The sequence below is a fragment of the Erpetoichthys calabaricus genome, chromosome 9 (genome assembly GCF_900747795.2).
Source record: "Erpetoichthys calabaricus chromosome 9, fErpCal1.3, whole genome shotgun sequence".
In the NCBI taxonomy this organism is placed as follows: domain Eukaryota; kingdom Metazoa; phylum Chordata; class Cladistia; order Polypteriformes; family Polypteridae; genus Erpetoichthys; species Erpetoichthys calabaricus.
In genome coordinates, this window is record NC_041402.2 from 48,578,973 (window position 1) to 48,651,061 (window position 72,089).

The window sequence follows — 72,089 nt, forward strand, 5'->3', positions numbered from 1 at the left end:
TGTTTTAACCAAATGAGGTTTCATGACTTATTTCTATGTTGTTATATTGACAAATGTTTCCACCAGAAAATATAAGCTACCACATCTTGTTTTTCTTTTTTAAATACAGTCATCTTCATTATTGTAGCACCTTCAAATTAAACTTTCATTAAAAAGGCAACAGCAAATACTCCAAACATAAGTGTGAATAACAAATATACTCCACATTTAAAATTAGAGTGCCCACTACTATAAACTTTTTAATCACAAATGCCCCATGTGAATTTTGCAGGCCAAGACCTCTACAACCATAAACTCAAAAGAGAACATCCTCGGAAAAAAAAGAAGTTACAGCACATTGAAAAATGTAGCAACTTAAGGAGGAATGCCCCCTTTGAATGAAACTGTTTTACTCACCATTGCCTACGCACAAAGATAGGCTACAAGGGGACAAGGTGATTTGCCTCATTACAAGCCTATTCCTTATGCTTTACACACTGAAATGTTACGGATTATAAAATTGACAAATAATCTGTTATGTGTATGGTCCCACTGACTGACAACAAATAGTAACAACTGAAACAGAATTCATAATCTTCAATCTAATACATTTTTAGGACAAATACTGAAATGCAGTCTTCATTTACTGTTGATGGTGTTCTACAACATACTAGGTCTGGTCATGAGGTACCGTGTGGCATTAGATTCTGAGAAAATAATTTGGAAAAAGTAATCAACATTGAAATCTACAATTCCAACCATATAAACAAGTCTACAGTTGCAAACTAGAGTTAAACAATGACCTTTTCTATAAAACATATGGTTTTGAGATTACTCCATGCTTGTATATGTGAACATACAGTATTCTGTAATGGTCAGAGCCTGCTTTACACTCTTCTTGCATTTGGGCTAAAATTTCAGAAAGAACAGCATGAAAAACACAACCCATAAGCAACACTTAAGGACAAGGGTGAATATTTAAAGAAAAAAAATGATGGGATTAAAAAATGATCTGACAGCTGACTAGAGTTTTGAGATCTCCAGTAAGAGCAGAAATTTTCCTGGGCATAAAAAATTGCAACATGCTGTAAGTAGGTCTTCATGGTAACTCTTTGCATGAGCAAGTGCCTCATTTTGAACAATAGTAAACTATGCACACCACTGTTACGAAAGACAAACCAGTGTATGGCAGTTTCAGGTAAATGCATTCTTCCCTAGAGAAGTTCAAAAATCTTTAGGGTAATGTTTATATTGCATATGTTACAGTGCCTGCATAGATCCATGCAATGGCCTCAAATCAAATATTAACAAAGCTAAGGCCCTTCTCTAATATGGTGAGATGGGTACAGCCTGCCTTCCAATCAAATGTTTTTAATCTCGTATCTAAAACTGCTCAAATGGTGCAACACTGCAACCTTTCAATGAAACGACTGGACACTTGCTTTTTTTTTCTCTGCATAAAAATCTAATACTTTCAGTGCTTCTGGAAAAAACAAAATGTTTTGCAGTTATTCTGCATTCAGTGCAGTGAACTATGTGAAAAAAAGGTTTCTAACATATCTAAAATTAACATTAACCATAGGACTTTAAAAAGAAATATCCCACAAAGCAGATGGTGCTTACAGAGATAAACAATTCACTAACAAATTTAAGATAAAAAGTGTTGGTAAACTGATTACTTACTTTACAGTACATTTTCTAGTAGAGGGGAAAAGATTAAATGAGCTTACTTTGTGCAGAACATTAAAATGTGTAACAGCCATTTCAATTCTATACTGTAAGCTCAGAATTATATCAGAATAAACTGGAATATATATATATTTATGAATGATAAAATTAAATATTTTACACCAATGTTGTAACAATACTGAAGTGGATGCAAAAATGAAAGTTTAAAGAGTAGCGTAGTTGAAAGATTTTGCACCAAACAAAATAACTACAATGAAATGGCAATCAAATATCTCTAGTATTAACAGCATTTGAATAAAGATGTGGCAACATTCAACAATACATTTTTTCACAATAAAAAATGGTAAATAATATTTCATTAACCAAGTATCCTGAACTATAGATTTTGATGAGTTTTTTTTTATCCTACATAATCAATTTAAACATGCCAGTATTGGGGAGGCAAAATTAATTTAGCACTAGGACTTGTAAAAAAAAAATTTGAAATGCATATGTAACTGTACAAAAATTTTACACAAAGCTTTAATTGTTGTGGTAGTTTGGCTTGGTTTGTTGTAAACATACCGTGGTGTCTAGTAAACTTGAAGACAGCCTTGGGTATGTTTTTATATTTGCCATTCACCCAATAACAACCGATTCAAAGTCGTCATAATCAGCATATGGCTATGTGACATTTTGATTTTTGATTAAGGAAATTGTCACTCCAGGCCTCTCCAAGGGAGTCCTTTAATGATACTTTGCTTTGAACATTTCAGCCTGTTACTTTGATTGAATCAATTTAAATATACTGGGTAGTACTGCTAGATGAGTACTTGACACATTAATCAATATTTATAATAAAAAAAAATACTAATTAATTAATTTTATGAACCTGTGAAGTTTTACCATAAAGGTTGTGGCAGACGGCCAGGGACCTTGCCCCACCGGGACGCCTGGATCAGGGAAGGACTGGGAAAGGGGCAATATCTTCCCTGGACGCAAGAGGGCATCCCCCCCTGATTTCCATCAAGGGCCACAGATACGAAGCTTGGAAGCTCAACCCTGTGGGGGTCCATGGCCCAAACAAGGGACTGCCTGGATGGTTCCTGATCCCTGGAGGACAGCACTTCCGCCACACCAGGAAGTGCTGCCGGAAAACCATCACCAAGCACCTGGAGCACATCCAAGGAGCCAGAGCTTGCGAGAGAGGAGTGGAGGCGGCTGAAGAGAGATAGAGACGGAGGAGCAGTGTGTGAGTGCAAGGAATCAACTGTAAATAGTTCTGTAAATAAACCCGTGCGTTTTGGACATCGGTGCCGTGTCTGTCTGTCTGTGGCTGGGCTAGCTTTTACAAGGTGTACTAATTATTTTTCGGAGCAATTTATTCAACCTACATGAAGGATTTGATCTACTCAGAAATTAAAGTTAGATATGGTACATTATAAATTCCAATTCACATAAGAATATGAACAACTAAAAAGTCCACGTAAAAATGTGGTTTGATTCAAAGGGAAAATCTAAAACCATCCATTGAAATGGCTTTTTCTATTATAGCAAGTCAAAACCTATCCCTCCAGCATCATGGCACACCCATATACACCTCTACACAATCACTTAAACTTACAGTCTACAATCAATATAAACTATACTCCTTTGGGATGTGAGAGGTAATTGGGGCTGCATAGGGAGAACGTAAAAATTATACACACGAGATGGGCCTGAATTCAAACAAAGCTCTCTGAAGCTGGTAGGTAGCAGCAGTAAACACACTCCTGTCCGATATTCAAAGTATGATTATACGCAATGCCATAGTATCAATTTTCAGTTTTATAGGGTCTTCATAACAGAGAATAAAATTACCTCTATAATATTGCCAGATAGGGTTTAACTACATTTATGTTTGGTCCATGAACAAATTTCAATATTATAAAGACTCACTGGAAAAATATGATAATTTTCTAGTAAATATTTTAGTAGTTTTGTTTTTATTACTTTTGTGAGTAAGTAGTATATGGAAAGACCTGTAATTAATATGCAAATATTAATATTATCTGAACTTACAGGAAAAGATATATAATGAGCATCTGTTGATCATAACCCAAAAATGTCATTCCCTTGCACTAAGTCTTTCAATAAGTGCAGTTGTTTAGGCAGCTAATTCTATCCAATACAAGACCTTAAAATATTTTTATTCATCATTCACATTAAACATCTGTTTAAAAAAATGTATAGAATCTGTAGTTAAAAGGTGATTGCAGAAAAAAACAAAACAGCTATGTGCATTAATAACAGAGTTTCCATTTAGGTATAGACTTTCCATTGTTTTTCAATCTTCTAAAACCGATCTGCGGCCCTTGCTAGCATGTTTAAGATGTACAGTATGTTATGGTTTCTGTTTATACTGCTGAACAGTATAAACTAAACTATCCTAAAATTATCTTTCATCCAGTTATAGAGCACAATGACATTTCTGGGCAGAAAAAATGTGTTTCCAGTAAAATGCCCTAAACCTGAAGCACATAGTGGTTCTACAAAAGTGCAAATAAGAGAGAAGCAGGCCAGTAGTAATGGCTTCACTCATTACAGAAGTTATTATGGCTGGTGACTTCATTGAATAGAGAATTTAAAACTGGGAGCATCAAATATTTAAACAATACATTAATCAGAATGAAAACATAATACAGCAGTCAGCCATAATCCTCATTCCCCTTTGTTTTCAATGAACTTTAAATGAGAGTATTCCTAAAGAGGTCCAGAAAATGGGTGTTAGAAAGGGACTGGACTGAAGGCTGATGGTTTGCTGGTCAACCATTATACTGCTGCTTGTATCGCAGATTAAGCTCTCGCAGTTCACGTTCTCGCACCCGCCGGGACTTGTTAGACTTGGTTGAGCGACTAGAGCGAGTAGACTGCGCTGATTTGGTACTCTGACAACGTGATGAAGCCCTCTTCAACAAGTTCTGAGAAATGGACCGATGCAAGTTCTTCATAGAAGAAGAAGCAGCCATGGTGACTATCCAAGGGTGTTTGATGGCTTGACTGGCACTCATTCTCTCATTAGGGTCCACAGTTAGCACCCGGTCAATAAAGTCCTTGGCAAGATTAGAGACACTTGGCCAGGGCTGAAAAATGAAAGTGAAAAAAAGAAATTTAGTGAAGTAGGAGGTGAAGCTAAAGTTACTAAATTATACATATTCATGCAAAAACGTGCAAAAACAGTTTAAAAATAATATATAACTAAAAATTATTATACTCACTTTTACTGTATGCCTTCCAATATAAAATTATACACAAGCAAACATGAACAATGTGCAGTTAAAAAAATCTAATAAAGGTCTGTTGTTGAAAACGAACCATGTAATGTTGTAATTCTTCAATAGATGGCAGCAAAAGCTAATGCAGCAGTAAGCAATAAGGAAATGACTTCCCTGCGATTTTGAAATACAACAAATAGAACACAAGAGTAACAGACAATTTTTAATCAATCAATGAAGCCTATCTGATAATGGAAGGCCAGATGGATGGATTATGTTGTACACTGGAATAGTGATGAGCGTGAAAATGGAAAAGTAAAATCTTCTGAAATACATAAAGACTTAACATAAAATACTTAAAATACATAAAGACTTGAGTAAATGTTTCAGTAAGTGTTACAAATTTGAAAAAAAAGCAAACATAACTTCTCATGCGCAAACATCTGCAATCATGTTTTAGCCTAAAATGTCCTACATTTCAGCCTCCTTACTCCCTATGTGTTTAAGTAGCTCATATTTAACTCTTGTAAAATTATAATAATACATTTTATTTATTTGTAGGCGCCTTTCTAAACACTCAAGGGCACCGAACAATAGATAAAACACAAATTCTAAACAAAACTAAAATACAAAAATTAAAATCAGACAGAGCAATTGTAATCAAAGAGAAAAAGCAGTCTTAAACAAATAAGTTTTAAGTTTAGATTTGAAAAGTGAAAATGATTCAATATTTCTAAGCTCAGATGGTAGTGAGTTCCAGAGCTGGGGAGCAGAGCAACTGAATGCTCTGCTCCCCATAGTGGTAAGACAGACGAAGGAGACAGTCAAGTGGATGGAGGAAGAGGATCTAAGGGTACAAGAGGGAATGGCAACATGGAGGAAGTCAGACAGATATGGAGGGGCAAGGTTGTTGATAGCCTTAAAAGTTAACAGAAGAATTTTGAATTGAATGCGGACCTTAACTGGAAGCAAGTGAAGCTGCTACAAAACGGGAGTGATATGGTGAATAGAGAGGGTTCTAGTGATGATGCGGGCAGCTGAATTCTGGACCAGTTGAAGCTTATAAAGAGATTTGTGAGAAAGACCAAAGAAAAAGGAATTACAATAATCCAGATGAGAAGTGACAAGGCTATGAACAAGGATAGCAGTGGCGCAGTGAGTGAGAGAGGGGCGAATACGATTAATGTTACCAAGTGGAAATATGCAGACCGGGAGATGTTACTGATGTGGGACTGAAAGGATAAAGTACTGTCAAGGGTGACACCCAGACTCTTAACCTGTGGGAAAGGGGACACAAAGGAATTATCAATAATAAATGAAAAATTATCAGTTATGGGTAATGTTGATTTTGTTCCAATGAGGAGAACCTCAGTTTTGTCACTATTTAATTTAAGAAAATTTGAAGATAACCAGGATTTGATTTCTGCTATGCAATCAATAAGTGAGGATAGATAGTGTAGATAGTTCAGGGCAATTTCAAAATGCTTTCTCTTGAATTGCTTTTATGTGTACACGTTAGACGGTAGCTACAGATGTTCATTCCAATCACTTTCTTCAACAGAAGCCTGTGGGTGCAAATGAAGTATTTCTGAATTAGATGGCTATATCATCTCTCTCTACATGTGGTGATAAGCATTACTGGTATTGTACGATTTGATTCCTTCTTAATTTCAGAACTATTTTTGTAACAACTGTGTCATTCAGCCTTTTATTTTACTTTCTTTGATTTTCCTTAATCGGATGTCAGCTAACAATAAGTGTTGAACAGCAAATTAAAAAACAGGGGCATAGATAATCCAATATATAGTACCAAGCAGAATGTGTTTATCCAGTATGCAAATCCACACCACTGAACCCATCACCACCAACTTTTGCACTTCATTTGTACAGAGGCACACAACAGGCTATGTTTCTTTCTGAAATGTACTTTATGCCATTACCCCAGCAGCACCAGGCAGTTCAAAACAATTTTCACTTGTGTGTTACACATTCAAGTAATATTTTGAAAATAATATTTAAAAAGAAATATATAAAATCAGAGGAACTGAGATCTGATCCACTCATGTACACTAAACATTTTGTTAATTTTTGCCAAAAAAATGTTAAAATCAACTGTAAAATATACAGTGATTTCAGATTTATAAGAGAATACATACATGCTACTTTGACACTCCATGATATAATTTTCTCTGGCGGTAATACAGGCGTACGCATCGGTAATATGCCTTTGATTTTCTCTAACAGTAATACTGGCTTGTATGTGGCTGTAATATGCGTCACTGTATTGTGTACCTTTAATTTCCTCCCGCAATAATACTGGTTTGTATTTCCGTAAAACGCCTGTAACTTTCTCTGACAGTAATATCGCCCATCGCACCGTGCCCTGCGCATGCGCACTTCACCAGAAGACACACACGGACACCTGGACGCACACAGGGATTTTATTAAAGAGGATAAGTTTATTACTGATATGACTTAATAGTTTTATGTGTATATATATATATATATATATATATATATATATATATATATATATATATATATATATATAAATAAAAGTTCACATTACTTTAAGCAACTGTAAATTTAGGATGTAAATGCCTGATTAAAAACAGCTTAATCTTCTTATAACTCTACTTATATTATCAATGATTTTGTGGTAACACTTTTTTTTTTTTAATTTATGATTTAGCACATTGATAAATGATAAACTGCACATTTGTGTGCAAGAACACACCAGAAAATACATTAAGCCTACTGTAACATTACTTAGTGTACTCTGTCAAATGAAGGAGCACAGACAATGCAATAGATGTAAACCATATGAAGATGATTAAAACATGTTAGAAATTCAAACTAGTTTTAATTTAAACAAAGTGAATTGTAAATGATTAGTACAGTATATATGATGCATGGTATGTAGTGCTTCCGTGTCATGGATCCAATATCCTAGGTTCACATCCCAGTTTCTGTCCCTGTCAGCAGGGAGCTTGCATGTTCTCTCTGTCTATGTGCATTCCCTTGGGTGCTCCAGTCTTCCACCAACCTTCCCAAATATTTGCTGGTGTTGAGTGAGTGGCCTTTCAGGGATGGTTTAACTGTCTTATGCCCTATTCTGATGGGACTTGATTAAGCAGGTTTGAGAATTTTAACTAATCTATAAGATTTAAAATATAGAAAGCACACTTCATACCAAAAAAAAAAAGAAGGGAACACTTAATCATCACAGTCTAACACCAATAAAACTGAGCTTCAGGGATATCAATCAGTCCAGTTAAGAAGCATAAGCAATTGTGAATCAACTTCACCTGCTTTGGTGCAAAAGTGACAACAGGTGCACTGGAGAGGCAACAGCAAGACAACCCCCAAAAAGAGAATGGTTTTACAGGTGGTGGCTATAGACAATTGCTCTCTCCTTAGTCTTCCTGACTGATTCTCGTCTATTTTTGCATTTTGCTGGTGTCCATGTCACTACTGGTATCATGAGGTGGTACCTGCAACCAATTTAGGCTGCACAGGAAGTCCAGCTCCTCCAGGATGGTACATCCATACATACCATCTCAAGGAGTCTTGCTGTGTCTCACAGCACAGTCTCATGAGCATGGAGGAGATAACAGGAACAGGCCATTACACGAGGAGCGCTGGACAGTGCCATTGAAGGGCATCAACCCAGCAGAAGGACCAATATTTGCTCCTTGGTGCTAGGAGGAACAGGAGGAGCACTGCCAGAGCCCTACAAAATGATGCCCAGCTGGCTACTGATATGCATGTTTCTGACCAAACTGTCAGAAACAAACTCCATGAAGGTGGCATGAAGGCCCAATGTTCTCTAGTGGGACCTGTGTTCACAGCCAATCACCGTGCAGCTCAGTCGGCATTCACCAGACAATACCACAAATGGTAGTTTCGTCATTGGTGCCCCATTCCCTTCACAGATGAGAGCAGATACACACTGAGCACATGTGACAGACCTGAAAGAGTCTGGAGATGCTATAATGAATGTTAGCCAGCCTGCAGTATCACCCAGCAATGACCAGTTTGGTGGTGGGTCAGTGAAAGTCTGGGGAGACAAATCCTTGGAGGGTCACATAGACCTCCACATGCTAGGCAACCATACCGAGTGCTGTTAGGTGCCAGGATGAAATCCTTAGAGCCATTGTCAGACCTTATGCTGTTGCACTGGGCCCTGGGTTTCTCCTGGTGCAGGACAATGCCTGGCCTCATGCGGCTAGAGTGTGTAGGCAATTCTTGTATGACTAAAGCATTGATGCCACTGACTGGCCCACACATTCCCCAGACCTGAATACAACTGAGAATCTCTGGAACATTCTTATCGGTATCAGATGCCGTCAAGTAGCACTACAGATTGTCCAGAGCTCTCCGATGCCCTGATCCAGGTCTGGAAGGAGATCCCCAAGATACCATCTGCCGTCTCATCAGGAGCATACCAAGACACTGTCGGGAGTGCATACAGGCACGTAGGGGCCATACACACTACTTAGTCACATTATGAGTTGATGTAATGAAATTCATGCAAGTTGGATCAGTCTGTTATTTCAATTTTTAACTTTGATTTTCAGTGTAATGTTGAATCCAGCTCTAAATGGGTTGATGATTTTGTTTTCAATTGACCATTGTTACATCATTTTGTTCTCAATGAATTACACAGTATTACTCAGGAAAAATTTTCCACTTGAATATTTCATCGAGATTCGAAGTCCAAGTTAAGTGTTCCCTTAATTTTTTTGAGAGTGTACTATCTCAGTAAACACAAGGATGTTCAAACTCTCAAAAGCTCTCTGAAAAAAGGACAGATCAATGCTATCACCGAGCATGTGATCATAAAAAGAGGATATATTTCTAAAATGTTAACTGAATGTGGATTATATAAACCAAGCCATTTTAAAAGGTCTTTATTTTTATCTTTGTTCTAAAAGCTTAAAAGACAATCCTATTACAAAATATAATTTTGAAAAATGCAATGTGTTTTGCTTTCGGAGAAGTTGAATAAGCTGACATTAGAAAAGACTGAAAGGAAACAAAACACACTAACTCTATAGTTCATTAGTAATGTAGAAAAAGTCAAAGGCTTTCTTTAAATATTACACTTAAATAAAGAGTTGGTCTGCTTTATAATAAACACAACAGAGTGAATAGATGGAATATTGTCTGCTTCAAGCACGTAAAATGCATACTGTAATCAGTACTCCGGTAATGCTGTCTAGGGAAGGCCCAATCAAATGAAAATTCGCATAAAAAATTCTACCAAAAAAAAACTAGTACAAACAAAATAAAACACACAAGGAATATGAAGACTGCATTACAGGTCTATGTTATTGACATGGCCAATTGCCCAAATCAATGTACTACTCAAACCCATCTTCACTAAAAGCACTAAAGACTTTCAATACATTTTTAAAATATATCTCTCTATTATAATAAAAAAATCCTGGGACGAGATGTAACTTTTTCAGAGGGATACTTTCACATCCTGCAACACAAGACTTTGTGCCAAGAGATTTAACCACGCCCGGGGCCAGAAATAAAAGACAAAGAGTAGATGACAAAGTAGAATGTCGTAAAGATGTTCCAAAACGTTGGCGCGATACACATGCAGAGAAGGTTAGAGATAATGAAAGTACTAAAATTCAAAAGTCTCAAAAAATGATAGTAAAGATCGCATTAGCACAAACAAATGGAAATGGTGAAATAATGGAACAGCGATAAAAGACCGAACTTTACGGCGTAAACTTGTAGATCGTCTAATTCGTGTTGCTATCAGGGAAAAGTAGTGTTTCTTCCCAATGAAGAGGCGTATCTGCGAGAATTAAAAGATTTGTTGTTTGGTGAAACTGAAATCCATGTACGCGAGCGGCAGAGACGCAAAGTGGCTGGCGTGTAGTGCAGGCTGTGGAGGGTTGGCGAGCGAAACGAGCAGGGGCAAAGCCCTCTAGTACATTAAAAATGTGTGTGTGTGTATATACCATTTGAGTCCAAGACTGATGAAAGAAAGACTGATAAACAGGAATGATTTATGTACTTCTGTGCAAATTTGACAGCAATTTCTAGCATCTTATCTAATACATAAAGCTCAATGTGGGAGTCATTTTTGTAGGCAAGCCACTGCTTTTTAGATTTCCTACTGTTCCAAGTATTTCACATTTTTGGATTATGGTTTTCACTATGGTTTGATGGAGCCCATTAGCCTTAGAAATGGTGGTGTAGCTATTTCCAGACCAAAAAATATCAAGAATTATTTTCTGCTCTCTTCAGGAATTTCTTTTGATCGTGGCATTATGTGCTTGTTGAATCTTTGTGTTTTCAACTTGACTCTAATGTCAATAGTTGAAATAAAGGAGGTTTATACTGAGCAGGGTAGGCTGTAATGAAGCCTGACTATGTTTAATTAACAGACTCTAACAATCTTGTTCCACAAAGTGCAAATGGAAGAGGAATCTTTGCTCATGGAATAACATTTTTACTTATGTCATTTACTGGTTCACTCAGGTTCCCGTTACCTAATATTGGATTTTGACTGTAGTTTGTTTCAAAAATCTGCAATTATAGAGGAAATCAAGAAGGGTGCAAATTCTGTACAGTACATACAGTACAGCATAGTTATGATGTGTGAAAAGAATGCCCAAGGCTGGAATTACTTTGAAGTACTTATTAGTACAAGCCATGTCTGCCAAAACAAAAGGGTCCAAAAGAACCAAGTATTAATCTACAGTTCGAATAACTAACCAGAAGGTGATCTGTCAATTTACAAACAAGTTAAAGTTTATAAATCTAAGCACTGATTGTTAGGAGGAATTATTTGCTTCTGTCCTGCCAGGCACCCTCAAACCTTTAACACTGCAGGTACAATAAATCAGTCGATGAAAGCAACAAAATGAAATGTAATAGGGGTCATTCCATTTTTAACTCATCAAATGTTCAAATGTTTTTGCATCACAATTTTTTATTTTAATGAAACTTGGCACATGAATTTTATTTATCCCCCAGCGTTCAAAAATATTTTTTATTTTTAGAAAAATTCTCCATGAGATTTATAGGCACTTAACTTCACCACAGACTGCGTAAAAATGATCAAGAGTAGTTTCTTTTGAGCTGTAACTGTTTTTTTATCCAAGATCAATGGCTCAGCTAGAGCTCATTGAAAAGCTCAAAAAGAGTATATTTAATGGTATAGTTTACAGTTTAACACTTTAATAATTCTAGGTTTTTTGTTTTTTTTTTGTTTTTTTTTTTTACAAGGTCAAAGTTCAGTTTACAAAGTGCATGTTACTACTACATTTGGTTATAAAAACAATGAAAGACTTAGAGTAACAACTATATTTTTTATGCTGAAATACATATGCATTGGTACTACTGTACTTATTTTTAAAAACGCCACCTGTTACTTGGTCACGTTCATGAGATAAACTTGAACAGTTTGGGCAATTATTTAAAAAAATGCAGTTTTCAAGCCTCAAAAAGGGATGTGGTAGGTGGAGAGGTACAATTCTTTCACTCACACTAATAAGGTTTAAAAACTACAGTCTCTTTTAATCCATTAATTTCGTAAAAACATCATAAAGTGTAAATGTTATATTGTAGGGTGGTTTGGTGCAAGGTACTGTAAAATAACCTATTCGAAGTCTGAAAGTGGAACAGTCTTATGAGTTACCGTAGATGCCGGAATATAAGTCGACTCGGTATATAAGCCGACCCCCTTTTCTACCTACTAAATTACATGTATTTGCCGATGACTGGTATATAAGCCGACCCCCCTTCTCCAAGCAAAATTTTCTAAATTTCCTTAAAAGTGTCTTTTAAGGTATATTTATCATGTTTATCGGCGAGAATTTGAGACTGCCAGCATTTTTGATGGAAACCAGGAAGTGATTGCGGAGAAGTTTGGTAAAATGAAACCTTTGTGTTGAAACTATATACGCAAATACGGCACATCGGTGGGTGGATTCCCAGAGACTCGTTATAAATTTGATTAACTTAAATATGCAATAAATGTTTATGTATACCAGTATTATATTTTTAAAAACATTATTGGTGAATAAAAATATACCTGGTAATACATAAAATTTTTTGTTAAAAAAAAGATGACTACACCTATGAAAAAAGTATGAAATATGACAGCGCATTTAAGTTGAAAGTTGTAAAGTTCATTAATGAATCAAATTACAGTGCAGCAGCTCGTCACTTTGGCATCAACGAGAAACAAGTACGAGAATGGAAGAGGGCTGAAACATCTTTAAAAAAGCAGTGGTAAGAGGATTGGCGATTTCTTCATTCAAGGATTTTTTATAGTGACATTTACAGTCAGTATTTTATTTTAAACTTCCTGATAATTTATTATAAATTTTATTAATAAAATCAACAACTAAAACACTTTTTTGAATAAATTCTTTATTTAATTGAAAGTACCAGCATGCAAAGTTACTTCTTCATCTGAAAGATGGCGCTGTGGTTTCATCATTAATTACTTCCGTATTCATCGGCAAAACCGGCATTGCGCTGGAAATCTTGAATCTGAACTGATACTCGTTGCATAAGACGACCCCCAAACTCCAAGCCAAAAATCTAGGACGAAATTTTCGGCTTATATTCCAGAATCTACAGTATATGTCACTGAACTACACTGTTTGCAAAATTTTTCATGCCAAAAAAGATAATAATTTGCCAATGGTATAAAATTATGAAATAATAAATGACACACAAAAATAACTTACTTGGTAATACTTATGAATTATTATTATTATATTATTTCTAGAATGAATTAAACACTTAAGAATTATAAAAACAAATGTTTTTTAAATGACAGAAATTCAGTTAAGCTTGGTCTGCATTAGCCAAGAACATACATCGATGTTATCTGGACTGAAAACTTGTCAACAAAGACCTTGCTAGCTATGAATTTTATATGATCCTGAGGTCACAAACTACAGTTAATTGATCTGTCCAATGCTATTTATCACATGTTCAATGAGCAAATGAAAAATTAAACAAAACCAAAAAGTGGCACAAAAGATTGCTGTACCGGGCAACTTTTATTTTGCAGCTTAAAGACTGAGCTTAATATTCACTAGACATGCTATTTCAGGAGGTTCCTGCTATATGCCTTGTGATCACAAAACCATATACTGTATATTAAGGACTTGCATGATACAAATAAAACCTTTTAAACCTGTGTAAGTGACTGCAGAAGTCACTTAAGATTACCTTTGAGAGATCTGACTAAACCTTAGTGGAAGTAATCTGGTGAAGATGGAACTATTATCTTACAGCAACAATATGATGGAAGTTTTTTCTCTCCACTTCTATAAGGATGAGGTTGATGGTCTGACACTAGTCTAGCCGTTCATTCTCATCCCAGATTAAAAAAACAAAAACTTTCTGCTATAACTGAGCTACTTATGCTAGGTGTAGTTATGTAATGAAGCAACTGCATACGTTACAGGAAACTTTACCCAAATAATTTAGTAATATTATCATCACTGGCTACTTTAGAGAATTATAATCTGTGAGTATGTGCCTATCTCCAGCAACTTCCTCCATCCCTTCAATCCTTTCCAGAACAATAGAAAGAGATCATTCCTCCTGCATGTCCTGGGTCTACCTGTTGGTCATTCTTCCATAGACCACTCCTAGTACACCTCCAAAGAGAGCGATCCATGAGCATTTTAAGTGTGTGCCTAAACCACCATAGTTGGCATCTACTGAGCCACAGAAGCAGCTTCAAGTTTCAGTTGAAGCTGTCAATTTCTGTTTTTGATCCACCTGAATCATTTTTCATCATTTTTAAGTAACATTTATGTCATTTTCTTTTGTTAATAAATTTTCCCTTTTTTGTAACATCTTTCTACCACCATTTTCTGTTCTTGTTAATTTCAAATGATTTTATCACCAAAAATGTCATTTGCAGCATTGTGTTGCATGATATCAGCATTACCACAACTACTTAAGATGCAGAGAAATCAGGGTCCATGTATCTGCACAAAAGTGGATTAAGAAAAAAAACAAAAGCTTAGTTTTAAGCAATTAATAAGGGATTGGATTCTAAGTGAGATACCTTTTGCTTTGGTATATTTTGACTTTGATTTCTGCTTTGCATATTATGATATAACTAAATAAAGTTTATTTCCTCCCAGTTTACACAATCGCTTTCTGACTATTCTTTTGCTTTGACCTTTTTGGTGTGCTATCTTCTCCCAAATGTTACCTGCTCGTTAAGCACATCTATCATATCAAAATACCTGTATTGCTAAGCTTCATCCCACAACAAGGCTAGAGAGCCCAACATCCCTGCGCATGAACCGAAGTCTAGCCACCTGGGTTTGCAATCACAATCTTTCACTCACTACCTAGAGCTTGCAACTATAAGTGAGGATAGGGATGAAGATCATCTCTGTCTGTGGACTTAGCTTTAACTTCACCGTCACAGTCTGGTACAGAGTTCTGAAAACTGCTGACACTGAAAGGATGCATTGGCCAATCTCTTGAAAATCCAAAATCAACTTCATGACTATTATAATTAAATCAAAGAAAACCTCAACCTGAAGAAGGATATCTGGACCAACTCCTTAAGCCAGGCTTGACGAGTGACTGCTGCATGCATGACACTTTCTTGCAATTGTACTTCAAATATTTGCTATTACTGTTAATTGACCTAAAAGTTAGATTATACCTTTGTTATTTGCATTCTAAACTTTGTAAATAATGCATGGTAAATTTAATTACTATTAAAAATTGTCACTAAAAAGGTGCATGGGAAGAAACATGACAGGAAATTTCTTTCTTCTTGTACGTGTTAGTGTTCACTGGTTGACAATGACACATCAAAAAATGCAAAATGTTTTGTGTGATGATTGAGAAGTATCTGTTCAAAATAGAAAAACAAGTGTATTTTCCATTGGAACTATTACAGGCAGTCATTTGACAACCACGACAAATCTGTAGCCTAGTTAGCAAGTACTTTTGAAAAGCATGCAGCTGAAAATCACAGCTGGACACAGATGTTTACTTGATGAATTAACAGATAATTTGCAAATATAGTAATTAATATCATAAGGCATATTATGTGATAAAGCATGAGAATCCATTAGAAGAATTCCTGGATATTATCAGAACTAACGAGAAAAATTGGCCTGATGTAGGTACTGTACACAATACAAAACCTACATGGCTTGTTGATGCTGAGCTATCTAGCTGACTGACATACAAATACAGAATAAGAATTGCCAATGTTAGACCATCTACAATAACCATTTAAAGTGAATATTTTTTATCCATCTAATCCAGGGGTGGGTAGATTCAGTCCTGGAGGGCCACAGTGGTTTTTGTTCCAACCCAGTTGCTTAATTAAAAACCAATCTTTGTCAATTATTTAATTTCATGGCTTGCTAGTGCTTTAACTCTCCCATGTCAAGTCATTCTCATAGCCTAGATTTTTTTTCCTTTCTAAAGATACAATCCAAATGATTTGAAGGCTAAAACAGACGAGTTATTCTCAGTGCTTCACTTTTTTCTCTTCACTTTCCTTCCAAGTATTTAATTATACCCAATAGTGCATGATAAATAAAATATAGGTGTAAATGGAAACAAGCTAAACGGAGAAACGCTGGTCTCTTTTGACATTTGCATGTTATTGCCAATTAGGAGCAATTAAAAACCAAGACTGCAGCTGTTTAAGACTAAAATAAGTAATAAGGGTTCAAAATCTTAATGAGCGAGACAAATAAGTGAAGCAGAAGTGTTACTTGAGCAATAAGTGCTTCTTATTAAGCAATTGTTTTGGAGCAAAAACCTGCAGCCACTGCGGCCCTTCAGGACTGAATCGGCCCACCCCTGGTAATCACTGCACCTGTATTTATTAAACGTTATTACTGGAAGTGTGTGTTGTTTTTCCCAGTTAAAATGAGCACAAATTCAGTTTTTGAGAGATCAAATTTAGTTTTACGTGCTTGCTATCAGATTCACTGACTTATATCATTAAGAAAATCAAAGTTAATGTTGAAGTAAAAATAGTAATGCAAAAATAACCAAGTCAAATAGAAAGCTTGCATTTCTTAAAGATAAACAAATTACCAACTATAATACCCACAATGTAGAAATACTAAAAAGTATCAATAGACACTAGAACCTGTAAAAGACACTTTGGAAATAAATAGTATAACGTGAAAAAGTTGGATTGCTTAACACAAATGTACATAATTTCATAAATTAATCAATCAATTCATTAGTTTAGAATCAAATAAAGTGTTGAAATTAAGTGTTGGGAATCCACAATCTATCCTAAATATAGAGTTACTCAAATGAGTATTGTCCTACATATTTACTGGTAATGTTAATCTATTTTTTCACATTATTCCACAATAACCACCCTAAACTATTGTCTGCCAACATTAACCTTCTTGCCACTTTTCTATGTTAATAAAGTCAATGTTACTTTGCCATTATGGGCTATTAAGTATAGATTTATAGGCAAAAAATTCTAATTTATCCATATAAAACAAAATCTACAACACAAAGTGCGCTGAAAGTGAAGTGTCTGGATACTTTCTGAATTCACTGTATAGTAGCGCTGTTGCAAGGAGGAAAAAAAAAAACTTATTTAGGCATTTTTTTTTAAATTTTGCATCTCATAACATCTATACAGTTTTTGATCATTAGGGTCTGTGATTCGACATTAATTTGTCAACCTGAAGAAGTAATGTTTTTTTTTTTTAATGTACTCATATTGATATCCAAGCCATAAAGTGCCATAGAGTTCTGTTGGAACCATCATATAACCATTACACTCTCCACTAAAATTCTCCCTTACATTTGAATTTGTCATACTAATTCCTTCACCTCAAATCCATCAAACGTATATAACTGAATGCACATCCATCCATATCCTAACTACAGGGTCACTGGAGTCTGCTGGAGCCAATCCTAGCCAACACAGAGCGCAAGACAGGAAACAAACCCTGGGCAGGGCACTAGCCCACCGCAGGGCGCACGCACGCAGGCACACACACACACCAAGCACACACTAGGGACAATTTAGAATCACCAATGCACCTAACCTGCATGTCTTTGGACTGTGGGAGGAAACCAGAGTACCTGGAGGAAACCCACGCAGACACGGGGAGAACATGCAAACTCCACGCAGGGAGGACCTGGGAAGCGAACCCGGGTCACCTAACTGCGAGGCAGCAGCGCTACCCACTGCGCCGCCCCTGAATGCACATATGGTGTTTATTATGGAAGGTGATGTACTAAATAAAAACTGCTTAAAAAAAAAAAGTAAATATCATTTTTTAATGTCCTAAAGCACAGCTTTTCACATACAATAACTTATGTTAAACACTAGGTGCAGTATTTAACATTTTTACAAAAGTTAAAAATGCAAAAATTAAAATGAATTGTCCCAAACACTCTCCCAGAAATTTTCATCTGCTTCCAAAACCGACAGACAAAAAAGTAAATGTCCAGCTATACACTGTAGTTGACCTCTAGACTTAAATAGCTATAAATTTACTTAATATTGAATCATAGAAGTTAGTTATTAAAAAATATTTTTAAAAGGTTTGCGGCTTTTAAGAAGTATAGCATATATTGATTAATTGATAGTCTCCAGCAAATATAATTAGTTGGAAGAACTGCACAGGACAAATAATTTATAACGCTTAAGCAATCAAGTGCAGATCATTGATCTTCTTTCATGCAAATGATTCTCATTAAAATACACCCCCAAAATCATTCAGCAAGCAACACTGCTGGAATAAGTGCTACATTATAAATCCACGAGTCCCTTGGGTCATTTCTCTCTGACAGTTTAAGAGAAATTCAAAGCTGCAATTCAAAGTCATATTCTAAACACCATACAAGTGGTAAGAACAGTACTAGGCTTTGCAACCTTTTCAGAACATCTCAACCAATTAAGAAGCCTCCTTCCCTAAACTGAGCAAACTTTCTGTGGCTAACATGATTCGCAACAATCTGTGGATGAAGATTTATGAGACATGGTCCCATGAGCACAGTGATGTAGGCATTTCTTATAAGTGCTGCCTAAAGAATGTAAAGAAGCATTTGGTAGTATGTAACATTTGGTGTTTCTTTAACAAATAGTACTTTAGAATTTTTTGTGCACATTTTAATCTCCACATATTTTTGTCAATATGTTTAGTACAGTAAATAAAAAACTCCCATGTCCATTATCACTAACCTGCTATCAGACAATCAGACAATAATTGCCAATTTCTGTCTATCTCAATGCTATATGATCCACATTTCGCAAAACACTGCCCTCATTGATCATTTGAGGGAGTTGGCAGGTACCTAAAGCTATGGCATCTCTATAGAGAGCAGATTTGCTTGCAATTTACTTCTGATGAATGAGAACAACAATAACAGAGGCACAAATTTTCCTTCTCTAGTCTTTGCAGACTTCTACAAGTGAAACAGTCTAAATCTGTATTCACTAACGCTCTACACATATAGGCTTTTTTATTTAAAAACACAAAAAATATCTGCCTTTCATTATTTCACTCTTTTCTCGGGATTGACATTTAACATTTTGTAAAGAAGTCTGTTAGAACTCCTCAACTATTCATATAATTGTCCAAATTAAAATATTTTAATATATTACAGAATACAAATGTTTCTGTAAATCCATTAATATCAAAGGTAATCTGTTTATCTAAAAGAAATGTGTCAGAATAGTTAAACATCTGAAAAATGTTCCTTTCTACTATAATTTTCAAAACAAATCTCTCTATGCATCAAGTTTCTCACACAAACTGAGAACTTTGCATTGGTTTGAGTTCTAGCTAAAATTAATGTCATTTTTGAGATACAGATCAGTCATGTAAAGCCATATATTAAATTTCTGTCACTTTCAATCTACTCTGTATTAATCTTTTTCTTGTGACCATAATAAAGAGGACTGTCATTAAAATATTGTATGGATCTGGCGTGCAATTTTATTCATTCAGTTTTTTTCAAGATGAAGATCATGAAGATGCAAAAAAAAAATAATATATATTTTTGTATATATATTTTTATGTATATATATATATATGATATATACCGTATTTATATATGATATATGTAGAAAATTTTTAAAAGTAGGAAGAAAAATCAATCTCATGACATTACCTTCTTTTTAACATAGCCATTGGCCACTTGCATTACTCTATATATTAATCACTGACATTAGACTACTTTCCTACATTTGTTTCATTTCATTTTGTCAAAGATAACCAGCATGATTTTTGTCTGCTGCTTCTGCTGTTTTCAGATATAGGGTAGAGTGCAGATCATTGTAAAGAGTATGATTTAAAAAACAAAGCACCAACAACTGAAACCAACCATAGAATTGCCAGATATTTGTAATATGTTATACTTTGGTTTATGATGTGAAAGAGAACCATAAGCAAATTACTAAACTCTTTGATCTTTAAAATGGTACAGAATTTTATTAAGAGAGAAAATATAATGACAATTCTGATATTTAAAGAATTCATATTGTTTAAGATGTTCAATACCACAGGGAAAAGCCTTTACTATATATGCTTTAGGACCCCAAAAAACTAAATGATTTTGTCCACCAAAATAAATAATAGTGCAAACTTTAATTAAATGATTGTTCAATTAGTTATAACTCTGGAGGTTCAAAACCTCATTTTACTCAAAATTAAACTTTTAAGCACCGTCTTGAAATGAAAGCTACAGGTAAAGCTCTTTTAAAATTGCATCTGCTACCACCCCTCATTGTAAACAACAACTCCCTTAAAAAAGTGGTTATTATGATTGATCATACTTGATAACATAAAAAATAATATCAGGAGAAGTGCTATAGGTTACAGTTTCTCAATTTCAGGTCAAGTCCAAGTAAACATTTCCCAAAGTCTGTCAGCTACAGGTCACATCTGTAGTCAGATCAGATTACATACAGCAGTAACTTAAGAGAAAAAAATATCTTCCATATATTTAGAAGCAGGAATAACAAAGGCTAGCTGCTTTTGATGTAAAAAGTCAGTACTGTACTGGCATAGTCCTCCTCATTACATAATAATAATGGATATGCTCAATAGGAAGTATTTGATCGCTTATGTTTGGTACCCTAAAATCAGTACAGCACTGTTTTAATAGGAATTCTAAAATAATGATGGATCTTTAGCTGAGGAGTTTGAATTCACATGAGTTGCCAAAAAGTGGGTACAAATGTAAAACAGAAGGGAGAGAAATTTGTGGCATCAGTTGTTAGTGTCATATGATATTTTTATGAACTTGACTTTACCACTAGCTGTTACTTTTCAGTAGGTGTTATAAACCGATAATATTTCCTGCTCACACTAACTGTACAAAAGTGACTTGTTGATAAACGCATATTGTTTAAAAAGCAATATCAAATTATTCTGTAAATGCGATACTGTAAAATGAACAAGTTCTGCATAAAAAAAAATATTAATTTATTCATAATAATATCTGGATTTTGATTTTGCTAACATGGCTAAAGCAGTATTTACTTTTCAATTACCATTGGTATGTTCACATAGTAAGATAAATGAGAGTAATCCATGATGATCAAATCATTGTTTATAAAACCCTCGGTGGAATTCCACCTAAAGCCTATAAAATCTCCCCATTTATCAAACACAAAACACAGGACAGGAGTTATTACTAATGTAATTCGATTATAGAGAATCCAATTTGAGAATGTGATGAGGTCACCAGTCAATCAGCTGTGAACACTAACAATTTTAATTTTTAAAAGATTTAGTTACAAGATGTCCAGACACTCAGATAGCTCAGATATAGTTCTAAATAGGAATCACAAGGTAGGCCTGTAAAATAATTCCATATCTAATGCATAAATGTGAAATGAAATGAAACATAAAAAAATGTGATGAAGACCATAGAGCGGCTGCTGCTTCACTACCTGAGGCCACAGGTCCACCACGCCCTCGACCCTCTGCAGTTCGCATACCAGGAGAAGGTGGGAGCGGAGGATGCCATCATCTACATGATACACCGATCCCTCTCCCAATTGGACAGAGGCAGTGGTGCTGTAAGAATTATGTTTCTGGACTTCTCTCGCGCCTTCAACACCATCCAACCTCTGCTCCTTAGGGACAAGCTGACAGAGATGGGAGTAGATTCATACCTGGTGGCATGGATCGTGGACCATCTTACAGATAGACCTCAGTATTTGCGTCTCGGGAACTGCAGGTCTGACATTGTGGTCAGCAACACAGGAGCGCCGCAGGGGACTGTACTTTCTCCGGTCCTGTTCAGCCTATATACATCGGACTTCCAATATAACTCGGACTTCTGCCATGTGCAAAAGTTCGCTGACGACACTTCTATCGTGGGCTGCATCAGGAGTGGGCAGGAGGAGGAGTATAGGAACCTAATCAAGGACTTTGTTAAATGGTGCGACTCAAACCACCTACACCTGAACACCAGCAAAACCAAGGAACTGGTGGTGGATTTTAGGAGACCCAGCCCCCTCCTGGACCCCGTGATCATCAGAGGTGACTGTGTGCAGAGGGTACAGACCTATAAATACCTGGGAGTGCAGCTGGATGATAAATTGGACTGGACTGCCAATACTGATGCTCTGTGCAAGAGAGGACAGAGCCAACTATATTTCTTTAGAAGGCTGGCATCCTTCAACATCTGCAATAACATGCTGCAGATGTTCTATCAGACGGTTGTGGCAAGTGCCCTCTTCTACGCAGTGGTGTGCTGGGGAGGCAGTATAACAAGAAGGATGCCTCACGCCTGGACAAACTGGTGAGGAAGGCAGGCTCTATTGTAGGCATGGAGCTGGACAGTTTGACATCTGTGGCAGAGCGACAGGCACTGAGCAGGCTCCTGTCAATCATGGAGAATCCACTGCATCCACTGAACAGTATCATCTCCAGACAGAGGAGCAGCTTCAGCGACAGACTGCTGTCATTGTCCTGCTCCACTGACAGACTGAGGAGATCGTTCCTCCCCCACACTATGCGACTCTTCAATTCCACCCGGGGAGGTAAACATTAACATTATACAAAGTTATCGTCTGTTTTACCTGCATTATTTATCACTCTTTAATATTGTTTCTTTATCAGTATGCTGCTGCTGAAGTATATGAATTTCCCCTTGGGATTAATAAAGTACCTATCTATCTATCTACTGTATCTCTATCTAAATTAATTAGCAAATCTGCATTTGTGGTGCTTGTTGTGTCTATGCAGATAACAAGGAGTCTCCATCTAATACGTTACAAAGTTGTGAAAGCACATACAACATTCAATATTTGAATCTATTCAGGGGGAATGAAATGCAGTCTTCTACTGCAAGAATTTTGTTCAAGAACAAATTATGGTGAAATCAACAAACATAAGAAGTGGTAGCAGTAACAGTAACATCATCTAACCAACATGCAACATGCCACAGTTCCCTGGAGCCATGATAATAAAGAATGCAATATTAAAATACAGAACTTCTTTCTGCTTACCTAAGAAGAAGAAAGTTATCTCTTATGAATTATTTCAGGCCTTTGGGCTTCAATAGATTATATGCACACTCTCTTCCAGATTCCGTGTCAGCCAGCTGCTTCACTTCTGGCGCGGATATCAAAAAGGACTAGCTATCGCATTTTTCAGCCAATCACTTCAATACGTACCCAGACCTATGGTAAGTGACCTTAGTCGCATTATTCAAACATTGTGCCAAATGTCAGTAACTAAACTAAAAAAAAAAGAGAAGGGCTTCAAATTCAAGCTACATGCACAATTATGAAGGCAAGACCCAGGCATATTAAAACTTGTGTCTACTATGAACTTACATGGGACAAATATGTGATTAAATAACCTCTCAAGCCTACTCTAATACTACTATAGTCTTCATATTTAGCCTGGTACTGAGTAGGCTAAGAGGTGACAAGTTACCAAGTGTGACTTTGGTTTACATGCTATGCTCCTTTTGTGCAATACCTGCCCCAATCGCTCATGTAAGATACCTTCAACAACAAAACACCAAAGACTCTTGTAGTAAGTATTTCAAAATACTGGACTTATCAAGTCTTATTAATCAACTAATGTTTCCTGAATTCACAAATACAAAATCTTGTTAAAAAGCAGTTGTAAAATGTTGATTTAAATGAGGTGTCACGGAAGAAAGTACCCAGAGCAATGTCTGTGATTACTGGTCAAAGTAGCACTGATATAATAATCTTTGAATTTTGATACTATTGTTAAAGAACAATTTATTTTTCAATCACTGGACAAGAAAATGTCATTGAATAAATTTAGTATATGCACACATAAAAATAAAATATGCAAGCTATAATGATAATACACTGTTCATTCTAGAACACATGCTGGAATCCCCTTATGATGCGACATGGAAAGGAAATCCTCACCCCATACCAAAGAGACAATTCAGGAATGGATGACTTGACAGATCTCCTATGAAAGCTATTTATACTGTACTATATTTATTAAAAGTAGCAACTGTTTTCATTGGCTGCATTGGCTGCTTCCACATCTTTCCCATTTCCTTCCTCTTCTTTTCATAATATATACAGTACATACTGAATGCTGTTTGAGCATTCATCCTCATATATTTGTTCAGGATGCATACAATTTCACATTTTAATTCAATGTATTTCTATTGTGTATGGTGTATTTGGCTCAAATATGAAAGTGTGCTGTATAAGAAGAAACTAAGCTGCATTTCTCTCACACATTTTTTAGAACCTGTTGGTGAAGCATTCTCATTTTCATAATACCTAAAAAATAAAGCATCAAATAAATAAAAAGGTTAAGAATTACACTCATATTTCATCTTAACCATATTGATATAACTGCTATCTTCCTATTCCCATTAGTTCTATATTTGTTTACAATTCAGTTAGCAATTAGTTTACCAGTAAACTAGAGTGATATGATAGGTTTCTTTATCACTTCCATTTTGAAAACTCCAAACAACCCCCCCTTGTTCTTTTCAACCCTCTTGATAAGACAGAGATTGCTTCCACTGAACAATTTTGATACAACTCTAATGGATTTTATCCTCCTCCTTTTACTGATCAGTGAAAAGGACAACAGTATTACATTCTGTCCGTTGAGCCTGCATTCATTTAACAAGTATAGAATAGATGGGCCAATTCTTCAAAGTCATGAGATTTCTCATTTCATCATTTCAACACTTGCAATCCTGGAGGTCTGATAACCAAACCTGTCAAGTGGCTGACAGATCTGTCAGGCTAACCATTTAGTCTGCAGGAATGCAGATAACACTATTAGGATCTAAGCAGGATTTATTTGTTTTAATCAGGCTGAACTTCTCTGTCAGCGTAGACAATAGCCATCAGTCTTACTACATAGTAAGCAACAAAAGAATGCCAACACTGCAATCTGAATGAGATGCAGGAATTTGAAGTAACTTTAAGCATTTTCTGACATTGTGCTTGGTGGCTCAGTGGGTAGCCTTGCCACCTCATAGTGCCCACGCTCTGTTTAATTCCTAATTAATATGTCTTGCATGTGACGTTTATGTGGTGTTCTAATGATCGTTTATGAATGGGTCAGTTTAAGTAGCTAACAGATTTTTTTAACTAAAAAATCTTTAACAAACCAGAGTGAAAACGTATATTAATGTTTATCAAAGTGTGGTTTGCAAATCACCTGTGGTTCACAAATGTTTACAAGATGTTAGTCATACGATGAGAGCAAAGTCATTTTTAAAATGGTTCAGTTACACCAGTCATATATATATTACAGTTATATATATATATATATATATATATATATACACACACACACACACACACACACACATACACACACACACACACACACACACACACACACAGGTAATTATTAGAACAGCTAGGCTGCTACCCAAAATGCATGTTACACAGTTAACTTATGACCACCATACAGTGCACTGCCTGAAAAAAGTTGTATCTATAGTGTTCTTGTGCATGGACATATGAATAAAATTTACAATGAGCCAAAAAGATAAATGACCCAGAACAGGAAAAAACTTTATTAATGAACGCAGTACAAATGCCTCTTTCATTGGTTTTTACACACAAATGCCCATGATCAAAGAACTACCACTCCTCATTACCAAAATTCTTTTACTAACCTGTGCATTATTACTTATTGGTAGTGTACATGAATGCCATGCCTTTTACTAAAGTAACGACTTTGCAAGCATACTATAATTCAGATGGAAAGATGTCATGTTTAAAATATGCCTAAAATAAATCCAGGTGCCCGCCTCACTAGGCCATATGGCTTAGGAAGTTGGGAGTAGAGGTGGGCGGTATGACCAAAATTCTATATCATGGTATTTTTCTAAATTCTGACGGTTTCACGGTATTAGACGGTATTTTTTTCAACCCATGCATGAGTGGATGTTAACCACATTTTCCACTGCAATTACTGCAGTAGACTGGCTAAGAATAACCTATTAGACTGTTATAAGAATTATACATCGTACAAAAGGACATTTTAATGTGCACACAAGTATTAATCCAGGTTTGCATGGCCCCATAAAGTGATAGTTTTCAAGGGGGTGGCACTAAAGAGAAGGAATCACATTGCATGACAGATGCAGTCAAAATATAGAACCTTTAATTGAACAAATTTTGCAAAAGCTTAAACTATGATTTTGACAACATATTTTCAACCATCCAAAGAGGCATTTAGACTTAGTAAAATATCCAGAGGTGCTTGTCAAAAGTTGGATTGCACTGAACACGTCTTAGAAAAGGAATACAGTGATCCCTCACTATATCGCGCTTCGCCTTTCGCGGCTTCACTCTATCGCGGATTTTATATGTAAGCATATTTAAATATATATCGCGGATTTTTTGCTGGTTCGCGGATTTCTGCGGACAATGGGTCTTTTAATTTCTGGTACATGCTTCCTCAGTTGGTTTGCCCAGTTGATTTCATACAAGGGACGCTATTGGCAGATGGCTGAGAAGCTACCCAACTTACTTTCTCTCTCTCTCTCTCTTGCGCTGACTTTCTCTGATCCTGACGTAGGGGGTGTGAGCAGGGGGGCTGTTCGCACACCTAGACGATATGGATGCTCGTCTAAAAATGCTGAAAGATTATCTTCACGTTGGCTACCTTCTGTGCAGCTGCTTCGTGAAGCGACATGCTGCACGGTGCTTCGCATACTTAAAAGCTCGAAGGGCACGTATTGATTTTTTTTATCTGTCTCTCTCTCTCTCTCTCTCTGCTCCTGACAGAGGGGGTGTGAGCTGCCACCTTCAACAGCTTTGTGCCGCGGTGCTTCGCATACTTAAAAGCCAAACAGCCCTATTGATTTGTTTGCTCCTTTGAAGAGGAATATATGTTTGCATTCTTTTAATTGTGAGACTGAACTGTCATCTCTGTCTTGTCATGGAGCATAGTTTAAACTTTTGAAAAAGAGACAAATGTTTGTTTGCAGTGTTTGAATAAAGTTCCTGTCTCTCTACAACCTCCTGTGTTTCTGCGCAAATCTGTGACCCAAGCATGACACTATAAAAATAACCATATAAACATATGGTTTCTACTTTGCGGATTTTCTTATTTCGCGGGTGGCTCTGGAACGCAACCCCCGCGATGGAGGAGGGATTACTGTAAATAGTAAATATTTTTTGTAAACCAACTACACTTTCTGTTGTTAACAATCTCTATCCACTGACACGTTTAAGTGACTTTTTAAACAATTTTACCATCATTAAACTGCATAATATTTAAACTAATAAATAATAACAATAAAATACATAATAGTATTACTGATAGCTGCACCATTACTTCAAGGCTTCAAGCCCAGGTGCATTACACAGTATTCACCAAATTAAAATAAAACAAGTGCAACTTGGTGATGACATCTTACCAACTGTACCATCATTTAGGCAAACTGCATTAATATGGATCTTGCTTCAAGCTAAGCTATATACATAAATAATAAAAACTACAACTTGCATTTATAATGCTGTTTGTGGTATAGCCCTATGGAAGCGCATTAGGGCCACTGTGAAGAAAAAAAAATATGGACACGGAAGAAAAAAACAAACTATATGTCGAGAATAAATTCGACATGTTGACTATGTCAAGATTAAAGTCGACATTTCCACTTTATTCTCATAGTTTATTTTATAATTAAAGTAGAATGTCGTAAACTAAACTTCATCCTAAAATCAATGTTTAATTTACTAGATTTTCTCAAACCCCGTCACAAGTTAATGCAGCACATCAAATACTTTGTGTTAAGTGTTCCCCGACCCAATCGTTAATCACTACACTTCTTCAACTGACTTCCTCCGCACTAAGAGGAGGCGCCTGCAGCAATCACTGCACAGATAAACGTCTTTGTGAAATTAAAACTAGTTATTAACTTAGCCGACGGAGTGTTCAGAACTTTAAAAATATCTTCGTTATACATGTTTAATTATGCCATCCATTCAGAGTTGCGCCCATCTCTGAACGAGTCGCCAGCACATCGCAGGATCAATACAAGCAAAACATACACTAGCAAGTACAAAAACAAGTACAACTTGGCTTGCAGTGTTATCCAGTAGTATAGAAACAGTATTTACACATCTGACCTTTTAAAACCAAAGTATCTCCAGGAAACGGACGTGATTCCTTTTTTTTCGGCAAAAGTTCTTCTGTGTCATTATGTTCAACTTTATCGTCAGCTTCAGTTTCGGAATGCTCTCTGTCCATTTTCACCGCGCGGCATACCTATGCTACCGCCCACTATTTGGTGGTGTAGCAGTGAAAAAGAGCCCTAGTGCAACAAATCTGTGTTTAGCGGTGTAACAGTGAAAAAGGTCCCCACTTGAACAGTTTCCCACTGCGCCACGTTCCGAACGTCGTTTAGGCAATTTAAACCGGTGTTGCGGTATAAGAAAAATCCATATCATAAAAAAAATAAAAAACGGTTTTCGGTATGAACCGGTATACCGCCCAGCACTAGTTGGGAGTATTCTACACTCAGACCATTTTGCCTTGTTTTTTGCACATCTTTCTAACTGTCTCAAGCCTAAATTTACTCCAAATCCCTTAACAGCAATATTTGAAAGTGACCCCAGATGGGATACCATTACCCAAGGAAAATTTACCGTGGTATCCTATACTACATCACTTGAATTAATTAAAGTATACAAATCCACCTCTCATTACTCAGTAGGAAAGAGATGTCTGATATCATTATCTTAAACTGGAGAAAATTAAACTCTCTCTCTCAAAGAAAGGTTCAAGAATTCTTTTGAATTTGGCCACTGTGTGTCTTTAGCTGCTGTTTTAATATATGAGTGGATCTCTTACCGAAGTAATTTTTTCTAATTTTTTGAATAAATGTAGTATGAATTTTATCAAATATTAGAAATGTGTCCCTTTGACTTCTAACTACACCATGTCTAGGGCTTTATTCAGGTTTATTTCCATAAGAATTTTTCAAATTCAGACGGACCATTCCAAATGTCATTTGCTTTAGTTTTGCTTATATACATTGCTAATGATAACGGTTTGCTAGAAGTTTAATAACCTCAGTATTCAAAATTCTGTCTAGATTGCCGGGGCCTCCATTTTTTTTTTTTAAATCAGAATATGCAAAATACAATTTCAACATTAAATCGAGTTACAAATTATACTTCTTTAACTCCAGTTTCACCTGTAGTATACAGTACTACTCTGCTATAATATAGTATACAATTCAGGTTCAATTCCTGTCTTAGACCTGATTGTCTGAGGGCAGGCTGTGGCTCCCTATGACATAATATTGCAATATGCAAGTTTGGAAAATGAAGGAATAAGTGATTCTAGTATTTACTGTGCAATGTTGCCTTATATTTATATCACCCATCCAAACAAATTTTTGATATAATGTTTAACTGCCCTAAAAGTTTATAACACATTGAATTCCTATCTAATAACTCTAACCCAAACATTTTTGCTAAGATATTGGTATTCTCCAGTTCACAGTAATGCCCCCAACCCCCAAACATCTGGTATGGCTTTTATAAATAAAGTCTTTTTCTGCATATTAGACTCATTCCATTCCTCAGATTTAACCAGGTTCCTACTATTTCTATAATACACCTCGTTTAGCAATATACAACTTTTGTTCAACAATTTTCTTTTTAACACTTTCACTGAAAAAATAATTTTTTAAGCTACTACTTTTTCTGTCCATACCGAAAATGTTATAATACAATAATGTAGTAACATGTACAAATTTTTGTCTATAGGTATCTGGTAGCATGTTTATTTAAAAAAAAATCCTTCATACTACCTCCTTTCAGTAAAATATTTCATGATGTATCTTTAACAAAATTATTTTATTATGTAAAGAAAAACACTGAGCTCACATCAGATAATTTTCAATGTTTGTTCAGTTATTTGAATTATTACCAATTTACGTCCAAAAAAATCCTACATAGCCAGACTAAAAACACATTCAACTAATACAATTAAATTTAAGAACAATGAAGATAACTGTGAAAGAATGAAATCAACAACACAATAAGAAGACACTTCTTCACTTTCTGCATTAGGCCAGAGTATGTTACACTTACTTCTTTCACACGGTCAATTTTTTGCATGTGACTAGAGGCCATAGTGGGCCTAGCCTAGGTTATAATCAGGCAAGTTGCCCAAAATTGTTTTTACTTCTGAATTCCAACCCCATCACATCCAGTTTAAAATGTAAAAACAGTCTAGATATTTTTCAAAACTTATTAAAAAAATTCTTCACCTTGGGACACACTTTTAAATGGAAAATAAATGTATAAATATTTATATACACTGCTCAAAAAATTAAAGGAACACTTTGAAAACACATCAGATCTCAATGGGAAAAAACCTTGCTGGATATCCATACTGATATGGACTGGGTAATGTGTCAGGAACAAATGGATGCCACATCGCTTGATGGAAATGAAAATTATCAACCTACAGAGGGCTGGATTCAAAGACACCCCGAAAATCAAAGTGAAAAAATGATCCAGCAGGCTAGTCCATTTTGCCGAAATTTCATTGCAGCAACTCCAAATCATACTCAGTAGTTTATATGGCCCCCACATGCTTGTATGCATGCCTGACAACACCAGGGACACTCCTAATGAGACCACGGATGGTGTCCTAGGGGGGGATCTCCTCACAGATCTGGACCAGGGCGTGACTGAGTTCCTGGACAGTCTGAGGTTGAACCTAGCAACGCCAGATGGACCGAAACATAATGTCCCAGAGGTGTTCTACTGGATTTAGGTCAGGCGAGCGTGGGGGTCAGTCAATGGTATCAATTTCTTCATCCTCCAGGAACTGCCTGCATTCTCTCGCCACATGAGGCCAGGCATTGTCGTGCACCAGGAGAAACCCAGGAACCACTGCACCAGCATAGGGTCTGACAATACATCCAACAATTTCATCCCGATACCTAATGGCAGTCAAGGTGCCATTGTCTAGGCTGTAGAGGTCTGTGCGTCCCTAAATAGATATGCCACCCCAGACCATCATTGACCTACCACCAAACCGGTCATGGTGAACGATGTTACAGGCAGGATAATGTTCTCCATAACTTCTCCACACCCTTTCACATCTGTCACATGTGCTCAGGGTGAACCTGCTTTCATCTGTGAAACACTGTGGGTTAAGGACCTTCTACGGCCCTGTCCAGCTCTCCTAGAATAACTGCCTGTCTCCTGGAATCTCCTCCATGCCCTTGAGAGACACAGCAAACCTTCTAGCAAAGGCACGTATTGATGTGCCATCCTCGAGAAGTTGGACTACCTGTGCAACCTCTAAGATCCAGGAATTACCTCATGCTACCTGTAGTGACACTGACGTAGCCAAATGCAAAACTAGTGAAAAAACAGTCAGAAAAGATGAGGAGGGAAAAATGTCAGTGGCCTCCACGTGTTAAACCATTCCTGTTTTGGGGGTGTCTCATTGTTGCCCCTCTAGTGCACCTGCTGTTAATTTCATTAACACCAAAGCAGCTGAAACTGATTAACAACCACGTCTGCTACTTAACTGACCAGATCAATATCCCAGAAGTTTCACTGACTTGATGCTATACTCTGATGAAAAAAGTGTTCCTTAATTTTTTTTTTGAGCAGTATATATTATGAAGAAATAACTTCTACTTGAAAAATACTCATCCTTTAAGCATTAAAAAAGACACTTAACATTTTACACTTAATTAAACCTACAAAGATGTTACTATTACCATGTATTTCTACTTAAATGTGTTCTTTTGAAATAATGCATGTTTTGCTCCAGTTTAACTTAATTAACCAGTATGCGCACACAATTTTGATTGCTTAATAGGAATTTATTTTGTTCAATGTTGTGGCAAGTTTCTGTGTCAGCAACAAATGAAGCCCAACTATGGTAAAGCAGCAGGCTTTTGATTGGTGCAAGTAAATAACCTAACAATAGAAAATAAATTAAGTGGTGCCTGTTAATCATCATGCCAATGTTACAATTTTAACATTGAGTATTTAAATTGTAGAATGCATGCAAACTTTAATTCTGGAGACAAATAATGACTTCTTACCTCTCCTGAGTAACTATATTTGCCTTTCAATATTTGCCTATATAGTCGTGTCCTATTATCATCTTCAAAAGGCATAGTTCCACTGAGGAGGATGTAACTGATGACACCAACAGCCCACATATCAACAGCATTTGTATAAGGCTTTCGAATTAAGATTTCTGGGGCAATGTACTCTGGGGTACCACATGTTGTTTTCATAAGGCACTCATCCCCTTTTTTTCGGGTGCTAGCTAAACCAAAATCTGTAATCATTATTTTGGATTCAGCTCCTGGATGGTAATACAGAAGATTCTCTGGCTTCAAGTCCCGGTGTGTAATTCCCAAGGTGTGGAGATACTTCACTCCGTCTAGTACCATCTGCAACACTCGTGTTGCATCTCTTTCAGTAAAAGATCCTTTGGCAATAATGCGATCAAAGAGCTCCCCTCCTGTGGCCAACTCCATCACCATGTATACTCGTTCCTGAGTTTCAAAAACCTCAATGAGCTGAATAATATTGGTGTGTCTCACCCTACGCAAGACATTAAGTTCAGATTCACACACCTCTCGACCTTCCCTATACTTTGTTTCAATCATTTTAATGGCATAAGGCTGCTTTGTACTTTTGTGTTCAACTCGCACCACTCTACTAAAGCTTCCCCGGCCAATCAAAGCTTTAATGTCATATTTGGCAGTGACACGTGGGTCAAACTTGGCTCTGTATTTGGCCACTTTGTTCCTCCTAGGATCCACAGGATCTGGGTGCCCACTGGGGCCATTTGGGCAAAAGTTGCTGGCTGTCTGAAGAGGAGAAAGAGAGTGCATTTTGCAATCAGCCTTGATGCTCGTCCCATTGTCTGTGATGAAGTGCTTGTATTTGTCAATCTTCTGGCCTGCATAAGGCTCCACCTTCTTTACTAAATCCAGCTGGATATCTTTAGGTGGTTCAGGAAGTACTTTACTCGTCCCACAGCCCATCACATAGCAGTCAAGTTTCAGGTCCAAGTGGACATCTTCACTGGGACAATTTAATCAGTTTCAGGTTCAAACACAGCAGCTGTAATTGAGAGAGAATAGATAATTAAATTTTAGACAATATTTAGTATATAAAGTGATCTGATATTTTTCTGTTTAGTATATTACTTCTAAGTATTAATGTATTGTCTAAGTGTGATCCACAAAAGAAGTCTGGAAGAACTGTGAATCTAAATACAAAATGTTAATGTCTCTTAAAATAAATTAACTCATAGATATGGTATAGGAAAAGGGAGAAACAACAATGAAGGAAATATCTGTCACTGAAACAAGGGTACTACAAAGCATTTTGCTAACATAACTTAAGCTAGCATATAAACAGAATCTAAATTCTTCAAAAATATTCTGTTATGTAAAAAGATTTGTCTAATGTTTGTTTTCTACAATTTTACATATACAGTACCAAAACACATATTTCACCTAACAGAACAACCAGAATTTATTTTGTTAGGTGTGAAGTCTGTTAGTTACACTACTACAGCAACTAATGTGTAAAGTACAGTTTTACTATGTATGTGAGAAAAATAAGAAAAAGCAGAATCATCTCAACATTCTAACAAATAAACGTTGTTGCACTTTGCTACTCTCAGTCAATGCAAAAGAGAGTGTAAAATAAATTATTCTTAGACTGCACTCAATTATCAGTTAATCAGATGTGAACAAGTAAGTATACCTTCTTTCAGCTCTACGATTTAATGATCAGCAAAACCATGTCAATTGCATCGACATTTGAAAAACAAATGTTGTTGCTCATCAGGCAACCTTTACCGCCAATATCAAACTCTGCAATTGATTTGCAGATTTAGGTTGACAAAATACTGTAATAATTTCACCTCAGGGATTAATAAAGTATCAAAATAAAAAAATATACCATCCAGGTCAGTGGTTCCTTACCCTTACGGTGCTGTGCCATCAGTCATAGACCCTAATAGGATGGTCTGCATTTTTTGGTTCTCCAACTACTTGATCAGTCTGGGTGACATTCTGCCTATCCGTCCTGGATTGTTGAATGGCTTAATGTCATTAAACAATGCCCTCATAGAATCCCATATACAGACAAACATTTGCTGTGTTGCTTTAATCACAGCCCTTACTTGTCTTTCTTGACATGGAAATACCTATCTTTCAAATACGAAAATGTATTTTGCTATTTCATGGTAGGCTTTTTCCTTTAATTATAAGGCTTCCCAAACCATTTGTGGCACAAACCAGGTCCTAGCAGCAGCATCCCCTCATGAGGAGTTGAACTGAGGAAGCTGTTTACACATACAGTAATAGGTAACTTGGATGCATTCACCACACTCACTATCCATTTAGGTTTCCAAGAGAGGTCGAACAACAGCTAAACCAACACTAGTTGTGATCAGATGATGGCTCAACATCTTTTGTTTACCCATGTATTCAGAACATACACACTCGATTCAAATGCTCCTACTGCAAATCAACTAATTGGTCGAAGTACTCTGGCATCAACAATGCATACAACAATCTTGTGTTCAAACACGGTGTTTGTTATGGACAGTCCTTGCCAATCACAGAAATCCAACAATTTACCAATTACACTCCACTCAGATCAGGTAGTAAGTTCTTCCAAACTAAATCCATAGCTACAGTATCTTCATCATCACCCAAGTAGTGTTAAATGTATATCAGTGGGGCTAAATTGTAATGGCCAATATATTTTCCAGTACCAACTCACTCTCTAGAACATAATAAATTGAATCATAATTAGTGTCTCATAAAAGTATTCAGAACTTGAGTGAACAAATCCTATACTGAAATTTTGTTCCTTTTGTGATATTTTTATTTCAAAGAAGCGAAATACTTGCTGATAAAACACCTGAAATTTACTGTAAGGCTTGCTGAGTTATCCTCACATTATCAGCAGCACAGCTGGCGATTTTGTGAAGGGCAGTAAAAACATTGGGCACCAATCAGGTAAACATCACCCATCTGAATATGGGGAGAGATGGTGATCTCTCTGAAGAAGGTTTCAAAATGAAGTAGGTAAGAATCTGGCTAATGACCAAGTTGGAAATTTATATCAGTGTGGACCACTTAATCTACAAGCATTGGTGAAGAGGACTGCAAGATGACTGTCACTGTGTTTCAGAGCAATGTCAGTGTTAAAAATCACACAATTTTGTCAATGTGAAATGCAGGCATTTACTTATAACAATCAGACTGTTACCAGATATTAATGCTATCAGATGATCTAACACAGGGGTTCCCAACCTGGGGTGCGACAAAGAGGAATGCTACATTGCAATTTGCCAACATTGTGTGAGGTGCATTGTCCAACTTTACTGTGGTGCAATCAAGGTCTTGCAGTGTGCCATCAATTATAAATCATTTATTCTTTACTGCTCTTGGTCTACGATATGAAAAGAATCAAGCACCGCCCACACAATTGTCACATGCGAATGAGCCGCGGAAATGCAGTTCTTGCAGGTTCCTTGCTGCACATGAAGTGTTCATAAAGTCAAATAGCCGAAGAAGTGCAACTGAAATGGATGCAACACCTGCTGCTTACACTTAGCCCATCTCTCCTGCTGGCGGTCCTGGCAGCAGCAGAGCAATTTTAACTGCACAACACATGTGTTTTTGAACTGCAGTGCAGGTGTTATTGAGGGACAAAGCTCGTTGACTGCATTTCATTGCTTAGTGGTACACCAGCACCCATTTGTTCACGGGGGTCTCCAACCCCCCAAAACCCTCAGTTGGCTGATCATGTGTCATTTCCTCAGGCACTTGATGCTTCATGGGATACCCCAATCCCCAGATCATCAATGAGGTGTCTAAGCTTCAAGATTTATAAAGATAAATTGCACAATTCATATTTAAATTTCAGGAATGGAGTTAAAGCGTATTCCCCCCCCCCCCAAGTTCAGTTTGTTCACACGTAGTACTGTATGTGGTTCAAAAATTTGAAATTTGACTTCTTCATCTTCAAATGTGATATTAATTTTGTTGGGGTGTGCGAACATAAATCAAACATTTTCTAGAGGTGTGGGGCATAAAAAAAGATTGGGAACCGCTGGTCTAACACAAATCCTATGAAGCACACTATCCAACTTTCTTGCAGATGTCAACTGTAGCGTTTCATTATCTTTGCCACACATGAGCATGTGAAGAAGATTCTCCATTACCCAACAGGATTAATGAACAACTGACAACTTTATTAATGAACAAAAAGGAAAACAGTATAAATACCTCCTTCATTAATTGTTATGCACAGGCACCCACACTCACTGTCCGGACCAGTCTGCTTTACTATAATTTTTATAGTAAGCTGTAAACTACTATGGTCGCTGGTAGTATATGTGTGTGTTTCACCATAAGTTACACAGGGTGTCAAAAAGCGATCTAGAGGATAGTAGTGGCTGCATTTTAATTCCAGCCTCTCTTTTGATTAGTTACTAACAGCTAACAAATCATGTGTCTTTTGCATTAATTTTAATTGACTTGCTTTTAAGTAGCTATAACCCTTGATTGTTTACATTTTCTGTAATCAGCATCCACATGATAAAGAGATGTATTGCACAGTAACAGATAACCATCTAACTCTGGGGTCTTAAACTCAGCCCTTAAAAGGCCAATAATTTGCATCAGCCAACTTTCGAATAAGAAGGCCATTCTTTCTGTTATTGAAAGATTTTATTGACTCTATGGCTCACCAGTGCTCTTCGCAACTTTTTTTTTGTTTTATTCAAATGGTTTCGGACTGGAGCAGATCACCACTTCTCAGACCTTCACTTTGTTCTTTTCGCTTATTTTTTTGAACAGACAAATAGTATCAAAAGAAATCAGAAAAAAATCAAAAAGTATTACATTTTAAGCATAATCGTAACTTTCAAGAATGTTAAGGCCATTCAGCCCAACATAACGTCAATTTCTACTCACCTAAAATTTAGAACAAAAAGCACCATATTAAGTCCAAATTTAACTGGCGCTAAAGTACAATTGTTAATCACAATAGTTTCCAATAGTTGGAATCTGGAGTCTATACAGGTTATGTCAGCCACCACAAGCCTGTTTGCGTTCCATTGTTAACTGCATGCCATTAGAACAAGTAACAATAGAATATAATTACACGTATTAGTAATTTTACCCTTAGATTGATGAACCATTACAAAAATAATAAACAATAAAAGCTCCAACTTTCAAAACATTTAACTAAGTCCTTGAACACACCTGAATGTTGCATCATAAATACACTTTCTAACTTGTTTACAGGGAAAAGATTCAACTCCACCATTTTTTTTTCTTACATATTATTCCCCCATATTCCTATAATCAGTGCTATGTAACAATTTATTAGTCTTCCTTACAAGTTGTAAAAACCCTGTACCTAAGTTTGTGTGTCTTTTTTTTGTGTAATATTTCAAGCATAACTCCTCAAAAAACATCCATCATTTGTCCATTTTCTAAATCCACTTTTTCAGTTACAAGATCACAATGACATGGAACCTACTCTGGCTCTAGTGGATACAAATAACCTGCACATGCACATAAACTACACTCCTATACTTTAGCAGTCCTGTCAAGGTTGACATTTTTAAAAGAAAAATTGTAATTTTAAATGTAGTCTTTTAATTGTCTCATACAATTTTTAAATAAATGTTAACTGAAAACATTCTGCAAATGTTGTATAAAATTAGATCCATGTCAATGTAGTTATAGCCTAGAAAACCAGTTCTCAACCTGTGCGGCATGTGAGTAGCTATGATATAATACACAAGAGAACAAAAATAAACAAACAAACAAATAAACAGAAATGATTACACAGCAGCTGAATTCCAAGTCTACATACTCGGCTGCACTGCTCCATCTCACAGTTCTACTGCTGCAAGACTCCACTGCTTGGTTTCTCTCAGGTCCAGTCTGCTGCTGCTTCAACGTATTTAATTTTGGAAAAATTGTTTCATCTATTATCATTGTTAGTTAACATTTCATAATTATTATAAATAAAATAAAAATATCTAACATTTCATTATAACGTGTTATTATTAATCAATAGGAGAAAGTAACTGCTTCAGATGGAGTCACTAAAGCTCAGTTACCTCCCTCCTTCCTTAAAAAATAAATACTGAAATGGGATGAAACTAAAAGCAGAATGGCATTTAAGAGTTAAAACTAGAACACAACATAAAGACCTGCATTGCCATTAAGCAGACTCAGCTTTGGAAACACCGAAGTGATTTCACTCATTTCATTTATGACCTGAAGTAATATATAACACATTTTATTCATTTTAATCTTTTTTCCATATAAAACTATGTACTATTGATCGTACATTAAAAAATAATTCATTAAATACCATTTGGCATTAAAAAGAAAAAGTAACAGACACACACCCACACTAAAAAAAAAAAAAAACTGTCACCCTTAGTTAAAAATCACTAAATGGAATGGGAGAAGGGGGAAGAACTGCCACCTTTAATCAAGAAACAGTGGTATGTCAAAACACTTCAATTTCCAAAAGTGAGACATCAAGAAAAAACGTTGAGAAACCCCAGCTTAGAGATCTCACGTGACATTTGATCACACATGCATCAATAGTCGCCATTAGTTCAGCATTTCCTTTGATTAATAGATCTATTACAATTCAAAATCATGATGTGTGACTATTATTAGCAGTAACCATTAGCCAACATCATGGCCCACTTTGCATTAATTAGTAGGGGAACCAAATCAGATTTTACAACATGCTGCGGGAACTTGGCTCAAAAAGAAAAAAAAAAAACGTGAGCCACTGACTTTGGGAGTCACTGAAAATTTTTAGAAAGAGAGATGAATCTGAAGTACCTGGAGAGAAAAAAAGAGAACATAGAGACTACTTACAGTCACTGTAGGACAGCATTATTAACAACTGTGACACCATATCAATCAACTTTGTTTCAGACAGACAGATACACCATGGATAATTATGTAATGACCAAACAAAGAAATTCATTGGCCCTACCAGCAATACAGAACAAAAAAAAGAGAGTTAAACAATAAAAAGTAGCAAAATTTGCATAAATATAAAGACCCAGAAACACACACAGACACACAATAATAACGAAACATAATAAAGAAAGGCTTCTCCAATGGCAGTGTTTCCATCGTGTCAAGCTTAAGGGGCATGAAAAGAGGAGCCTTTACTCAGTCGGTTGGCAGGGGGCAAAGAAGGAGCGCCCGTGAGCACACCGTTGAGAAATCAGCGGGTGGCTGAAGATGTTCCTAGAAAACACGTCATGGAGAAGATGAGCAGCATTAGCGTAATTAAAAATTATATTGACAATATATATAATATATAAATACACACACACACACACACACACACACACACGTATATTACTTGCAACCCCTTTTCCATAGCGAAACTTTGGTCAACTTGGTTTTACAATGACTATGAAGGCAGCTGTTATTGTGTATACGGTGTGTTCCTCCCCGTTTAATTCAACTTTAATACTAACTGTATTTGCTCAAATCATTAACTTTAAAGTGAAGTGGTGATATGTGACCAAATCACACCAATACTCAAACGAGATGACGGACACTAGGAGTTCATCATATTTAGAATTCTAAGTTTTCTTGTAGTTTTAAACGCCTTCAGAATCTGACTACATTCTTCCCCAAGTCATTTAAAACAAATTTTAAAGGATGGGTGAACAGTTTCAGGTGTACACGAAAGTTGATGAAAACAAGAGATAACTCTTGTTTTCCGATTTCAGCTGTGACAAAAGTATAAACAGGCAGGCGTAATCCGCGAGTGGTCTTGCCAATGCAGCCCACCGCTGGATGCAGCGGTGCCGGATTGCTCTGCAGGGTAGTAGTTTATAGGCCGTTGCAGAACAACAACTGGAACCCGGCAACCATCAAGCGAACCACCGCCCCGTTATTCGAGTTGCACTTTCACGCCCTTCAGCCCGACATTTTCGCATTATCCAGTGAAAGTTTTACTGTGTAAACAAGCCTTCTTCAATTTACCGACTGCACCGCAATGCGCGAAAAAGTTACTGTGATTTACAAAACACAAACAATGCACCTTACCGTGTTTTGCGGGTGGGGCTCAGGTCCGTTTACAAGTCGTAATTTCTCTAAATCCTTTCCGAACCAGTGTCAGCCTCCGGTGACCTCGGTTTTCTCCTGTTCTCCTCATGTTTTTCGGATGCATTTTAATGCAAAAAAAATTATATTTTGTATGCCATGTCATTCGCTGGTATTTTCAGGAATATGTTAATAAGTGTATATAGGCCTGCGTGGTTTAACTTACACACCCTTCTAATAAACGTAACAAAATGGCTTTAAATGTAGTTGATTTCTCCTATAAATGATGAAAGTCCACTGTTTCTCCTCGTTCTCTCTTAAATCCACACATTTCTGTTCGGAAGGGGGGGGGGTGTTTCAGCCCGAAAAAGCAGTCAGCAGCACTCCGTGACCCGTCGGCGACCAGACATACGCGCTCTGCTCCTACGTCACTTCCTGGATACCAGGCGATGCCGATGCTATGAATGGTTAACGACGGCTTCCTTGAGCCAAAATGTCAACTCCTTCCCGTTATCCGTTCATGAGCCTTGTCAGTTTGTACGAATATTTTATTTATTCTGTCATTTTTACGATTAAATAATGCATACGCCTCTAAGAAAATGTCAAGTAGTCTATAAATTAATCTATAAGAGTCAGTTTCAGGAAACATGGCCTTCACTTGCTATTGTATTTTGAAAAAAAATAGCTGAACTCATGTGGTGTCAAAATGTTTTAAGAACAGAAAATGTAATATTTAAACCATTGTCGTAAAGCTGTATTGCAGCTATTCTCATAATTTTTATGCCTTAGGGGACTTTTTATTTAGTCAGATTTGAAGTTTTACGATTTCTGACCTAAGACTGAGGATTTTTAATGAGTTCACAGTTTAGGGTTTGTTTTTCTCCCACATTTCAACTCAACTTAGCTCAGCTTTAACTTTATTATCTCATATAGGGAAATTAAATTGGTTTGCGAATCTACATTTAAAAAAGCATATGTCTGTGTGTCCATCTGTGTCTGTCTGTTTGCTATGTCTCTGCCATTCCAACAGATGGTGCATCACAAATATTTGTAGCAATAAATTGCAAAGGATGGTGCAACACAAACATTATACTTCTTTTACAATTCCTATACCAAATGCCATATAACAGAGACATACCCATTGCCTTCGTTTCAGTAATACATTTTACTAAAAATTTTTGTAACGCACCCTTACAAATGCAATGATTTTTTTTACTACATGCTTTACAAAATACACTCCAAGCGATAGTGCACAGCATATGTTAATGCTGAGGTCTCATAGATTTCAACCTGTCGTAAATAGGTAGCACAGTTTGTCAACAAAAACTTTACATATGCATAGGTTTTTAAATATGAAAAGACAAGAAGGAGAAAAAACAGTGTAAGGAACCACATGTATCTGAACATCACAATGCATACATGTATTAAATGTACTGTGACCACAAGGGGGTGCCACTGAGCCCCAAACCCCAGAGGCAACACTACCTCACACAATTCCAAGTTCAACTAAAATATTTTTTATTTTTTAACAGCACTATCATACACAAACACAGCCAAAACACACCAAACAAGTGCATTTCTTCCTCCTTCCACCTCCAGTTGACTGTCGCCCACTGCTTCTCAACTCTGGACCCCATGAGGTATGACAGTGGGCTCCTTTTAAGCTGGACCCAGGAGTACTTCCGGTAGCATGATGTGGCTTGTTGGAAGTACTTCCAGGTCATACAGAAACCATGGAGTTCCTCAACCGACAGTACCCTCTGCTGTCACCCAAGGACCCCCGCAGGCCTGTGCTTCTGAATTCCAGTTCCCATGCAGCCCAGCGGGTGTCCAAAATGGGACTGCTTGCAAGAGACGCTGCCGCCTGTTAATATGGGGGATGAACTGCTACTGGCCCCCAGCTCACACCAGTCTTTTTTCCTTCCAGTATCCCAGCCAGAATGGGAATTATAAAACGTCCAAGCCGGGTAGTATCTGTGATCTGGCCATCCTTTCATTATGGCTTCCTGGCCAGGTTGAAAAAATCTTCCTTGATTATAGCCAGGATGCCTGTCCGTCCTCCTTGACACTTGCAATACATACATATGAAAATACATATACTAAAATACATTACACCCACCTATATAGTGGCCTTTATGAATCTGCCATGTCAGTGTTGGACATACCTCGTATATTCCAGTCATCTTTTCTCATGAATCAGCCTAACTCCTGATGTTACAAATGATCTCTTATATATGGAAGTTTTTATTCAACATTGTTAGAATTGGTGTAATACCATAGAACTTAAATTAAATTTACAGTGCAGTGGGTGTGTGGGATTGCTGATAATTTCATAGAGCTTTTTTTAAGAACAGAGGTGTGCATGTTAATTGTCAATTCTACATTGTCCCATATGAATATGAGTGTGTGAGAGAGTGGTGATGGATTTGTGCCCATCCAGATGTTGCCAGAATAAACTCCAACAACTGCTCTGTAGTACTATGAAGCTTCATGGAGCACATACAGTAAAGAGAAAAAGCAGTTGCCAGTAAGGCAATCTAAAGGAAACAAAAGTCCTAGTATGAAATCCAAGAAAACTTGAAATATACAGCAATAGGTCCAAAAATTCAGTAGGGCACTAAGCGTCTGAAAATCACCAAAAGGACAAAAACCCACCACTCACCACTCCTAAGTTCATTCAAAATGAACTGTTAAGGACTGTGAAAGACCCTCTGGTTATATGGGAAGGAGGATAGTTCCTATTGATGATTAGCAGGTGGCTCCACCTTTTGGAGAACTACCCACAAAAAACATGGAACATAGCAGGTTAAGAGAATACAGCAGACAGTTAACAAGAGTAGCATTAACATAAATAAACAGCTTGACGATGACCAAAGAGGATGCAACATATGGATTTGAACCCAAGCCAAAGGAAGCCTGGCCAAAATATAACAATTTACATTAACTGCAGCCTTAAAAAACTGAGTAAAAATATCATTTATCTGAGACTTACTTCAGTAGTATAGTGCACCATGGGGGACGCCAGGACCCCTGGCCTCCCTTTAAACTCCACCCACTGGGATTCTGATTTGGATTATATGGGTTTGAGAATGACGTGTTATTTTAGTAAAACTAAACTCCATTAGGTAGTTAGAATAGAATATAATAATATAGCAGACAGTACTGCATTGATCTATAAGTGGCTACAGCAACACAGAGCACAAAGCCATCATCCAAAGTAGTTCAAGATTTATAGTTGACAAAAGTGTATTCTGTATTCTTTAATATGCCAGCTAAATCTTAAAAAGGCACTTTTTTTTCATTAAAATGATATGATGGCCCGGCACATGGTCACCCCTTCCTGAGCCTATTCATTGCTAAATATTGAACACCCCATTAGACAGTAAATGCAGCAGTTTGGACCAAGTTGATGAAAAATTAATACACCACATTTCTAGGTTTTGTGTGTTCATCTTAATCTTCTTTAATGACCTCTTAGGCACAGCCATCAGCAGTGTGTCTGTCTGCAGAGAGACTGTCAACCTCATCAAGAAGTTTACTTACCTCTGCAACAACATTCATGTCTCTGATGACTTTTCCTATGAAGTCAGTAGGCAGACTGGGAGAGCATGGGGGGGCGGTCATGAGGTCAATGAAAAGGGGTGTGTGGCGCTTCTGATATCTTTGCAAAAGGACAAAGGTCCAAGTCTTTAGAGTCCTGATGCTTCCTGCCTTGCTATATGGTTGCAAGACTTGAACGCTATCCAGTGACCTGAGCTGAAGACTGGACTCCTTCAGTACTGTTTCTCATTGGAGAATCCTTGGGTACCGCTGGTTTGACTTTGTGTCGAATGAGCAGTTGCTCAGGGAGTCCCCAAATGAGGCACATTACCTGCATTGTCAGTTACGGCACTGTGGCCATGTGGCACAATTCCCAGAGGGTGATCTGGCTCGCAGGATCCTCATTGTTGAGAATCCAAGCAACTGGACCAGGCCAAGGGGACACCCACATAACACCTGACTGTGGCAGATAGATGGTCATTTCTGGAGGGGTGGGACTGGACAATGTGTCTGCCTGAGGGGCTGCAAACTGGGATCCCGAGCTGTTTCGTCATGTGGTGGGTGCGTCAATACACTTTACCAATGCCTGCTCCCCAACCTGACCTGATCTTCAGGTGTTGAAACCAAAATATAAGAAATCCGACCAGCAATTCTGCCCAATTGTTAAACTTTTATTAACAGGACCGCTACAATAAAAATCTGCAGCTGCTGGTCACTCGAAATGGGCTGAGGTAAGAGGCCCTGGTCTGTAATTAGAGTTTATTAAAGTGGTGCCCTTTAGGATTGTGAGGGTAACAGCTGAGGGGTGTCTTGATCCTTCTTAAGTACGTCTTTTCCTGCAATGTGTTTTGTTGATCTCCAAACTCCAGTTCAAGGATTTGAATGGAATATACCTTTAGGAGTGACTGAGTATGAATCAAGCATTGCTAGGCTGGCATTTTGTTTTGATTAGGATTGTTTGCCTCTGTCATTAGCCTTCATCCTGTAGCTACTGATGCTGGTACAGGGTGGTCATTAGTTTAATTATCAGTATACTGCTGCTGGAGAATGTGAATTTCCCATTGGGATTAATAAAGTATCTATCTATCTATCTATCTATCTATCTATCTATCTATCTATCTATCTATCTATCTATCTGTCTATCTATCTGTCTGTCTGTCTGTCTGTCTGTCTGTCTGTCTGTCTGTCTGTCTGTCTGTCTGTCTATCTATCTATCACACTTAAGCAGGCAGCCACCTTGGCTATTTATTATTCTTTTTTTTTAATTCATGTTTCCCAGTTCATTATTGTACTGCAGGTAACATCTGGCTATTTATTTATTGTTGGAGCCTGTCCCAGTGTTTTCGGGAGAAGGCAGGAACCTTGATGGAGCAGCAGTTCACCTTAGGACACCATCATGGAAACACACCCACAATCATCCATGCTATGGGCAATTCAGACTTACCAAAAGGTACCTAATCCACACATCTTTCGGATGGTGGAGAGGTAGAGATGGGGGTTCGGGACTAGATACCCCGAGAACAATTCCACATAAAAACTACAGCAACAACAATAAGCAATAATTTATTTCTTGAATAGCCCAAAATCACAAAGGAATGTCTCAATGGGTTTTTAACAAGCTCTAGTTTTTGACAACCCTCCAGTCTTGACACCCTAAGAAAATGAGAAAAAACTCCCAAAAAAGCCCTTGTAGGGTAAAAAAAAAATGGAAGAAATCTTGGGAAAGGCAAATCAGAGAGAATCCTCCTTCCAGGTAGGGTTAATATGCAATGGCCGTCAAAAATGTGGTAAATACAACACACAAAATAGAAAACAAGTAATCCTCTTCACAGAGCCAGATGAGCAATCTAACATTGCCACCTCAGAAATAGAATAATACAAACTACTTTGTTCTTGCACAGCACTCCTCACCAAGCGCAGGCGCAGAGCTCTGCGACAACCCTCAAGACAAAATGCATGAATAGATTATACCACTCACTAAATACAGATCTATCACATACAAAGATGCAGTTTAGGTCAAAAACATCAAAAACAAAGTAGAAACTAATTAACATAAATGAAAAACAACAATATCTGTCAATCTGCTAAATGTAGGACTATGGCCACATTGTAGAAAAGGAGTCACACAATCAAGACACAGCCAGAGTCCTGGAGACCTCGGCCAAACACACTGCCTCCTGACTACTGTCCATTCTACAGCTGAGTTAGTGCTGGGCTAGTCAACTAATGAAAGGACCCTTCTACTCCATAATTCCAGTGCTCCTTTCTCTGAGATGACTTTTCAATAGGCAGGAAAGACGGTGGCATCATGTGTTACTGTACATCAGGATACAGAGAAGAGAAACAAAATAAGGGAGGGTTAGTAACAGTTTATAAATAATGTATTACTTACTATATATTTTAGTACTAATGACTAACACAGATGCAGTCTGCACAACTAATTGGCAGCTCTAGCCAGGGTTTACCAGACTAAAGTAGTGAGTTTTCAGACTAGACTTAAAAGCTGAAACTGAATGGGCATCTCTTATATTAGCAGCCAGATAAATCCACAGCTTTGTGGCCTTTTAGCTAAACACTCGACCTCCCCCTGTAATTTTATTAATCCTTGGAATCATAAGTAGATCAGCACCTTGAGATCTTAACGTGCGCTCTGGTATGTAAGTAATGGTAAGTTCAGATAAGCAAGTTGGGTCTCAGCTATTTAAGGCTTTATATGTTAAAAGAAGGATTTTATAATCTGCCCTAAACTTGACTAGGAGCCACTGCAGGACCTAAGCTTTGGATTTATAGATATTTTCTTGTTGTTTTAATAATTCTTACAGCAGCATTTTGAATTAACTGAGAGCTGCATGAATCAGCTCAGGTAGTCAATCCTACCCGAAATAAATGCATGAATTGGACAGGGGCAGAATTTGAATGTAACACTGTATAGATGTAAGGTAATCATACAGATAACTGCACCATTCTGCTTCTTCTGAAGTAAAAAACAGTTCAGAGGGTCACAGGAGAGTAACATCATCCAGTTTATGGTTCTGGTGGATTAGATCTAATTCTAGCAGCATAAGATGCAAGGCTGGAGCCAGCTCTGGACAGGGTGATGTTCTATCTCAGGGCTGCCTCATGTACACATCCACACAGGCCTAAGCTGGACTTATCAGTTTACCAAACATGCATATTTGTGGGGATGCAGACATGGAGACAACATGCACAGCCAAGGACTGGTAATAGTCATTGAAACTCAGGACGCAGGCTGCATGACGCAATACAGTAATGCTAACATTTTTCAAAAATGATAAAAAATCAAGCTTGTAGTTTATCACAACTGACTTGAGAGGATACAAAATAAGAGGGTTCTAGACCTTAGCAACTGTTCAAAATTCGCGGAGATCTGAATGTTCTGCCATCCTGGCAGTAACAGGTACAATGCAGGAGTCAGATGTGGGCAAGACACTAGGCCATGTGATGTCTGGGTTGCCCACAGCTGGCATACTCCTCCTTAATAATAATTCATTACATTTATATAGCACTTTTCTCAGTACTCAAAGCGCTATCCACACAGGGAGGAACCAGGACGCGAACCCACAATCTTCCACAGTCTCCTTACTGCAAAGCAGCAGCACTACCACTGCGCCACCTGTGAGGTCATCAATACCCATAGACCAAGATGAGCTAGGGTGAATGAGAACACTTGACAGAAAGAGTTGGTGCAAATAAGTGCAAACAGAGATTTTTTTTCATACAGTCATTGAGTTTCCTTTTATTTCCATTCCTGCCAGCCTAGCTCATCTTTCTCATGCCATCACTCCAGCTTACCCATCAGGTCTTGCAGTCAGGCTGAGATACCAACAGTTGCAGTACCTCTCTCCAGCTCTCTTCTCAACCACTAGCCTTCAGCATCCGCCAGGACACTCTGAGCTGGCCCTCCATCTTCTCTACGCCCTCCTCAGCTTCTACAGGACCCTTAAGAATCTATTTGATTGTTCCCCACTCCTCTGTAGTGGTCGGTGGGAGGCAATTCCCCCCTCCAGAGTGCAGTTCCACTTGCTCCCTCACAGAGCCACTGACTGCCAGCCACCTAACCACTGCGCTTACTCACACTTCTGATTCAGCCCTTCTTTGCACTTTGTTTCCTTTTTATCTCTTCCTGAGGCAGCTTATGTGCAGCTTTCGGCTTGAGTGCCTTGATTTCAATCCCTGGACCACTAATGAGGAATCCAGCTGGACTGACCACATCTGCACGAGAATGTACAATCAGCCAAGTTTCTTACTAGCACCCCGGGGATGCTCAGCTATCACATGCACACCTAACACTGAGCCTGTACAGGAGCTGTTTTTTTAAAAAAACTCGCACACTCTCATGGTCCCCTAATACACATCATCACAGGCCCTCATAGAGCAGACTCTTGTTCACATCCACAGTCCCTCTGGGCCAGTCTCAGATTGTCAATTCAGCTAACACACATTAGTTTGTCGTGTGGTGGGTGCGACAACGCACTAAGCACATGGTTCCAACCTCTCCTCCTTCTAACACAAGTCTTTGGGATGTTGGGTATGATTTACCCAGGAAATTCAGTAAAGGGCATTGAGCATGAGTGAATTAGTTCTGCTTACTTTTTAACTATTATGTCTGAAAATATTTTACATTTTTTATTAATTCTAATATATACAATATGTTTCCCCCATGACCATGTAATCAAATTAACAGGTTTGGTAGTTCTGCTGCCTCACAACAAGGAAACTGTGTTCAAGTCCTGGGAGCTCCCTTCATAGTTTTGCCATGTTCTCCCAGTTAATTGAATAGGAAATGTTAAATAGGCCCTGATAGGTGAGTGTGTGTGTGGGGGTGGGGGATGTTCTCTTTCTGCCCTAAATCAGGGGTTCCCAAACTTTTCAGCTCACGACCCCCAAAATAACCGTGCCAGTGACTCGTGACCCCCACTATCCTCGGAAGTGGTTAAAATATACAAATGTTGCGCGCAACGGTGCACATGCGCCAATAGGCCTATCCAAACATGAGCATGACAACACGAAAGAACACAATGGTCTAACAACCATATAATTTTTTTTAATAGTAATTTACTCATTTGTTTAATTTCAACAAAATATCCTATCCAAACAAGAGCATGACAACAAAAAAGAACATAACACTCTAACAACCATATAACTTTTTAAAAAATTGTTATTTACTCATTCGTTTAATTTCAACAAAACACCTCACCTAATGAGATGGGTGGATTAATTAATTTCTAAAAAGTTTAAAAAAAGTATTTGATTTCTTGGAAATCATCTCGCGACCCACCCCCCTCTCCCCAATGTCTCACGACCCCTACTTTGGGAGCCACTGCCCTAAATGACTGCTGGTATAGATTCCAGTTTCCTCATCACCCTGTCCTGGATAAGTGAGTGAATGAATGAACAAACAATGGCTCTCTCTTTAGTGCTTCCATGTATCTCAAATTCTATTAAATTCAATGTTTTCTTTGGCAAATTAAAAGTTTCTACTTTGAAGCATTCACATTTGTGTTTACTGTATGTAATGCATTTTGTCAGACTGTAGTTAGGAAGCTACCTAGAAGTCTTCACTCTGTCCTCACCAAGGTGAGATTGGAAGTACTGGAAACAATAAGTTAAAACAAGCAGCACTTGGGTCTTGTCGAGGTCGGGTCTGTCACAGAGGAGGACAGCCAAGGAAGCGTGTAAGTGTAATCATTCCAAGTATTCCCAAACCTCACTTCCTGTTCTTGCTGTAATGTGTGGATGATATGGCTAGATGGTGCCAGTTAATTATTAACTACCAGTGTGTGCCTCTCATACTATACTAAGAGGAGGCAGGTTTGCATTCACTGGCAATGTTCTGATTTTTTACTCTGGAGACACACAGTCATAGGTGAGCTTATTGAATTTTTTATATTAAAAGCAAATTGAAGTTATTCAAAAATAGTTGAGTTTTGAAATGTGTACATGTTATGTTTGTATATACAAATATGAGCAGTTCAATAGATGTTGTATTTTGTTGAATATTGATGACATAACATTCTCAGTCCAGCTCATGGCTTACGGTCAGAACAGATTGTGGCAGGATGTGGGAAAGCAGGAATGAGCCCTGGAAGGGAAGCTAGACCACTGCCAAGCCCACTTATGCACACAGCGACACTCACACATACAGAGCCAATTTAGAATCTCCCGTTAGTCTAGTTGGTAAACATATATTCTGTAAATGAGGGAAATGTTTTTTTTTATTTCCTTCATAAATAAAACATTTATTCGACCACACTGAAAAGACAGGGCTACATTTGTGAGAAGCACGGTTGCCTCACTAAACTTGAAATTTATTCTGGATGTTCAGTTTACTTCCAGAGCCCACCCTTACCCTAATGTCTCTTCTGACATTAACTTTCAGAGATGGATGCATCTCACAACACTCAGCTTCTCTAGCTTTGGCTGATGTCTCTCTTTCTGCAGGGCACTATCGCCTATTTTGATACCCGATCTTATCAAGCACCCTTCTAGTGTCTGCCAATGTTGTGCTTGAATCTGATTTGTCTTGTTTTAATTTATTTTTTACCTAGCAGGGGTACCAGGGTGGAATAAATTGCCAGTGCAGTCACTAAACAATCCCCCAATGGTAAAAAAAAAGTTTGGCCCCAAACCAAAATTTCACTGATTAAACCCACCATGGAGAGCAATTTGGAACAACTGAGCCAAGTCTCAAAAATTCCTCCTATGGGCACTTCACTGATCAAGCGCAAGTGTGGTCATGAAATGAAGTTCTCCAAGAGGAAAATTTTCAAAATGAACCATAGCCTAAGGTGTTGTAGAATCTGTGCACAATGTGGAGGAGATGTGGTCACCTTTGACAAACACACATTGCTGTGCTAGCCCTGATGCTGTGTTCTGGTCTGATTTTCTCAGTATGATGGTATGTATGTTACCAGCCTCAGGCCTCGGGCAACCTGGGCCTGGTGCAAGCCACTGATGCTACAGGGGATAGCCATAGCGATATGATGCCAAAAACATAAAAGACATAGGCAGCAGATCAGTCTCTGATCATATATTCTTCTTTTTTATTCTGATTTACCCAGAGGTATATATTTGCTTCAGTTTCTGCCTGGATCAACATGATGACCAGTTAAACAATGGTACATATCAATTTTCCTTGCTGAACAATAGTGTAAACGTATTTTCTAAACAATAGCATTGTTGTCAGCTATCAAGAAGTACATATACTGTACAATACCATTGTGTGCTGATTAGAAATCAATGTCCCCAGAACACATTCATTTTCAAAAGCAGTAGGCAGTTCTGTATCAGAATATTGTATATTGATTAGATACCAATCAAAGCAGTCTGAATTCAAAGCAGGTGACTCTTTTGCAAAACAGGTAAATATCTACATCCAATAGACAACAATCAACAATAAACTGTAACAGTTACTCAGGAAATTTACCTTTTCATTCATCATCAGAGTCTCAAACAAATGATAGATAGATAGATAGATAGATAGATAGATAGATAGATAGATAGATAGATAGATAGATAGATAGATAGATAGATAGATAGATAGATAGATAGATAGATAGATAGATAGATAGATAGATAGATAGATAGATAGATAGATAGATAGATACTTTATTAATCCCAAGGGGAAATTCACATACTCCAGCAGCAGCATACTGATACAAAAACAATATTAAATTAAAGAGTAATAAAAATGCAGGGAAAAAAGACAATAACTTTGAATAATGTTAACGTTTACCCCCACCCGGGTGGAATTGAAGAGTTGCATAGTTTGGGGGAGGAACGATCTCCTCAGTCTGTCAGTGGAGCAGGACATTGAGAGCAGTCTGTCGCTGAAGCTGCTCCTCTGTCTGGAGATGATAGTGTTCAGTGGATGCAGTGGATTCTCCATGATTGACAGGAGTCTGTAATAGGTCCCTATTGCCCCTTTATCTCTGGGCTTTAACTGTACATTGATTAATAATAATAATTAATAATTAATTATTCTAATAATTCTTTATTTATTTGTCACATACATAGTTATACAGGACAACACGCTGTGAAATACAGTACATCTTTCGCATACCCCTTGGAGTCAGAGCACAGGGTCAGCCATTGTACAGCACCCCTGGAGCAATTGAAGGTTAAGGGCCTTGCTCAAGGGCCCAGCAGTGTAGCATCTCTTTTAGCAGTGACAAGTATTTGAACCGGCAACCTTCGGGATGCCAGTGCAGATCCTTAGCCTCAGAGCCACCACACATTATTTACAGTACATGTGTGTTTCCTAAAAGCGACACCCAGAAAAGCCATTTTCTTTAAAGGACCAATTTCTAGCCTATTACATGTAACCTGAATGACACTAACCAAATTAACATTTCTTAAAGTCCACTGACATCTGTCAAGATAAATTGTGACACAGGAATGGCCCTCTGTGGCTGCCCTAAGATGGACTGTCTTCCAGTTAAGACTGAGATGTTGCTTTATGTCTGCTGTGGTTGGGATATATTCTGTCATAGGCACAACAATAAAACAAAGTAAGACAACAGATGCAAGGATAAAATGGGTGCAACAAAACACTACCCATTTCCTGAACGTGCATTACCTTGTCAAGGTGTCATGATGATGATGCCCATCCTAGCTACAAACGAGATAAAAACAACGCCAGCCTCATCACACTGTCAGTTGCTCTCAGCACCTTCACTTATTATGGGACAATTTAGAATCACCAGCTCAACAGCTTATCTTTGGAATGTGAAAAGCACACAAATATGGAAAGAACACACAGGCCTGTTCCTTGTGGTGCTCCAGTGTTGCTCACATCCATATCAGACACACAGTGTTTGAGCTTCACAAACTGCAGTCTGCCCGACAGAGAGTTCATTATCCAGGACACCACAGGCTCATCCACCTGCACATCACTGAGTTTACCCCTTAACAAGGATGTCTGGATGGTACTGAAGGCACAGGGGAAATAAAAAAAAAACAATCCTCACCATACTGCCAGCTTTGTGCAGATGGGAATAAGACTAGGGCAGCAGATAGATGATTGCATCCTCCACTCCAATCTTTGTCTGGAATGTGCTGGCTTATCCACATTGTGCCCTGAGTATCAAATGCCCAGCCATCCATGTTACTCCCTGTGGACAGTCTGCAAATGCCACTGACCAGGGCCAGTCTCTCTCACTTGCCTGTGGCTCACCACTGTGACCTTTACATCCTGGTGCTGTCCTCCAATCTCCTGGTTTTGTCCTTCCTGTTCTAATTTTATTTTCATTTCTGTTTTTTCTGATATTATGGCAGGGTATCTCTTTTCAGTACCCCCTTGGTTTTGAGGTGTTGAGAGGATAATATTTTTTTTTGGATAGATGGCTGTGGCATTCTAGGTTTGTAAGACAAACTTTTTACTGAATGTAAGGAGAGACATACACTATTTATATTTGCCGATCCTTCTCTCCCTCTCTACCCTTTTCTCTTGTGTTTAGTCAACACACTAAAAATGAAGAAACACTGCATTTTACTTCTATTTAGTTTCAGGTACCAGCTGGTTAGCATGGGTTCATATCTGGCTACTACCCACATGACATGGACAATCAGGTTGACTGTTGTCCTTACATCATCACAGCATAACTGCATGGTGGACGGCTGTGTTCAGTGCTGCCAGAATAAGCTCGGTCCAGGACTGGAATAGGTGGCTGGTGATACAGCATGGAGTGATGATATCTGCATGCCTTTTCTTTTAAGTAATCTAAATGTAATGGTTAGGAAAGGACTTTTTAAGGAATTCTGCATATGCAACATAATCAAGATAAAATGCGATAGCATATAATGAGGGCAACGAGTTGCTAGTTCTAGCATGGCCTTTGAACACATGGTCTACATTCCCATGGCTCCTGAATATGAGAATCAACCCCTCAGGGTCATCAAATTTATGGCAACAATGTATTCATATGCATAGCCCACATTTCAAACCATATCATGAAATTTAATGACAGCATTAATGGAGCACTAAATGAAATTTCAATAAACTGAGTGTTGCACATCTCATTAAAAAGCTGCCATCTACACGGCTGTAGTTAAGCAATGTTGGAGGTTAGTTTTTATTTAATTAGCTTGTAGATTATGACATTATTCTCTGCCTTTATCATTTATTACTAGCATGTAATGAGCTACAAGCAATTTACTATTGATTCAGCCAGAAAATTGTTTAAGTGGTAAGTGCTTTCTTAAGATGTATTAACCTTGTATTTAACAAACTTGGGAATCATGGGTATTGTACTAACTTTCCTAATATGATATGTTCTACCGGCAGACTGAGAGTATATGAGTCAGTTAGGGAGACAGTTATTCCACTTTATGGCAGCTCTCTGTTGTAGTAGTTATTGCAGCTTCTTCATAGCTATAGAAGAGGGGATTTAAATATGATTAGAACAAGAAGAGAACAGAGAATTCAGCATCACCAGGGCTCCCCAATCCTACCTGCCTAATATCTCCAAAATATCATAAAATTGGAATTTGAATGCCCCCAAAAGTCCTGGGGCCTCATGTATAAATGGTGCGTACGCTCAAAAATGTTGCGTACGAACATTTCCACACTCAATCACGATGTATAAAATCTAAACTTGGCATAAAGCCACGCACATTTTCACGGTAGCTCCAAAACTGGACTAAGCAAGTTCTCCGCTCGGTTTTGCAAACTGGCGGCACCCAGAGTCAAAGGAGTCTTACTGTTCCTATGTGGTTACCCTGTCTTTTTTAGATCCACATCCCTGATGCGGCTTTATCATATACACTGAAACTAACTGCATATTGTTTATTAGTTTAAGGCATCCGATTGTAATAACCTGTAACAATATAGCGGTCCAGGGAAGAGCCAAAGTATTCCAAATACCATAGCTGCTTTGTGGTGTTACTCTCACTGCACCTTCTTCTCCTTCTTTCAGCAGCTCCCGTTAGGGGTTGCCACAGCGGATCATCTTTTTCCATATTACTCTTACTGCACCACTCAGACAATTTATATCACTATATCTGAGTGGGGTATCACAAATCTACAGCAGCTGATCGAAAGAAAATTATCGGTATACAGCATCAAGCACATGCTGTCTCAGCCGCGCTGTCTATTGAACTGCTCTCACATGGCAAACGCTTCAAAGACTTTCCTGTACTGACCTTGTGCTTCAGAAACAGTTTCATCCCAAGAACTATAAACGCACTCAATCAGTCCATCAAGTGCTCCTTGTAGAACTGTTTGTACTGATAAGTACAATTACCTCACTGTAAACTTGCACTGAAGTTATAATATTGCACAATCTGAGCCACTTTATAAAGCACATTTTTACATATGATAACAATATAATTTTTAAGATGAAATGCAGCAAAATATGTTTATTATATTATACAGATAAAACTTTAACTTCATGTAAATAATCTATATTGTTAATAATTAAACATGTGAGGACACGGTGCTGCAGCGCTAGCGAGCTGCAGGCACTACGTTCACGGATTGTTCCTGCCTTATGCTGTATTCTTGCTGGTGCTGGTGCGACAATAGAAGGATAGATGGATAGAATAATTAAACACGTACTATGAAGATATTTCAATGTTACTTAAAAGTTTTGAAGAATTGGCGTTCTAAGCTTACAGTTGACTTAACGTTTATTACAGAGCTGATTGTGTGGCGATTGGGTATTTGGAGAAAGAAAAGTAAGGACAGGAATTGGGAGTTAATATGTTTGAAAGAGACAGTACTGCTACAATAAAGAATTTCATCGAAGGTTGCGCATGGCGCAGCAAGCATCTTGCGTGAGTCATGAACAATCACTGTGCCACTGTGTTCCCATGTTTAATAACATGCTTTAACTCCTATCATCATAAAATGATATCACGTATACATCTCAGTTTTTTAATTATTCAGAGAGCTGTCATATTATGAATGTAATGGATTCTTTGTCCTGTCGGAGCAAGAGAAAGCCCAGAAGCACGTAGTGATATACACACATAGAGCACATAGAAGATCAAATACAAAACAAAGCATTTAAAATGCTACTTTACTTACGATGGGATTTGAGAAACTAGTAAATTAAACGATTTTAAGATGAAGTTTATGATGTTCTACTTTAATGACAAAATAAATTACGTGATTAAAGTGGAAATTTCGACATTAAAGTTGACATTTCGTGCTTTTTTCCCACTGTGTGCCTTTTTTTTTCTCTGTACCATAATAAGCTTTCATATGACACTCAGATGGTGGGCTACAACTTGCCTTTTCACAGCGACTTTGATATGTGACAACTTCTTTTTTATTTCGGGCACTGTGCGACTTTGTGAACTTGAGCTTTTGTGTTTCTCCGACACACTGTATCACTCGATCAACTTCCTTTTGTTGTTTATACTACTGTTTAAACCAACAAATAGTATGTTTTTCTTTGCCTCCACTTGGTATTCACTGAAATTCTTCTATTTTCCCTCATGCTTTTGCCATTGTCTTTTCACAGAAGGCTGAGCTTAAGGGCTATTTATATCGATTTGCATATTCAAAGAGGCATAATTCTGGGAGGAGTTGGGGCAGGACAGCAGGCGAGTGCACGTGCGTTACTTTTCACGCTGACTGGGATTTATGTAGCGGAAGAACGTGGAAGTTGGCGTTCGCAGATTTATGCATCTGGATTTTTTTGTGCGTACGAACTTTTCTGCTTTTGTGCTTACGCCATGTTATAGTGTGAGTTCTACGCACAGCGTATATACATGAGGCCCCTGCTCTCCACCACACTATTTAGTATGCTATGGTTTTCTGTGTAAAGATAAACTTTCTACTGGTTGTGTGAAATCTGGCCTTGACAAATGTCTAACCATGTCCCTGTGTTCCATTTCCTTTTTCTTAAAACTGAAAAGGCTCAGCTGTTTTAATCTTTCTTCATAATTCACCCCCTCTAGCCCTGGAATGAGTCCAATCGCTCTTCTCTGGACCTTTTCTAGTGCTGCTGTGTCCTTTTTGTAGCCTGGAGACCAAAAGTGCATGCAGTACTCCACATAAGGCCTCACCAGTGCATTATAAATCTTGAGCAGAACCCCCTTGTTCTTGTGCTCCATACCTCATGATACATATAAACTAACATCTTATTAGCCTTCTTGATCTCTTCTAATAATAATTGGATGTAGACAGTGAAGAGTCCGCTATGACTCTCAGGTTCTTTTCATAAGGGGTACTTTCAATTTTCAGACCTCCCATTGCATATTCGAGTCTAACATTTTTAACTCCTACTTGTAATACTTTACATTTACTGACATTAAATTTCATCTGCCACAAATCTGCCCAAAGTTTGTATGCTGTCCAATTCAACGATTCAGATTCTAGATTATCAATCCACCTATCTTGGTATCATCTGCAAACTTAACAAGCTTGTTACTTGTATTCCTAACAAAATCATTTATGTATATTAAAAACTAGCTGTCCACCCGCGGCTCCGCTCACGTAGTAGTGAAACAGGACAAACTTTCAAAATCAATAAACAAAAAGGTATCACTAGTTAAGCGTAGGCAAGGTACACTCCTAAACGCAGAGGTAGACCGACTCCCCACTCCTGACACCACACTTTTCCCTCCCCTCGGCCTGCAGCTTCTGTCTCGGATTAGCCCGAATATATTGCTCATGCAAGTGAACTATGATTCTTAGCGCGATGAGAGAAAAAAACCCAATCTAAATCCATTAAGTAGCTCTCTCTATTTCACTAGCTAAGTGGATGTAAGATATGCCCTGAGACTAGCACATAAGTGAGGAGGGCCCCACCCCCCTCCTCTCAGCTTGCTGAGTCTTTCTCAGATTCACGCAAATAAATTGGTACCGCAAGCAAACTATGATACTTCACGAGATGCAAAATCAACCAGAATGTTCAAACAAATTATAGAAAAAAATCCGATCTAAATCCATTAAGTAGACTTTGGATTTTATATATATAGAGCAGCCCCAGCACTGCCCCGTGTGGATCACCACTTTTAACATTGGCCAATTCTGATGAGGTTCCTCGCACCATCACCCTCTACTTCCTTTGTCTGAGCCAATTCTGCACCCATCTACAAACATCACCCTGAACTCCCATTTCTTTAAGCTTGACGCCCAACCTCTCATGTGGTGCCTTATCAAATGCTTTCTGGAAGTCCAGGTAAATAATATCATAAGCTATACTTTGATCAAACCTTTTGTTGCTTCCTCATACAATTCCAGCAGGTTAGTAAAACAGAGTAAAACCTGAAGTTGGCAGCAAAACAAGAGGAAGCTGTGGTTTGAGTGTCTTCCACATCTGTCTTAGAGCCCTGATATAGCACCATGCGATTATCACGCCTTGAGTCCACTAGAAATGGCTCTACGTGGTCACAAGTTCACCTCTGTTAATGAGGTTAAGGAAGCAGCGCAGACCTGGATTTGGGAGCACCTGAAAAGGTTCTTCTACCAAGGAATGAAGAAGTTAGGGGAACCATACATTAAGTGCATCGACCTGCATGGAGACAATGTGAGGAACTGATGTCACTGTTATGTTCAGGTATTAAAGGGTAAGTTGCCTTTACTTTTTAATTTTCACTCGTAGCAAATATGATCCTCTTATGTAAAAAGGGTAATCAGGCAGATCCAAGCAATTATAGGCCAGTACGCTTAACATATACCACAGATAAATTAATGGAAGGAATTATGAAGGAAACAATTGAGCAATACGTGGCAGGAACAGGAGTTTTACTGAACAGTCAGCATGGGTTCAAAAGAGGCGACTGAGCTAAAGTAAGAATTTGTGTTAGTGGCGTCCTTTCCAGGGTTGCTTCCTGCCTCACTCCCAATTCTAGTGTGTGAAAGGCTTGAGTTTCTTGTGACTCTGTAATGGGAAAAACACCCGAGGCAAAGCAATTTTGCTTCAACCTAAGAGAATTTACTCACAACCAGAATTCAAATAGCCTCTTCGAGCAGAGCTTATCCACTCTCAGACAGTGTCAGGCTGTAATGTATAAATGAGAGGAAGTGATCCCGAGGCTCTTAGCATTGTGTTCAGGTCTATTTACCACAAAATAAAAGTGACACAGAAAATCTTGAACACATTCAAAGGGCAATCAATCTGACTATCAGTCTCAGGGGATTAAACAGAGAAACACAGAAGAAAAGAAATCCACACAACCTAAAAAAAATGAAGGGTGAAGTGCTGGAACATTATTTGAGGGTTTAAAAGCATGCAGGCCATTGTGATGTAGGAGAGGGGAGCTTAATGATTTCATGGGGCTCCTTGTATCGCCCCTCAGTATTTAACTCAGTAAGAAGCTGGCAGTGGACAGCTGGCAAGGTCACCTACTTAAGAAGCCCTCGCCCTCTCTTTACTTGAGAACTTCAGATTCACGTCAGGTCCAGTTATGGCAGTGTGGGAGAAAGATGGCGAAGCAGAAACCCATGCAAGTACAGCTTTAATGACTGACTCATTACTATAAGAATATGGTGTTAGAAATTAAGAAGAGCAGTAAGAAAAATTATTTAATGAAAGATGCAGATGTTTTGTAAAAAATCAGGAAAGGACAAACAGGGTTGAATATTTTACTTTCATACTTTATGCTGTGTTTGCAATTTTTCATCTTTAGGATCCCTTTTGCTGTCATTAAACAATAACGTTGCCAGTTCAGTTTCTGTCTCTGACTGACTGGGTGACCCTGCGCCATTTGTTTAAAATGTGACGCAATCAAATTAAAAATATCATGACCTTGTAGGGCACCTTGGCTTTAGACATCTGCCAAGTAGACAGCAATAATAATAATTGGGTCTTTGGTAAACTGGCCCTAGTATGTGTATGTGTGTGGGTGTCCAACTTGTGGTGAGCTGGCAACCTGTTGTCCAGGGATTGTGCCTGCCTTGTGCCCGTTGCTTGCTGGGATTAGTACCAGATGCCTCATGACCCTGTCTTGGATAAGCGGGTTAAGAAAATGGATGATGGAGGGGTGTCAATTATCTGGCCTTCTTGCGATTGTACCCAGACAGTTGTTCATTGTGCACTATGTGACATAACGACTACGAAAACATCACCATTTTTAATAAAGTGGTGTGATGAAGAACAGAGACATAAATAATTATTAACTAGGGAGTATGCCTCCAAAAGATCAGAGGGTTTGAACATTTTGAGACAGGTAGGAAACCTCTGTGATGGACTGATGTCATACCTGGATCAGCTCCTACTTTGTCCTTCTTAACCCAAGCAGAGGTTCCAGCTACCCATGATGCTATAATGAAAAACCAAAGGAAGTTTAGATCTGATGGATTTGTATTCCACACGAATATCAGAGAACTATGCAGAAAAATGATCATCTATTAAATGGCCGCCTGTGAAGTAGTGGACTGTCTTACCTTGGGGGCAGTTGAATCTTGACTGAGGATTATTTTGGAAACAGCAGAAATAGAATTCATCAGACATCATTAGAGTAGTTGAGTAAGAGGACTACTTAGAAAGGTTGAAATTGAAAATAAAAGCATGCAGTGCCAATACTGAATTCAACTACCCTTCATCTATCCATTTTCAGTACCCCGGCATTCCAAGTCAGGCGGGACTCAGCTCAAGGCAGATGCAGCACTGATTAGGACAGCAGGACCCCACAGAGCACAGTTATGCTGAAGCTCAAATTCAGAGCTGCCATTTAACTAAATACACTCTTTTCTGAGATGTAACAGGAAAAATGGAGAATCCAGAAAAATCCATGCAAACATCAGAAGGTGCAAACTCCCGTGATCCAGTGACCAGCTGACACGTACAGCCAGTCTCCTGGAGCCATGAGACATCGATGTAAATCACTGTGTCACCCTGGTGCTGGAATGCTGGTGAATCCCTCAGAATTTTCTCTGATTCTGCATAAATGTGACCTAAAACTTGATCAGATTATTATGTAAGTCCTAAAACTACATGTAGATAAAGAGAACCTAATTAAACAAAAGAGGCCAAGAACATTATGTTTGTTCATTTATTTATTGAAAAAAACAAACAATCTAATGTTTCATATTTGTGTGTGAAAAAGAATGTGAATCCTTGCTTTAGGTAACTGATGTGACCACTTTGTGCAGCAATAACTTTAGCTAAACATTTCTAATGTTGATCCCACACATTGGCTTGAAGGAGTTTTAGCCCATTCCTCCTTGCAGAACTGCTTCCACTCAGGCATGTTGGTGGCTTCCTTGCGTCAACTTCTAGGTGATTCTAATGGATGGGGCCCTGAGTTAAGGTGGATTACTATCTTAGTAATGAAGCAATCCAAACGAAATAAAGATCACAGTATTCCTGGATAAATGTATGAACGAGTGAGGCATGGCACTCATTTTGACTTATTTGTGAAAGAACTGGATGACCGTGAGGTCAGTGAAGGTTATTTCCAGCAAGATGGGGCAACCTGTCACACGTCAGCTCATAGCATGGCATAATTTGAATAATTTTTTGGCAATTGGGTCATTTTAAAGGGACTACGGTCACCTGGTACCCTGGTCCTGTCACACCCCTACAATGTTTGGGGATACCTTTGACAAAATGGAACACCATGTCAATCTGTGTTTGCAAGAAGAAGGTGACCATTTCCTACATGTGATTGGATCGTTTACACATCTATCAAGATATGCAATGTATTTATTTTGTTTATATCACTTCATTATTACGTGAGTAACACATCATAATTCGGGGCCCTGCCCATTAGAATCTCCCTATAGTAAGAATTATCATTTGATAATACACTAGAATGTTAAAGGTTTCTTCCATATGAACATATCTACTCTATATACAGTATATAAAATCCTAAGCCTAAAAGTGCAACGATTTTGTGCAGCAATTTTATGAGACATTTTTATGTCACGTTTTTTGTCACGCTTTAAATCAGGCTTATTTTAAACCCTACATATATATGTTTGGTAGCCACTGTATGTCCTTGGGGTGTGCTCAGCCCCCCTCTTCACAACGCGAGCGGCAGAGATGTGGCTGGTGTATAGCGCAGGCCAGGGGGGTTGGCAAGCGAAGCGAGCAGGGGCAAACCCCCTAGTGTTATATAATATTATTTATGTTTTGTTTAATTAGAACTCTTGAATATACCGTAAATAACACAATAGAATGTTCAAAACTTTTGGAATTCAATTCAGGGTCTTAGAGGTCTTTTCTGGTTCCATTAGGTAGGAGGCGGGGAACAACTCTGGGAGACCAATTAATCTATAATTGGCCTGTAATTAATCTAACACCTTTGGAGATGTGAGACAAAAAAAAAACCCCAAGCAGGCGCAAGTAAAATGTGCAAACTTCACACAGACTGCAAACCAGTATGGGATTTGAACCCAGGAGGCTGCAATTCTAACCACTGAGCCACCTTGTTTCTGGTTAGTAAAAATTCTTCTCATAATACTGCAAAACTTTTTACAAACACTTGTAAAGAAACCCACTCACTCTGTTTTTGTGACTGACCTCGCATCCTTATGATTGCCATTCCTCAAATCTTCACCAGTGAGCTCCATTGGCTCTCAGACTTTAGAATTTGAACCAGTAAACAGCGATGCACTTGAAGTAAAGATCCCCATGGCTCCTTTACACAGGTTTTTTTTTTAACTTAATTTCATTATAATCAAATTGCTGCATGCAAAGACTTTAAGTCTGCACTCATCTCTCCAGGATAGTGCTGTGGGGGGCATAATGGAGAAAATAAATAACTGTGACGAGATTATAAGAAGTGAATTGGACACGATTTGAAACATTAAACATTAAACACTGCAGATAATCCCCTGTGAATCCAGCCCTAACTTGGGATTTCAATGGCCTACTAATGAAAAAATATGCAGATTATCCAGAATTGCTGGTACTTTTAAATACAATAAAGGCAGGTTGAGGGATTTAGAAAGAAAATGAGGTAGTGAGCAACAAAAGCCTTCAACAAGAGGACAGAATTTAGACCACCGTCCTTTTGTGTCTGTCTTCCTTTAATGACACGAGAGGGCATTTGTTGACATGCCCTGTGAAAATAATCCATCCTGTGCTCAGAGCTAATGCAGTTATCCCTGTCAGCCTGATCTCGACGCACAGATGTGGTCTGATCAGCACACCATCCCTGGTGACCCAAATAATCTGCTTGCACCCCTCATGGACAGCGGGCGCTGGCAGTGTGGGTGATAAACAGTTCATGGATTTGGTCAATTTCAGTAAAGTGGAAGATTTCTGTCTTGTCAGTTTGTTTTTAATGCAGCCTTCGTGTTTTTGCAGCTATGGCCGAATTATGACTTAAGTCAGAGGGGGAAGCAGGAAGTATGCTCAGCAATGAAATTGACCTTAACTGATCCAAAAGCTACGTGAAGGAGGTTCTTTAGTTGAATTCCTGCCATAATTGGAGCAGGAGAGGGATTTGACCTTTAGAAGGGAGAGCTTGCGATGGAAGTCAAGGAGAAAGCAGTAGTGGAGACACACAGTGGCCATAGGAGCCTTGCACATGTTGAGGAGGACATGAGATGAATCACAGATCAGCACTGGGTGTTAGTTAGGGCGTTCTTTCTTTCTTTTTCTTTCTTTCTTTCTTTCTTTCTTTCTTTCTTTCTTTCTTTCTTTCTTTCTTTCTTTCTTTCTTATTTCAATACATTGTTTCTTCAATAGTCCAGAGCAAGGGTGTCAAACTGAGTCCCCAGAGGGCCGCAGTGACTGCTTTTCAGATACTTTTTTCCTTTAGTAACTGATCACTAATGGCGCACCGACCTTGTTGCCTTGATTTTGTCATATCGGTTGTCACACACACACGATTAGGAGACAGTTTACGGTTGTCACTGTCAGGTAATACTTCATCTCTTTCCTCCTCTGTAGACCATCAGAAGGAAGTCCCGCCTGACAACTTCATTTCCAGTCCCGGCTCTATTGACATCACTTCCTCCCCTGACTATATATATACCCACCATTTTGTCTACTGCAATTCAGTTCTCTGTTGAGCTCAGCCTGAAAAGACACTATTTTGCTTCATTTCTTCGATAACTTTCAAGTATATGGGATGGCTACCCCAAACCTTTTTTGTTGTTCTTGTGATATCTTTACGTGATTCAGATGGTTGTTTTTTGTCTTTGTCATATATTTTTGATTTATTTGTATCTCTTACCATTTGTTTTGTTTATTTGCATTATTCTTTATGTTTTATTATTTCACTTGATTTGCTTTTAACTAATTTAATTTTGTATTTAACCAGAAACCAAAGTGATGAGATTTATTTCACAAAGTGGCCAAAGTGTGAATTTCCCCTTGGGATTAATAAAGTATCTACAGTAATCCCTCCTCCATCGCGGGGGTTGCGTTCCAGAGCCACCCGCGAAATAAGAAAATCCGCGAAGTAGAAACCATATGTTTATATGGTTATTTTTATATTGTCATGCTTGGGTCACAGATTTGCGCAGAAACACAGGAGGTTGTAGAGAGACAGGAACATTATTCAAACACTGCAAACAAACATTTGTCTCTTTTTCAAAAGTTTAAACTGTGCTCCATGACAAGACAGAGATGACAGTTCAGTCTCACAATTAAAAGAATGCAAACATATCTTCCTCTTCAAAGGAGCAAACAAATCAATAGGGCTGTTTGGCTTGTAAGTATGCGAAGCACCGCGGCACAAAGCTGTTGAAGGCGGCAGCTCACACCCCCTCCGTCAGGAGCAGAGAGAGAGAGAGAGAGAGAGAGAGAGACAGATAAAAAAATCAATACGTGCCCTTCGTGCTTTTAAGTATGCGAAGCACCGTGCAGCATGTCGTTTCAGGAAGCAGCTGCAGCTGCACAAAAGATAGCAACGTGAAGATAATCTTTCAGCATTTTTAGACGAGCGTCCGTATCGTCTAGGTGTGTGAACAGCCCCCCTGCTCAATCCCCCTACGTCAGGATCACAGAAAGTCAGCGCAAGAGAGAGAGAGAGAAAATAAGCTGGGTAGCTTCTCAGCCATCTGCCAATAGCGTCCCTTGTATGAAATCAACTGGGCAAACCAACTGAGGAAGCATGTACCAGAAATTAAAAGACCCATTGTCCGCAGAAACCCGCGAAGCAGCGAAAAATCCACGATATATATTTAAATATGCTTACATATAAAATCCGCGATGGAGTGAAGCCGCGAAAGGCGAAGCGCGATATAGCGAGAGATTACTGTATCTATCTATCTAAGTGGTGTGAGGCCTTCAAAAAACCTGGGAAGCAGGCATGAATCCTGCCGGCCTGCCCAGAGGTGATACACCAAAAGGTAGCCTAGTTTTCACTTGAGTGGCTGGCTTTGGCCTACACCTGGCTGAGCACATTCAGAATGACCCACAAGGGGACTTCAGTTCCCAGCCAGCCAGTTATAACGTGGGGAGCCAATGCCTTAACAGTGATGGACTGGTGGCCCGGTCTATAAGGGATCCACCCACAAAATACAAGAAACCTGAGAAAACCAAAAAAATACACATGAATGCTACATATATATATATATATATATATATAGAACAAAATGAACAGAAAATACATAATTAGACAAATAATAAATGAACAGTACAATATTATAAAAACAATGGAAAGCAATGAACAATGTTGAAAAGTGAAAAAAGAAGACAAAAAAAATCTCATCATAAAACCTGGCTAGACACAAAAAGAGCCTCATAGAATCTTTATAAAATTGGGTTTATTGTTCATAAAAAAATGCTCTTCAATAACAAAGAAGCTCCATGGAGCTTAAAGGCAATAAGATTTGCCAAAATCAATTAGGTAATCCAATACAACCAAAGCAAAATCCCAAGAATAGTCAAAATACAGAGCAAAGTGTCAAAAATGCAGCAAATAATGAAACACTTTGAAATTTACAAAAAGTACAAGAATTCACCACTCCTACATGCATTCAAAATGGTTCATGAAATGGTTAATGAAATGAACCATCAGGAACCCTTTAGATTTGTAGGGTGAAGGGCAATTTCTGGTGGTATTTGGCAGGTGGCCCTGCCTCTTGGGGGACCATCTAGTAAACACATGGAACATAACACAGGTTTAGATACTAATAAATAAAACATAAAGAATACTGCAAATGATGAACAAAAGGAACAGTAACACATACAAATAAATAAACAAATATGTACAACAAACACACAAAACAAGCATTTGAACCCCAGCCAGTGGAAGAACCCTGGCTGAGTTATGACACCCACTAACTCTTACCATTCATCCATCCATTTTCCAACCCGCTATATCCTAACTACAGGGTCACAGGGGTTTGCTGGAGCCAATCCCAGCCAACACAGGGTGCAAGGCAGGAACCAATCTCGGGCAGAGTGCCAGCCCACCACAGGACACACATACCCACACACTAGGTACAATTTAGGATCGCCAATGCACCTAACCTGCATGTATTTGGACTGTGGGAAGAAACCGGAGTACCCGGAGGAAACCCACACAGACACGGGGAGAACATGCAAACTCCACGCAGGGAGGACCCTGGACGCGAACCCTGGTCTCCTTACAGTGAGGCAGCAGCACTACCACTGCACCACCATGCCGCCCATACTCTTAACATCCTTTACTTTTCAAAAAGATAAAATTATGGCCCTGCACAAACCTATGCTGAATCACAAAGCTTTATGTTCTGTCTGAGTCTGCAAATGTCAAATGTCACACCCGGCTTTCTCACTTGTGGTGAGTTTGTTCTTGTCATCAAAGGCTCTTTTGCTTAGTCTGCAGGATGAGCCACAATACCCAAATAAGATCTTAGAGTTCATTCAGGAAGCATTCTCTCAGCTTTTCAGTTTCCACAGAGAATATTATGAGACTCAAAGAGCAGGGACCCAAGTAACTCCTGAAGTTCAGAGATGGCTGCCTGTTGTGTGGACCTCCCTAAGTCCTAAAACTGTCCTGGTGGTGTAGGGCGCCTTCCGTTAAAAGGAGATGACACCTTCACGAGAGTTCATCAAGTTCCCACACTCATGCCCTCGTCTGACTCCTTCTCTGATCAGCCACTTAGAATTTTCCCATGATCCTCTCTTGTCATCTCTCTCTTGACCTGTTACATCACCTCCACACGCAAACACGGCCTGAGAAGAAGCAGCAGCCCCCAGGGATCCTTCACTTTCCAAGCCTCTCAGGTCCAATTCAGCCGAGGGATGACTTCACCTTCGCCTGCACCCACTGAGACAAGTGTTACAAAAAAAAACAACTCCCACTGCCTCGAAATGCATGCAAGGAAAATTGAAAAAATACGTACTGTATAATAATAATTGTTTTAAATACTAAAACTGGCAATATTTCTGCTATGTATGCTACTTTCAAAAAACATGAAGATACATGCTTTATTCTTCCCTGCTGTAAAAAACATCCATTGTATAATGTGAGGTGAAAAAGAAAATATGTGGAGCCAGCATTCCCATGGAGGCGTACAGGGAAGTGGGTACTTCAATACAACAGGATTCAGAAAGTGTTCAGACCCCTTCACTATCTGCACACTTCACTGTGTTGAAGACTTACTTTTAAATGGATATGTTTACAGTTTTGTCACTCAGTAATCCATAATGACAAAGTGAAGACATGCTCTCTGATAGGTTTACAGATTTATTAAAAATCAAAAACCAAAATCTCTCATTTCCATAAGTCTTCTTTTCTTCTTCTTTCGGCTGCTCCCATTAGGGGTTGCCACAGTGGATCATCTTCTTCCATATCTTTCTGTCCACTGCATCTTGATCTGTCACACCCATCACCTGCATGTCCTCTCTCACCACATCCATAAACCTTCGCTTAGGCCTTCCTCTTTTCCTCTTCCCTGGCAGCTCTATCCTTAGAATCCTTCTCCCAATATACCCAGCATCTCTCCTCTGCACATGTCCAAACCAATGCAATCTCGCCTCTCTGACTTTGTCTCCCAACCATCCAACTTGAGCCGACCCTCTAATGTACTCATTTCTAATCCTGTCCATCCTCATCACACCCAATGCAAATCTTAGCATCTTTAACTCTGCCACCTCCAGCTCTGTCTCCTGCTTTCTGTATTGAAACCAAATTGTGGTCTGGTGCATCGTTCTTGCTTTTGTGTCTAAACCTTGATTGGAGTCCACCTGTGGCAAATTGAATTGATTGGACATCATTTAGCACACGCCTGGGTATATAACCTCCCACAGATAGTCAGGACAAAAACCAAACCATGAAGACCAAGGAACTACCTGTTGACCAATGCGATCAAATTGTGGTGAGGCAGAGATCAGAACAAGAGTCTGAAACAATTTCTAAACCTTTGAGTACTCCCAGGAGCAAAGTGACACCAATTACTGAGAAATGGAAGAAGTTTGAAACCACCAAGACTCCCCCTAGTTAAATTGAGTAACCAGACAAGAACAGCCTTGGATAGGGATGCAATGGTCACTCTAACAGACCTTCAGAAGACCTGCTGAGATGGGAGAACCTGTCGGAAGGACAGCTATCTCAGCTGCGTTCTGTCCATCAGGCATTTATGGGGAGTGGTTAGGCAGAAGCCACTCTTGAGTAAAACGAATTTAAAGGACTCTGAGAGCATCAGGAAAAACATTCTCTGGTCTGATGAGGCAAAAATCGAACTTTTTGGACAGAACTTCTACCACAATGTCTAGTGAATTGGTCAGGTATTGCTTATCACCAGCCTAATACCATCCACATGATGAAGCACAGTGGTGGCAGCATCATGCTATGGTGGTGCAGGGACAGGGAGACTGGTCAGAATTGGCGAGAGGATGAATGCTCTTGAATTACTGGGCCAATGGTTCATGTTACAGCCTGACAATGACTTGAAGTCAAGACAGCGCTGGAGTGGCTTCTGGACAAGTCTGCAACTGTCAGTGAGTGGCCTAGCAAGAGCCCAAACTTAAAGTCCACACAATATCTGCGGAGAGACCGGAAGATGGCAGTTTACAGACATTTCCCATCAAATCTAATGGAGCTTGAGAGGACCAGCCAGGAAGAATGGGATAAACTGTCCAAACCCAGGTGTGCAAGGTTTAAAGAGATTAACCCAAGAAGAAAGAAAACTGTAATAGCAGCCAAAGGGGCTTTTACAAACTTCTGAAGTAAAAGTCTGTATATTTATATGAATGAGAGATTTCAGTTTTTGATTTTTAATAAATTTACACATCTTTCTCAAAATATGTTTTCACTTTTTCATTATGGATTATTGAGTGCAGATTGAAGTGCAACATTCAAGGCACATTTAAAATTAAATCTGCAACACAATAAAATGTGCAGAAAGTGAAAGAGTCTGAATGCTTTCTGAATTTACTGTAACCCCATGTAAAAAGTCATCTAATTATTCAAGTTCTTTATGCTCATAGTTAACAACGTCGTTGTGTTAATTCTTAGTGTGCATCGTACATTTTCTTCCACATGTTTCCAAGTGACCTGCTTGGCCGCAGTTCTTCAGGTGCTGCTAATAATACAGCACAGCAGTCAGAGCAGCGGGTGTCCATTTCCATTTATATTTCTGCTCTGATTTTGTTGGATGTATGGCAGTGAAGGCCGAGCACATCCCGAGAAGCTACTGGCCAACTCCACAGCACAAGCTAAAACAAACAGGGAGCTTTCATGCGTGTTAGCTGGGATGAGACAAAGCTATTGAAACAAGAACAAAAGAAAGCGGTTTCTTTCAAGGCGAAATGCAACTCTATTGCCTTTCTTCTATTTTCTGACATCAAACCTTAATTTTTTTTTTTTTGCTGTCGGCCACTGAGAGGCCAGGGACAATCACTCATAAAGAACCGAGGGAACAATAATTACTGCTGGGAAGAGAACAAACTTATAAAAATGTGGCTGCCCTGTTGAATGATAAAATGAAGGCCATTCAGCTCAGCGAAGCACATTTTTCAAAGCTAGATCTGACATTCCATGTTTTAATGGAGGTTACTGACCACATAATAATTTAGTAAGAAATGTTTTTCAGTTTCTAAAGGAAAGTCCTTCTCTTCAAAATGCAGGCGCGTGCTCCTGCTGCTCCCTCAAAGCCGAAATGCATATTTATGTGAGCATCTTAAGAGACGAGCTGAGGGCAGCCATAGGAAGCATGAGGTCAGCTATGTCAGCTGCAGCCAGTCACTCCGACTGATTGAGTTTACATTTATAAAATCATCCTCCTCTGAGGACATCTGATAGGAGAAGCCATTTCATGCTCTAATGATATCAAGAGTCATTACGCGTGTCCAAGGAAAAATGACATTAACCCTTTACAAAATCAGAATTGCCATTATGATGCTAAAAAACAGCCTCAGTAAAAAGTGGAGATGTCCAAATAAAATACGTGACCTCAGGGTCTCCCTATACAAAAATGTATGTGCTTCACTTTTAAATGACATTCACATTCACACCAGGTTCTCAGAGGAGTGTGTGGAGCCTATACAGCCTCAAGGATCTGACATTTATGCTTTATTTCATAAGATTTCTTATTTGTAAACTGCCATCTTCAAGTCCATGTGCCCCCAAACTCAAAAATGAAGTCTCAGGGTGAACTGTTAAACAGAGCAGGATGGTGGCAGAGGGGGGTTCAGATCCTGGCTTCAGATCCTGTGCCTGGTCATTGCACATTCTCCCTATGCTCCTGTCCTGTCTCTCCAGACAAGCAGGTTGGATTAGTTGGCACAAGTGTGGCTGTGTGACTGAGAGGACTGGAACACTGCCTGCTCTTTATAGGTTTATACTGACACTGTGTGACCATGAGCAAGTCACTTCAGCGACCTGCGCTCCACGTGGAAAAATCAAAAGAAGTGTAACCAATTGCATTTCAAATGTTATAAGGCATCTTAGATAAAGACATCAGCTAAATAACAAAATAAATGAATGCATAAAACTATAGGGTACAGAGTACGGTGAATTTCTTAGCTGAACGTGCTAATCAACATGCAACACAACTCCACTATCCTGTGGCATGACTAGTGGGTAAGCTTTTGATATCCTCAACTGAAAAATCTCAGAGCATGTTTGACTTCACCAGTTGAGCAGAATATGGACATGCATCTCTGTTTTGGTTACGTACTATGATGGCTTGCTGCCTTGCACCTGATTCTGCCAGGATCCCCAAACACGATTTACCCCCTTAGCATTAGACCCGAGCATCACTCGGGCTGTGAGAACAGTGTCAAAAGCGTTAGTCCCAGGTGTCATTTGGGCAACTTTATAGAACTGTCTCACATAAGAGCTAGACCTGAGGATACCAAAGGCCGTAAAAGTCCCAGCAGTGCTACTCGAGCAATGGTGTAGATGTGTCTTACATAAGCGTCAGGTCCAAGCGTTACTCAGGCAATGGTGTAGACGTGTCTTCCCTTAGCCTCATAATGGCGTCTCGTAAGAAACATTTTTCAGCAGCCTTAGTGTTGCACACTCTTGACAATGATACGAGCAGTGATGTTGAAGAGCCTCACATCAGCAGTGATGACAAAGTGAATCTGTCTTCAGGCAGTGACATTGAAAGAGATTCTGATGAATCCGAAACTGACACTCGTGTTTAGGTTTCTGTTCACCCTGCTTTAAATAAACCAGCAGCACCTCGTTTTGATTTTATGGGGAATAAAAGTGAACGTTGACAGCCAAGATCCACTTACTTACCTGAAGTTATTTCTTTATGATAACGTGATCAAAAGAATTGTTGTTGAATTGAACTATTATGTAGAACAGTGTCAGTAAATGACTGTAATCCTAAGCAGTTTTCCCATTCAAAGATATGCAACACAAAAGACATATTTTGACAGTATATATGGTATTGTCATTATTATTGTTATTATTATTATTATTTTGACAGAATATACAGTATTGGCATTACTATTATTATTTTCACAGTATATACAGTATTGTCATTATTATTATTATTATCTGTATCTCTATTATACTTTTTACACTTCTGAATTTGTACTTTTAGTATTTTGCATGTTTTACAGTAGAAAAATGAGATTTAATAAAAATGTTATTTTTCAAGCAAAATGTGGTCTTTTTTTGAGAAAAAATGTAATGCTAAGGAGGTTAAATAAGGTCTTAAATTACACTATCCATTGTATTAAACAGCCTTTCCTCCTACTCCATGCTATAGCCATATGCAGTGCCCTA

General features: G+C 38.3%; 1 protein-coding gene across 1 annotated transcript; it reads right to left on the reverse strand.

Moving 5' to 3' along the window:
• Nucleotides 1–2,044: 2,044 nt before the first annotated feature.
• pskh1 (protein serine kinase H1) lies at nt 2,045–40,917 on the reverse strand. Its single transcript, XM_028809616.2, has 3 exons — nt 40,506–40,917; nt 32,454–33,489; nt 2,045–4,769 (listed from the first exon to the last, which is right to left on the reverse strand). The coding sequence occupies exons 2-3, from the start codon at nt 33,408–33,410 to the stop codon at nt 4,452–4,454; spliced, it is 1,275 nt and encodes a 424-aa protein (XP_028665449.1). The 5' UTR covers nt 33,411–33,489; nt 40,506–40,917; the 3' UTR covers nt 2,045–4,451.
• Nucleotides 40,918–72,089: the final 31,172 nt, after the last annotated feature.

What these genes read in the sequence shown, in the direction of transcription:
- pskh1 (XM_028809616.2), bottom strand. Translation starts at nt 33,410, where the DNA reads ATGGGCTGTGGGACGAGTAAAGTACTTCCTGAACCACCTAAAGATATC. An exon ending in AATATAGTTACTCAGGAGAG is followed by an intron (nt 4,770 to 32,453) that starts GTAAGAAGTCAT and finishes TTCATTTTTCAG; the next exon opens with CCCTGGCCAAGTGTCTCTAA.